The sequence below is a fragment of the Monodon monoceros genome, unplaced genomic scaffold (assembly GCF_005190385.1).
Source record: "Monodon monoceros isolate NGI ecotype Baffin Bay Population unplaced genomic scaffold, NGI_Narwhal_1 Super_Scaffold_14, whole genome shotgun sequence".
Taxonomy (NCBI): Eukaryota; Metazoa; Chordata; class Mammalia; order Artiodactyla; family Monodontidae; genus Monodon; species Monodon monoceros.
In genome coordinates, this window is record NW_021703770.1 from 52,964,559 (window position 1) to 53,036,647 (window position 72,089).

Below are 72,089 nucleotides of genomic sequence, written 5' to 3' on the forward strand. Positions count from 1 at the left end.
TGGTGTGGTCATAGTGTCATAAAGACCAGGAATAACTTGGAAATCAGTGTATCTTCTAGTGATCTTCAGCCAACACTCTCTTTTAAGCAATTCCCTTTGGCTATATGGCAAAACTTATTGAATTAACATACGTTTGTCAAAAATTGGTACTATTTAGTCTCATTAATGAATTTGAAATTTCAAACACAGACTTGTTGAAAAGATTCCATTGTGCTGTAAGTATGCTAGATTTTGCCAAGTGCTGATAACATTTTTGGCACAGTTTCAGTACTAAGTGGAATTATATATTTCTTACCTAAATTATGTAAGTTATCCATGTTACTATAAAAAGAAACAAGTAGAGGAAGGTATATACTTAAGCAAAAAGAAGAAAAAGAAAATACAATTCAACTACCCAAAGATAGTGATTATTAACATTTTAGTTGGTAATTGTCCATATTTTTTTTCAGTACGTGTATGTGTGTGTGTCCTTTGAATGAATACTTTAAAATTACACTGATGGTTATAAAGACGAATCATAGAATGTTAGCACTGAGAGATTGTAGCCTAAGCCCTTCATTTGACGGCTGCAAAAAAACTGCAAGTTTCTTTCCTAAGGGTAGAACGTGGCTGGACTATAATTACAGTGACTTTGAAAATATGAGGCCTTTGGGTCCCAGAATATAATTCATGTTCTTGCTTGTTTGAATCGCAGTGGCACAGGACTCCAAACACTATGTTCTAGAACAAAAAAATACACAACAGGAAAGAAAAGGTGAAATTAGATCGATGAAGATTCAAAACAATCAGAAAGTGTTATCAGATTGATATTAAAGTCACTTTTTCATACTAGAAAAGTACCTTTAACTAAGAATCAGAAAAACTGTATTGTAATTCCCACTCTGCAATTTACAAACTTGTGACTTGGTCACCTCTCTTCCTATTTCCTCATCCGTAGAATAGAAATGATCCCATTTTCCATTCCTATTTTCAGGAAATCAAATGAAACTCAGAATGTGAAAGTACTTTTTTAAACGTAGAAGTGTCATGGAAAGTGAGGTGCTGTTGAAAGCAAAGAGAGGAGCCCTAAATGCAAAGACCACTAGTCGAGCAAATCATAAATCTTGTCTTCCCTCAGGCTGCAATGCTTTTCTCAATGTGGACTGATGTTTTGTGTGTGTGTGTATGTGTGTGTTTTCATATCACTATGTGCATCTCTCCTTCACATAACTATCACGTATTATCATTCTGGGATTCTATTTCCTCTCTCCCACTAGATAGTAAACTCTTTTTTTTTTGATGGTAAACTCTTTAACGATGAGATTTGTGTCTTTCAGCTGGGGGCTTGGGGGCACTTTAGCCCTGCTCCCCAACTCGATCAGCCCTCTCCAAGGCAAGCTGCCTCCACTCCTTCACTCTGGTTTTGTCAACCAGATTATCACCCTTGAGCCCTGCCTCGCTCACAATACCCTTCTCCCCTCAAGAAGTTTTAGAAGCACCATTAACCTTCTTCGTTTTTAAACCTCCAGCATCTAAAATAATGCCTGACAGCTAACACTGTAGACAGTCAGTGAAAGCTGATTGAGGGATGAATGAAGGAGACAGCTGAATTACTGCATCCGTCTTTAAGAATACTCTTTTCCTGTCAATGAAGGCCTCCTCTATTTAAATCTCTGAAATCTGATCATGGACAATTTTGGTTTGATTATTCAGGAAGGGTCATGACTTGTGGTAACTTGTGATTTCCTGAAGAAAGAATGCGAATGAGGTACATGGCCGGGCCAGTGTCAGGATCCAGGCTCTTAGCTCCTGGGTTAGCCTTTCCAACCACTCACCTCCTCAACGTGGCTTTGCTATCACAGACTGTGTCATGTATTCAGTGATGCTAGGAATCCACCTCTTTGACTCTGAAGTCCAAGTTCTTTCTTCTACAGCTCTCAAAAAGATTAGCATTTTCAAAGCACTTTGTTATCTCCTTTGACTCCAAACCCAGTGAAACTGGGTACTATTATCTTCCTCCTTTACAGATTAGGCAAGGGGCTCAGAGAGTTTAAATAATTTGCTGAAGGTCACCCAGCTGATGAGGGACAGAGAGGACCTGGAAATCAAGATTTCTGATTCCAAATAAATGTTCATTTCTCTATACTGTAAAATACAATAATGTTGGACAAAGAAACCACCCAATACATTTATTAACTAAATGAAGAAGAAACAAAAGTTAGTAGAAGGAAGGGCAAAGGGAGCGCTGGGTCAGTTAATGTGTATAAAATTTGCTCTGTACAGAAACTTTTTAGAACTTTAATAATATTTGTTGATGATAGTATTTATAAGCCCTTGGAGGGCATGCTAATATATCTTATATGTATGTTCTCATAGAGTTTAATAAGATGTTTTCCATAGTAGGGCTCAGTAAATGTCTATTTGAGTATTGCCTGGAGGAGACCAGTGGATGAGTTTATTAGGTAATTCTCCTGCCATGACAGGTGGTTGAGAGTAGGCCTTATTGGAGGATCTGGTGAGCGGTACAGAGATGCGAAAAGAATGGGATGCAATTCTCTGGAAGCACAGAGTGCTACATCCCGGGGACCCCATGCTCTGGAGATGCCAAAGGATGGTGATCCAAAAAAGAGGAAGTCCCCAAGTCCAGGAAGGCAGCGTGGGTGAAGGGAAAGCCCTCAGGCCTCCAAGGCTAGGGCCTGGCTCTAGCTCTCTCTAAGGTCTCAGCTTAGCTCTCTTTGAACTTTGGTTTCCTCATCTGAAGAATACTTTCTAAGATCCCTTACAGCTCCACTTAATAGAAAAATATTAACTTAAAAATAATATAGATGGTGTGCAATCTACAAATAAAGTCATTTTGTGGGTGATTCAGCAATTTAGCATTTTGCTAAAGCATGCAGGCTCTGGAGACAGATTGGGTGTGTATCCTAGCTCAGCTACTTACTGTGTGTGTGAACTAACCTGGACGAACTACATAGCCCCTCAGGGCCTCAGCTTCCTCTTCTGTAAATAGGGATAATAATTCCTACTTCATAAGGTAGTTGAGACAATTAAATAACCTCTAAAGTGCTTAGATTAGTGACAACATATATGATAGAAGTATTAACTACTGTTACTAACATTGGAGCTTGTGGACTTTTCATTAGAAAAATACAAGAGTGAGAACCTTGGGTAAGTCCTTTTTTTTTTTTTTTTGAGAACAGGCCATTTATTTTGTAGAATGTTTCTCAGTTAGTCTGATGTTTCCTCATGATTGTTTTCAGGTGATGCAGTTTTGTCTGGAATACGCAGACGTTATGTTGTCTGTGGATTCACATTAAGGGACACATGATGTCAGTTTGCCCTATTATTGGTGATGTTAACTTTCGCTGCCCATGGGCTTTCTCTAGTTTCAGCTAGCGAGAGCTACGCTTCATTGCCGTGCACGGGCTTCTCATTGCGGTGGCTTCTCTTGTTGCAGAGCATGGGCTCTAGGCACGCGGGCTTCAGTAGTTGTGGCACACAGGCTTAGTTGCTTCGAGGCATGTGGGACCTTCCTGGACCAGGGATCAAACCCGTGTCCCCTGCATTGGCAGGTGGATTCTTAACCACTGCGCCACCAGGGAAGTCCTTGGGTAAGTCAATATTTTAATTTCTTTAAAGTCATGGAAGTCGACATGGATGTCTGAAATGTTGACAGAGAGCAGGAGAAAGACAGAAAGTGACAGGAAAGAAAACCAAATGCCTGACCCTTCCCATTGCCATAGATGGTGACCAGGATAAGAAAATAGTTACCAGAGATGCAAGAATAAACATAAACAGATAGGGACTTCCCTGGTGGCACAGTGGTTAAAGACTCTTCTCTCCCAATGCAGGGGGCCTAGGTTCGATCCCTGGTCAGGGAGCTAGATCCCACATGCATGCTGCAACTAAGAGTTTGCATGCCGCAACTAAGGAGCTCACATGCCTCAACTAAGGAGCCGGCAAGCTGCAACTAAGACCCGGCACAACCAAATAAAATATATATATATGAACAGATAGCTCTTTAATTGTATAATTTCAAAATGCTGGCAGGAAAAGGAACTTTTATTTGGAACAGAATACAGTTTCCAAAAATAGACCCACACTATATAGTCAATTAATTTTCAACAGAGGTTACAAGTTAGACAATTTAATACAGAAAAGATAGTCAATAATAGGTAATGGATATTCTATACGGAAACAAATTAACCTTGACCCACACTTCACAACATACAAAGATTAACTCAAAATGGATTGTAGACCTAAATGTAAGAGCTAAAACTAATTAAACTTTTAGAAGAAAACGGAAGAAAATCATTGTGATGTTAGATTAGGCAAAGACTACTTAAGCAGGACACAAGAGCACAAACTATAAACTTTTAAAATGATAAATGGGCTTCATCAAGATTAAAAATTACTGCTCTTAAAGATAAGCCACAAGACTGCATATATTTTTGCAAAACATATATCTGGCCCAATTTATAGAAAATATAACTTAATAATAAGATGAATGACACAATAAAAAAATGGGCAAAAATTTTACAAATACTTCACAAAAAGTGTTGTATGAATAACAAATAAATACATTTTAAAATGTTCAACATCTAGTCATCAGAGAAAAACAAATTAAGAACCATAATGAGATGGGGTTTTTCTGTTTTTTTAAAATATTTATTTATTTATTTTTATTTTTGTCTGCCTCGGGTCTTTGTTGCTGTGAGCAGGCTTTTCTCTAGTTGTGGCGAGCGGGGGCTACTCTTCGTTGCGGTTTGCAGGCTTCTTGTTGGGTGCCTTCTCTTGTTGCAGAGCACAGGCTCTAGGCGCGTGGGCTTCAGTAGTTGTGGCACGTGGGCTCAGTAGTTGTGGCTCGTGAGCTCTAGAGCACAGGCTCAAGTAGTTGTGGTGCACGGGCTTAGTTGCTCCGTGGCATGTGGGATCTTCCCGGACCAGGGCTCAAACCCGTGTCCCTGCATTGGTAGGCAGATTCTGAACCACTGTGCCACCAGGGAAGTCCCAGCTGTATATAATCTTGTTTGTTTGTTTGTTTTTGTGGTATGCTGGCCTCTCACTGTTGTGGCCTCTCCCGCTGCGGAGCACAGTCTCCGGATGTGCAGTCTCAGCAGCCATGGCTCACGGGCCCAGCCGCTCCGCGGCATGTGGGATCTTCCCGGACCGGGGCACGAACCTGTGTCCCCTGCATTGGCAGACGGACTCTCAACCACTGCGCCACCAGGGAAGCCCTGTTTGTGTTTTTAAAATTAGTTTTAACTAAGTTTTTAGTGAAAAAAAATCAATGAAATACACACCTACAAGAATGGCTAAAAATTAAAAAGACTGACAATAACAAATGTTGACAAGAATGTAAAGCCATTGGAACTCATACATGGCTAGTTGGAATGCAAAGAGTACAGCCACTTTGTAAAATAGTGTGGTAGCATCTTATAAAGTTAAATATACATTTAACGTGTGACCAAGCAATCCTATTCCTGTGTAACTACGCAAGCAAAATGAAAACATATGCATACAGCATCATTCATAATATCCAAAAACTAGAAACAAGTCAGGTGTCTATAAATAGGACAACGGATAAACAAACTGTGGTATATTCATAAAACAAAACATTACACAACAATAAAAAAGGATAAACTATGACCATGCAACAATGTGAGTGCATCTCCAAAGCATTATGCTGAGTGAAAAAAGCATAACACAACATAGTACATAGTATGTGATTCTATTTTTATGAGGTTCTAGAACAGGCAAATTTAACCAAAGTTGGAAATATTTGAAATATTGATTGCTTTGTCAGGGATGGGGAGGAGGACAAAAACTCCGGGTGACTGAGGTCAAAAATTATATGAAGGGCTTCCCTGGTGGCGCAGTGGTTGAGAGTCCGCCTGCCGATACAGGGGATGCAGGTTCGTGCCCCGGTCCGGGAGGATCCCACATGCCGCGGAGCGGCTGGGCCCGTGAGCCATGGTCGCTGAACCTGCGCATCCGGAGCCTGTGCTCCGCAACGGGAGAGGCCACAACAGTGAGAGGCCCGCGTACCGAAAAAAAAAAAAAAATTATATGAAGAAGCTCACTGCTCCTCTCTTTCTTTAGCTTACACTTAAATGGCTTAATTTCCTATTTAGTTTCTTTAAGTAACTCTTGTTCCCTGTGTCAGCAGGTTTTACCTCCTGTGCTGGTATTTTGGTCTCAGGAAGTTGACAGTTCGATGAATAAGATGAAGAATCTGTCAGAGAGACACCTCTGGAAAAATACATCTTGCTAGTCTTCCAAATGTGCACAGGGGTCAGAGATCCAACTGGTCACTCTTTTGGGAAGAGTCATAATTAACTAGATCTATAGCTAATAACATCAACAGACCTCAAAGAGATCGTGAAAACTTAGGTAAAATACGTGCCATATAATACCATTTATGCAAAGATTAAAAACATACATACAATGCTATATTTTGATTGTAGAATCAAAGTATAAATGTATAAACAGGAAATATATACACTAACTTCAGGATGTACACATACTCTTCTTCTGGGGAGAGAAGGCTAGGGAATAGGATCAAGGGGTTATCAATTACATCTAAATCTATCTATATTAAAATTGTTGAAATCTGTTGTTTGGGTTGGGATGAATATTTTGTACCATTACGCTATGTACTTCTCTGTGTGTTTGACAATTTTATAGTCAAACACAACAAAAAGATTGAGACAGACATTAGCCCTGTAGGCTGGCTAGTTCTGGTCTTAGCAGTGTCTCTCCCAGCACCTGCATGCCTTGAAGTATTTAACAGAAAAAAATAAAAACTATGCCTCACCAAGAGTCTTCTTAGTAGCATCTTGGGGAAGGAAAATCTCCTTTCCCTCTTAGCGAGTGCTCTCAAGAAAAATCTATTGAGAACCACATCTTCCCTTTTCTGAGTATCAGCTTCTATCAACCTATAATTCCCAGGAAATGGAGCTCAAGTCCATTACAGATCAAATCAAACCAGTGTCATGTCTGAACCACATCAGGGGAATTTCAGCATAAGCTTAAAGGTCCCTTCCAGCCTGGAGTTTCTGTGGTTGATTTTTTTTTTTTCCAGAATGTTTTTCAAGTTATGAGATGCTATTCTCCTCAACAATCAATAGAACAATACCATCAGGTATACCTATAGTTTCGAATTTTTGTTTTTGTTTTTTAACAATGCAGTTAGCAACCTGGCCACTGGATGTTACTCTTGTTTTAAAAAAAAAACAACAATTGAAAATAAACCATTTATTGGAAACAGCATCTAGAAATTGCAAGGGAGTTGTTACCTATCAGTAGGTGAGGAGATTGCTTCATCTGGGACACTGAGATGATTAGAGAAAGCACAATATACTGTTACCATTAAAAAAAAGATAAAAGAAATTAAGCTCCAAGACCAGCATTAGTTTCCAACCAATGGACTACCAATGTTAGCAACGATGGTTCAGATTAGGTGAGTGTCCACATTAAATGTATAAACCTCTGTTTATATTCTTCCCGGAACACATATCACATTTCAGTGTATCAGGTAATTTACTTATTGGTTTTGCTCACTGTCTGTCTTCGCACTCCAGAACACAGCTCCAGGAGAGCAGGGATCTCAGTCTGCACTATTCACTGCCTGTGACATAGCTGGTGCTCGATAACTAGCTGTTGACTGAATGAATTTCGGCATTTCATAACCCCTATCTGCCAAATGATGATCTTAAAGATAAAACAAACACGGCTACTCTTTACTGAGGGCTGACTACACGCCAGGCCCTGGGCTAAGCGCCTTACATGCACTTCATTTAATGTTTTAACAACCCCCGCGAACAAGGTATCTGTCTCACTTTGCGAATAAGAGGAAACCCAGACATAGGTGAGCTGCCTAAGATCGCACAACGCCAAGAAGCAGAGCAGGGATTTGAATCCCGGTCTGCGAAACTCCAGAGCAGGCTCCTAATCCCAGTCTCACATGCCCACTACGTAGGAGGGTTACGACGCGTCCAACACCAGGAAAAAACTTCTATCTCTGCACTCCAATTAGCACTGGTAACTTCCCAGCATCCAGTAACGCCCTTGCCCTTTACCAGTTCCTTTCCATTGTTACATGCGGCAAGCTCACAGGAAGAAGAACTGGGGTTTCCCTCCCGAATCCAGGCTTGTCCTCACCTCTACCACCTGGCACAGAACCTTGTCACAATGTCACGTTTGTTAATAAGGATGTAGAGTTGTCAGATGCATTCACTTTTTTTTTTTTTTTTTTGCGTTACGCGGGCCTCTCACTGCTGTGGCCTCTCCCATTGCGGAGCACAGGCTCCGGACGCGCAGGCTCAGCGGCCATGGCTCACGGGCCCAGCTGCTCCGGGGCATGTGGGATCTTCCCGGACCGGGGCACGAACCCGTGTCGCCTGCATCGGCAGGCGGGCTCTCAACCACTGCGCCACCAGGGAAGCCCCACTTTTTTTTTTTTATTTTGGCCATGCGGCCTGTGGGATTTTAGTTCCCCAAACTAGGTTCAAACCCGCGCCCCCTGCCTTGGAAACGCAGCATCTCAACCACCGGACCACGAGGGAAGTCCCCGCATTCACTTCTTGAAGTCAAGAGGCAATCATGCTGTTCTTACAAGTGTGGTTTAGGAGCAAAAGCTTGAGCTTTGGAATCATACAGTCCTTGGTTCAAATGCTATTTCTGTATTTGCCACCTGTGACATTTGAAAGTCATTTGATCCTTCTGGGCTTGGGTTTTTCACTGGTAAAGTGGAAATACTGACACCTACCTCTCGAAGTTGTTGAGAAGTTAAAGATTCTTGCAATCAATATTAAGGCCCTTTCTCTTTCACATGGAGACGTAGGGACAAACTAGCATTCTTTTTTCCAGTTAGAAAAAAACGGAGGAGAAGAGTACAAAGAAAAGGCATTTAAGATCTCCACAGCAACTTGTCTCATCTTGTTTGAGTCCTGTTTCTAGGAGGATGGGGTACAGGGCAAGGGGAAAGGAACTGGGGTTGTTTCTCTTTAAGACCTCTCTGCTCTGAGCCCGTGAACTTCTGTTGTGAGTGATAGAGAGGGGATGAGAAGTGAGGAGAGGACCAGGGAGGGGGAAAACTCAGGGAGCTTCATCCAGACCTGCAGTTGCCACAAAACAACTAGAATGGCTTATCTTTTTCTCATTGATTTGTAGAGCTGTTTACATATTCTGAATCGTAATTCTTATAATTATAATAGTAATTATACGCATGCATGCAAATACCTCTTTACAGTTTATGGCTGTCTTTTAACTTTTTTCTTGGTGTTCTTTGTTGTTTATGAGTTGTATGAGTATTCATTGCTTCAAAAGTTTAAAAAGGCAAATAAAGCCCAATGTTAGCCTTAAAAAAAAACTAGGGTAAATACATATTTAACTGGCGCATGAGTGTCAGGCTATTTGTTATAGTTATTCTTTTCTATATTTTGTGATATTTCTGAAAACAAAAGTAAAAACAAACACCAAAGAAAATTTTGGCCCTCATTCCCTTCATCTCAAGCCCTAAAAGAGCTAAGTGCACAACCCCCTTTCTTTTCCCCATCTTAAAGGTATTTCATGGAAGGCTATTGAGCACGGATAAGAAAACTGCATCTCAAAATGACTTGGAATTCTGGGGACATTCTTGGCTGAGACACCCAATCACAGGAACAGCCCCAGGCCAAATTGTGAAAGAGCTACGTGTCCCTGGGCGCCTCCATTCCTGAAGCCCCGACCCTGTCCTTTCAACATCCTCTCCTCCCCCCAGGCACCTGGCAGTCTCCTTGGATTCCCAAAGTCACCCCTCCCAGCACCGCACACACAGAGTCACACAAAAGTAAGAGACCAACTAAATGTGGACTCTACCCTAGAAGTGTTTCCATGTTGAAAGTCTTTAGAGAGTGGCAAAGACAGACAAATGAAACAGTCAAAATTCCTCAGTGGGGTTTCTCAAAAGCAGGCACAGACCGACCCAGAAGCCCCCAACACTTCCATACCAACTACTGCTGGAGTGTGGAGGTGCCATGTTGTTCCGCATCAGAGCCCAGAGGCCACTCAGCACACAGAGCTTCTCCTGTCTCGTCTGTGCCGGGCTCTGTGGGAGACTTGGGGGATGTGTGAAGAGAACACCCAAATCCCTCTCCTAAGGCAGCATCCAGACTATGTTTGTGGTGGGGAGGGGAGAGGGGCAAGGGTCTTAATAAAATTAGTAAACTGATGTTATATTATCTTTGACAATAAATACTTTGGAGATGAGCCTAGCAGGAAAGGGGACCAGCAGAGCAGGGGGGAGGGACTGGTGCACTTTGACCTGGGAAGGTCGGGGTGTCATTTGAGCAAAGACTTAAAGAAGGTGAAGGGTGAGCCACGAGGCTCTGTAGGGAACAGCGGACAGCGAGTGGATGAACCACCTGCCTCCCAGCCCTCCAACGTTCCCTGTCCTTCAAGACTGAACCTCTCAAGTTTTAAGAAGACATTATGCGATGTCTTGCTTCACTAGTTTGTATACACTGTTCCCTTTGCCTGAGATCCACCACCTGTCTTTTCTGCCTGGCCAATCCCTACCTGTCCTTCCAGACCCAGATCAGATGCCACATCCCCGTGAAACCTTCCTCAATGCCTCCAGGCAGATACACTTGTGACTTCCTTTGGGCTCTCGGAATACTGCGTTCACTTCTTACTAGAAGCTCTTACTACTTTTCCTGGGGAGCGTTTCACAGAATTCACACATAACAAGGGGTAAGCTATTACTACCATCACCGTTGTTAGTTAGACCTACAAGAATACAGGTTCTAACAGGTTGAGTAACTTGTCCCGGGTCATCAGCTAGATTTGGAAGGTGAGACGTTAAAGTCAACAACCTGTGCTCCAAAACAAGGCCCTTCCTGCAAATCTAGGAGCCTCACCAGGCACTGGGTAAAGTATATTTGTGTCAGAATGTTCTGCTACTTCTTGATCAACTTGAGGACAGACACCATTTCTGTTCGAATGGGGGAGGGGTTGTCTGGGGAGTATCAGGTAGACATTTGTTCAGTGAATAAAGGGATGAATTAATCACCAACAGTGCAGGCACTCATGTGGAATTGATTTTTGAGCAGGGGCCTTCCTGTGCTACCTAAATCTCTACCTGGCCTGACCAGAATCAGGTAATGCTAGGGGAAGGGATTTTTTTGGCATTTGGCTACGGTCTTTCCACTTTGGGCACCCTTAAGTAAATCGGTTTGCAACACTTGAGGGGGCTGGGGGCACAGGTCAGCAAATGGAGCCACAGAGCATATGGGACTAAGCCATTCTCTCCTCTGTATCCTAATTGTCTCTGTGTTTCTCTCGCAAACACATAGGCAAACTTCAGACCCCAGATCTCCGAGCAGGGCAGGAAGAGACTGTAGTTTTCCAAGTCTTTCTAAAAAGGTAGAGAGTATAGCTTTCCATTGACTAGTCCCTAAGGTAATAAATGAGATGCTGTCCCGAAGATAATAAATGAGATAGAAGAGAAAAGAGAAGAAGGTCTAAGAGTGACCCAGAATGAGGGGAGAGATGGTCTTGAAGGTGATTTGCTAATGGAAGGTTAATCCCTATACCAGGTAGGCACCCCTGAAATATTTACTAAGGGAATTAGTTGGATCTATGGCAAGGAAACATTTTTGCTTCTGGTAGTTGGAGATGGTGTTTTTCTTCCAAATCAAAGTGAGGAAATACTTATGTCACATATTTCAGTTTCTAAAGGGCTTTCCACATGCAATGGAACTCGGGGTTGCTAATTGTTGCTACTCCACCTCTTTCGTTCACTCATCCACAACAGTATTCATACAATAATGAGCCTCAGATACCTAGAAGCCATGGCCTGTCTACAAAGAGTCCCGAAGGGGAGGCACTCAGTTAAGTGTGCAAGCAGGCACAGGAGCTGTGAGGGTTGTCTTCAGGCCACCACATCAGCCCGAAACAAGGGAGAAAGGCTCCAAAGAGTCCTCCGTGAGCAAAGTCTAGGAAATCTGTTTAGTTGTTTTTCTTTGGGAGCAGGTGGGCAGGAGAAGAATCATAGCTCTCTTTTAACTGAATTATCCTAGTTTAAACTTGAAAGCAATTCCTTCTGTTTTATAGGGGGATGGAAGGACTGAGACTAAAGCCCTGATGTATTCCACTTCCCTAGGCCTCAGCATCCTCTCCTGGGGTGGATGAGATCTCAGCTCCTTGGGGAGGTGGGTAGCAGGGGGGACTCCCACCCCATCTCCACCCACTCTTTCCAGACTAGAACACCACAATGCTAACTCTGCTCTTATCTAATTCTTTATTGTGTGTTAAAATGTAAAACACTGGGGCTTCCCTGGTGGCGCAGTGGTTGGGAGTCTGCCTGCCGATGCAGGGAACACGGGTTTGTGCCCCGGTCCGGGAAGATCCCACATGCCGCGGAGCGGCTGGGCCCGTGAGCCATGGCCGCTGAGCCTGCGCATCCGGAGCCTGTGCTCCGCAACGGGAGAGGCCCGCGTACCGCAAAAAAAAAAAAAAAAAAAAAAAAAAAGTAAAACACTGGTAGAGGCGAAGCATGACCCCGCGTGCCTCTCTGCAAAACGCAAGTGTCACACTGGATGTCTCCTCCAAGGTTGGACCCAGCTCTCCTTTTACAGCTCTCAGCCATATCAACCATTTTCATCTCACGTGCTTTCACAGTATGTTATCTCGGGAATTGAGAGTTTGTGATCAGAGAGCAGGGAGTCAGGGCGGAGTGAGGAAGAGTCTGGGAGGCTGAGAATGAGGGAGCTCTACGGGTGAGGTGGGTAGGGCAGGAAAAACATTTGAAAAAGGGGGGATTCCTTCCCATCCTTATCTGTCCCTCTTTGGACGCCATTTTCCTTTCTTTGCTGGTGTCCGGTGTTCTTCCACTAGAGATGATGATAAAGAACCAGCTTACGGGCTTCCCTGGTGGCGCAGTGGTTGAGAATCTGCCTGCCAATGCGGGACACACGGGTTCGAGCCCTGGTCTGGGAAGATCCCACATGCCGCGGAGCAACGGGGCCTGTAAGCCATAACTGCTGAGCCTGCGCGTCTGGAGATTGTGCTCCGCAATAAGAGAGGCCGCGACAGTGAGAGGTCCGCGCACCGCGATGAAAAGGGGCCCCTGCTCGCCACAACTAGAGAAAGCCCTCGCACAGAAACGAAGACCCAACACAGCCATAAATAAATAAGTAAATAAAATTTAAAAAAATAATAATAACCAGCATCACCAAGGTATCCCGTTCATACTTTGGCCCCAGTAGGAATCACAGTCTTAATTTATTAGGCCTACTATGGGCTGGGCACTGTGCACTTTGAAACACAATGCTTGGAGAATGTTTCGAAGCAGATGCCTTCAAACTACACCATAAGGAATAAATACGTAGAGTAAAAACAATGAACGTTTGCGTAGAATCTTGCAATTTACCAAGATGTGTATTACTTCATTCTCCCCTCGGCACAGCCCTTTGAGTTGGGCAGTCTCCACGTCTTATAGATGAGGAGAGCAAGGCCTTGTAGAGTTAGAAAATGTACCTGAGATTGCTCATCTGTTTATCACTGGACGTAAACAGTGGGAAACATATATTAAGGAAGGAGATGAAGGGAGAGGTCAGAACTCACTCCTTTTGGAGACAGCCGGCCAGCAGGTAAACCATTCCCACTTACTCCAAACTGCAAGAGGAGAAAGCGCCACCCCAAATGTACCATATAGTGATGCCCAGCGTCTCCTACTCTGCAGCTTCCTTCCTCCCAAGATTTGAAAACTAGAGGGTGTGAAGAAAAGGGAGCCCTCCTACACCATTGGTGGGAATGTAACTTGGTGCAGTCACCATGGGGAACAGTATGGAGGTTCCTTAAAAAACTAAAAATAGAACTACCATACGACCCAGTAATCCCACTACTGGGCATATACCCTGAGAAAACCATAATTCAAAAAGAGTCATGTACCACAATGTTCAGTGCAGCACTATTTACAATGACCAGGACATGGAAACAACCTAAATGTCAACTGACAGATGAATGGATAAAGAAGATGTGGTGCATATGTAAATGGAATATTACTCAGCCAAAGGGGAAAAGGGGGGGGAGGGATAAATTAAGAGTTTGGGATTAACAGATACACACTACTATATGTAAAATAGATAAACAGCAAGGACCTACTGTATAGCACAGGGAACTATATTCAATATCTTGTAATAACCTATAATGGAAAAGAATCTGAAAAAGAATAGAGATAAATTACTGTACAGTAGAAACTAACACAACATTGTAAAAGAACTATACTCCAGAAAAAAATTTTTTGAAAAAGGATGTGATTACTTAATTTTCCAAAAAAAAGAATAGAGATAAATATATATGTATAAATGAATCACTTTGCTGTACACCTGAAACTAACACAACATTGTAAATCAACCATACTTCAATTTAAAAAAAAAAGATTTGAAAACTAAGTAAAGGAAAATCAACTAAAGTAAAGATAATCGATTTTCTGATCAAGACCCCCTCCCCGACCCTTGAATTTACTTAGAACCAGCTGGCTAAGAAAAAAACCTCGTCTGGGATATTTAGAATTTGCAGTTTTTGCCAGTGCAATAGTTACTTTATGTCTCCACGCCGCCCCCATGTGGAGGGTGGGTCATGACTCAGCAGACATCTGGGGGTGTGGAGAGCACCGCAGTGTGGCCAGGGGTTAGTATGAGGTCCCAAGTTCCCTCCGCCCGGAGCAGTGGGCTGAGGCTCAGCTGTGGCCTTGTGTCCTTTCCCAGCTCCAAAGGCACTTCCACCCAGACCTCAGGCTTGGACAGAATCCTAATGATAAAAATATAACAATTAAAAATAGAAAAACAAATATAAATACTACTGTCTCGCTCGTAAAAACATGAGCACATTATATAGAGTCTCTATTATAATTTCTTGCTCAAATAATTTTTGGTATTAACATCCTTCCAAGTCTACTGCAAGGTGAATTCAAGGTGAATTCCCAGAGCCTAGGGTGGCGCTTGCTGTTCAGCAAGTATTTACTGACTGACTGACCCAACCCCTGCCCGGACACACCTCAGGCAAAGAAGTGTAGGGAGATGGTGCAAGCCTTCAAGTCTGCTGTGGAGGGCTGAGGGCTTCTCTGCTATGCGCAAGTGAGGATTTTAAAGTTTACTGAAGGCTCCTGCAGTTTGGGGTAGGTCAGGACCCATAACACTACTTTATGTTGGACTGAAACTTCAGAGAATAAGGATAGGATGAGAAGGGGGTGCCTGGGACTGAGGGCAGGGTCCCGGAGAGCAGGCATCACCATCTAATTTATCCCTTGCCAATCAATGGATATCCTAGCTTGGCCGTCGCCCTGGAAGAAGTTATTAACCCCTTCTCTCCTCTGTTCTACATCTGTGAAATATGAAAAGGAGGTGCCCATATCAATGGCTATTTAAAGGCTTAGATCAAACAATGTGTGTGAAGGTCTCTCAGGAGACTGTAACTTGACATCCCCAGAGTAGGGACTGGTATTCTTCTCTTTGTGTGCCCAGCATTGTACAGAGAGACTTCATAAGCACTTGTGAAACAGAATAAAGGAAACCTCATTTAAAATGGAGTCAGGACCACCTAGAGGAGTGGGATAGGGAGGGTGGAAGGGAGACGCAAGAGGGAGGAGATATGGGATATGTGTATATGTATAGCTGATTCACTTTGTTATAAAGCAGAAACTAACACACCATTGTAAAGCAATTATACTCCAAAAAGATGTAAAAAAAAAAATGGAGTCAGGAGGCCAGAAGGGGGAGTCCTCAGGCACTACCTCTTGAAGTCAGTTACAAACCCCAACAGAAGCAAGTCAGTTACAGACTCCAACAGCTAGACTGTCAATTACAGGCCCCAACAGGAAGAATTCTTGGCGCCCAGCAACAAACCCAGCCAATGGGAAACACCTGCCATCCCGAACTCTTGTTTTCCTCCAATGGCCTTTCATTCAAAACAACCCTTCCCAGCTTCCCCCTTTTTCTCTATAAAGTAACGTTCCTTTGCTGTTGGGCTCACCTATATTTTTGCTGTAACTTGCTTGTCCCAAATTGCAATTCCTCTGCTATTCTCAAATCAATCCATTATGCTGATAAGCTGCTTTATTTTTTAGGACAATACACTCACTGGAAGAATAAAGGACGGTGAATTGCTACTTGCAGATTCTGGGTGGGCAGAACACTGGGAGAATATTTCAGGGTAAATGGAGTAGACTTGGAGGAGGTGCTTAAATGAACGGATGGAAGGGTGTTAGAAGTATCCCAGGCACCCATGGGGTGTCTTAGGAGTACTGGAAGCCAAAAAAGAGGGATCAGCTGAGTGCCTTGAAGTGTCCCCTGAGCATCTGCAAATACAGTCACCAAGGGATGGGAAGTATCAGTGGAACTTTAGGGGAGAAGGGGTGGGTTGGCATAAAGTGGATAGATTACACAGAAGAAAGAATCTAAGTTGAAGGCATAAAATAAAGCACAAAATATACTGAAACGTAGCATCCATCCAGCACTCCCTGTGAGCTGAGGACCACACGGAACTCCAGAATTCTGTTTGCTCAGAGACTTTATCCAGGTGGTAAATTTGACCAGTTCTGTGGGTACCAGGCCCAGTCTTCTGATTGTGACTCTCAGCCCAGGGCTTGAGAAGACACTTCCTGAAAGCCCACCCAACTCTCAATCCAAGCACAGGCTTTTCCAGAACACAGTCACAGGATGAAGCCCAAGCTTCATTTTATTTATTTATTTATTTTTAATAAATGCATTTATTTATTTATTTTTGGCTGTTCTCCATCTTTGTTGTTGGGTCTTCGTTGCTGCGCTTGGCCTTTCTCTAGTTGTGACGAGAGGGGGCTTCTCTTCGTTGTGGTGCATGGGCTTCTCATTGTGGTAGCTTCTCTTGTTTTGGAGCTTGGGCTCTAGGCGTGCAGGCTTCAGTAGTTGTGGCATGTGGGCTCAGTTGTTGTGGCTCGCAGGCTTAGTTGATCTGCAGCATGTGGGACCTTCCGGACCAGGGCTCGAACCCGTGTCCCCTGCATTGGCAGGTGGATTCTTAACCACTGTGCCACCGGGAAAGTCCCCAAGCTTCATTTTAGAGGGCCCCTTCCTTCCCTGTGTGTCCTCATTGATGAGGCTCTCTCACTGGGGGAGTGTGTGTCATTTCTGGGTGAGATGGGAATGAAGGCAGAGACCCACTCTCCTGAGGCCTCCAAGTTCCACTCAGACCCTCTAGGGGGTCCTTCTCCCCTTATTCCATTCCAGTCTGTACTCTGCACTGGATACCAGTGACGCTTTGAGAAAAGAGGCAGAGTCAGGAACTCATATTTCTCTCTCTCTTTTTCTTTCTTTTTTAATTGGGAAAGTTTGAGCACACATGCAGCCTAAGAGAAAGGGGCCAGCAAAAAAGGAGAAAGATGTTATTTATAATTGCCATATTTCATCAAACTCAATCTGCTATCAATTTAAAAATGAATTAAATATTTTGGATATCACCATTCTTAGTTACCACATTATGAAATCCCATCCTGATTTCAGAGATTTTTAAAGGGGGGGAAATATGCAATATATTTAACATAGAAAGGCACTGCCATGTCCATTGGAAAGGTAAGCAAGTCATTAGCAAATAGTAGCTAGTATTTATTTAACAAACCCTCATTTAATGTTACTGTGCTCCAGGCACTGTCCTTAGGCCTTTATAAATAATAATTAATTTAATCCTTGGAACAACTCTATGAGATAAGTACTGTTGTCATCCCCATTTTATAGATCAGGAAACTGAGGCATTGAGAGGTTAGGAAATTTTCCCAAAGTCATTACCTAGCAGATGCAAGCTACAAACCATGGTCATTGCTCTCAGAGTCTGTTCTTCTTTCATTTATTCACCTGACTTTGGTCCGCAGTAAAAGTCTGGTGAATAAATGAATGAGTGAGTGAATGAATTAAAAAAATAATCCAAAATGAACTTCAAGCCCAGAAGTTAGCATGAATGTCTTTTTTTTTTGTCCCCTACTCCTCTTAGGAAAAGGCCCACATGTCTTCCCTAAGTTCAAGGTCAGAGAACATTAGTGAAGTACTAAAGGAACTGAGAAGACAAGAACAGGGAGTGGGAAGTGGTGTATGGAAAAGAAAGAAAAATTGCAAAAGAATCAGCATGACTATTTTGTAGTTGTGACTCTGCTATTCATCTAACTGTAGTCTAATGGTTTATCAGTAAAGTCATCTGGGCTGTGAAGAAGGACGGTGTTCTGGGAGAGAGCGCCACCTACTGAATGACCATCACCACAACCCGAGAATTTCCTCCAGGACAGCCAAGACAGCAGGAGAGGGGACAAAACAGCTTCAGAAATGGAACTACAATGAGAAAGTCAATTTACCAATAAATGATCTTGAACCTAAAGCTAAGTTCTTCTCCAGGCCATGCAGATGGTAACAGCTCAGAAAGTCTTCTACATAAGAAGTTAAAGAATCTAGAGGGACTTCCCTGGTGGCGCAGCGGTTAAGAATCCGCCTGCCAATGCAGGGGACATGGGTTGGAGCCGTGGTCTGGGAAGATCCCACATGCTGCAGAGCAACTAAGCCCGTGTGCCACAACTACTGAGCCTGTGTGCCACAACTACTGTAGCCCGTGTGCCTCGAGGCTGTGCTCCACAGCAAGAGAAGCCACCGCAATGAGAAGCCCACGCACTGCAGCAAAGAGTAGCCACCATTCGCCACAACTAGAGAAAGCCTGTGCACAGCAACGAAGACCCAACGCAGCCATAAGTAAATAAATAAATTTATAGAATAAAGTTAAAAAAAATTTTTTAATTGAAAAAAAAAAGGATCTAGAAAAGATCGGCTTGGCCTGAACAATGAGGACTTTGCTGAATTCCATGGCCTGTAGTCTAGCTCATTTCCACGCTACACGTGGCGACAGTGAACGCAGAGGTAAACTCATACTCTTTTTTTGCGATACGCGGGCCTCTCACTGTTGTGGCCTCTCCCGTTGCGGAGCACAGACTCCGGATGCGCAGGCTCAGCGGCCATGGCGCACGGACCCAGCCGCTCCGCGGCATGTGGGATCCTCCCGGACCGGGGCACAAACCCATGTCCCCTGCATCGGCAGGCGGACTCTCAACCACTGCGCCACCAGGGAAGCCCAACTCATACTCTTAAAGGAGAAATAAAGCTAACAGCTATTGAGTCTCTATTTTGTGCTTCACCAGTGCATTCATTTCACCTTCATTCATTCAGTAAATATTTGCTGAGCAGTTACTATGTGCCGAGCACTGCTCCCAGACAATGGGAAAACAACACTGAACAAAGGCAGTGGTCCTGGTTCTTGGTCTTCAGAAGCTTGCCTGGGGGAGGAGGAGAGATGGATAGAAAATAAACAAGTACTCCGGTAATTTCAGACAGTGAGAATCGATATCAAGAAAATAAAACCAGAAACTGGGGGAAGAGTGATCACATCATTTAAAACTACCAATCATCTTGTGAGATAATATTATCACTCCCATTCTACAGGCTCTGAGAGGTAAAGTATTTAGCCCGAAGTCTGTTGAATTCAGTCCTCAGGGAGGGAGGGAGAAATCAAGCTGTCTAGGATTTAATTCTCTGCCTTTCTGAATCCAAAGCCTGTCTCTCATCACTCACGAGGCTGCCCAGGAAAAGAGGCAAGATGGACAATCGTCGCGGGATGTCCTAGTTGGTATGTTATGTCAATCAATATATTTCACTGTAGGAGCTGTTTACAATACCCAAGTGTCTCTAGCGGGGCACACGCATGGGTATTCACGTGGATTCTCAGAATCTGATGGTCCTTGATCTTTTTTTAAAAAAATATTTATTTATATGGTTGCACTGGGTCTTAGTTGCGTCTCACAGGCTCCTTAGCTGCGGCTCGCCAGCTCCTTAGTTGTGACATGTGAACTCTTAGTTGTGGAATGCATGTGGGATCTAGTTTCCTGACCAGGGATCGAACCCAGGCCTCCTGCATAGGGAGCATGGAGTCTTATCTTCTGCACCACCAGGGAAGTCCCGGTGCTTGATCTTTCAGAATACACTGAAGAGGGAAAAAGCAAGCAAAGACCCTCCAGTTCTTGCCATGTGAGGCAGTGTATTTGTCCACAAGGCTTAAACTGATCTTGCACATTCAAGAATTCTTTTTTAGTTCTTTTTATTATACGAATCTCACCACGTTAGAGGATGTGTGGTCTTCCTTGTGCTTTCACAGTAAACCGTCATTTCCAAGAAGATAGGAAGAGAAGCCAGGGAGAGAGTTCTGTGGTATGGGTCTTGCCAAGTCATCTGTAGGGCAGGGAATATTGGGTTACCTCCCTAGAGGAAGAAGCTGCCTTTGTGACTGAGGTCGGAAGGATGTTGCCATCTCCTCTGAATGTCCACAGCAGGGTCTTCACATTGTCAGAGCCCCTCTCAGACAGCTTGTTGCTTCCTTACTCCCCTCGGAAGCCGGAAAAGACATGTGTTTCCTCACTCCTACTGCTTTCCTCCTCCAGGGGCGGGTGCAGGTTTGTGGACTGCTAGTGAGCAGAGTGGCTGAAACCACTTCAATTCAAATTACGTTGTGAAGAATTTATAGTAGTTTCCGACCACCGAAGATGACTGTACATCCTACAATTGGGCTTCATCAGAAAGGAGGTGCTTGGCTTGACAAGCCCAGCTGCCAGCTGACTTTAAAACCTTGCTCTTCTCGGGCTCACAGATAACAAGTAAGAACTGCGTTGTTAATACACGGGCCCTGGGTGCAGCGGTGTCATTATGGACAACAATGACCAGTACAGATGCGGCCACTGCCTCTGTCCTCCCAGCCTCCCACTCATTATCCCTGCTGGCTGCTTTCCTTCCCCAAAGCATGATGCTGTTAATGGGCTTTTATTGAATTTGAAAATGGCTACAAGCATTTTGAAAAAAAATAACCCATCAGGAAACATAAAATAACCAGAGCAGACTCTAAAGTGCTTTTTAAAAATGACATGGGCCGATAATGCCAACACTTCACTTTGCCAGCCTTCCCTTGCATCCTTCAGGGTTATCTGTTTGCGTCCTGCTGTTATCCTTGAGGAAACTGGTCCATAAAATGTTACTGAGGCAAAGCCGAGTTACAGCCTGACCTCACATGGGGCTCCCCTGATAAGATCTTTCCTGTGCAAAGCTTGGTGGATTGTGCTTTTGCACGATTTCCACCCCTTTCACTATGAATCCTCAACTGAGAGTTCCCTCCTGTTTTTAAATAATTTCCTTATCACTGGGTTTTGCATTAGGTATAGCAAGCAGTCCAGGATGTTCATAAACATAACCCCTGGGAAATGGCACTTTCTTTCCCCTTCCTCGTAAGGTCCTCCAGCTGTCTTCACATTTACAGTGTTTCCAAATGACTACAGCTTTTAGTTTCTCTGTCATTTTATCATCACGGGTCTTTTAATGTAGATCTCTTAGGAACTTAGTACCTTGCTATCTCAGTGTCTTGAGCTACAGAAATTTATTGCTAATTCCAATGACAATAAGCTCTTACTGAGAAGTTTTGTTTATTCAGCCGGGGTTTTTGGAGAGCTGGCGGCACAAAGCTAGTAGTGGTTCAGAAACCTGGGGTAAGTAGGCCAGGTGAACAAGATTGGGGAAAGAACAGTTGGAGGAAGTCTTGCAGGCATGCCCAGTTTGGAGTAATGAAAGCACTGTTTTGCATTTTGAACAGAGGAAGGACTTTAAGGAAGGATTTGGAGGCATGTCAAGTTTGGAGAAATGTAAGCACTGTAATTCAGTAAGGCAGGAGTGGGAGGTACACTGAAGAATGGTAAGAAATGAGGAGAGGAGGGCACTTCCCTGGTGGCGCAGTGGTTAAGAACCCGCCTGCTAATGCAGGGGACACAGGTTCGAGTCCTGGTCCGGGAAGATCCCACATGCCACGGAGCAAGTAAGTCCGTGCGCCACAGCTACTGAGCCTGCACTCTAGAGTCCGTGAGCCACAACTACTGAGCCCATGAGCCACAACTACTGAAGCCCGTGTGCCTAGAGCCCATGCTCCGCAACAAGAGAAGCCACCGCAATGAGAAGCCCACGCACTACAATGGAGAGTAGCCCCCGCTCACTGAAACTAGAGAAAGCCTGCGCGCAGCAACAAAGACCCAACGCAGCCAAAAATAAATTAAAAAAAAAAAAAAAAAAGGGCTTCCCTGGTGGTGCAGTGGTTTGAGAGTCCGCCTGCCGATGCAGGGGACATGGGTTCGTGCCCCGGTCCACGAAGATCCCACATGCCGCGGAGCGGCTAGGCCCGTGACATGGTCGCTGAACCTGCGCATCCGGAGCCTGTGCTCCGCAACTGGAGAGGCCACAACAGTGAGAGGCCCGCGTACCGCAAAAAAATAAAAAATAATAATAAAAGAAGCGAGGAGAGGGGACCCGGGACATAGGTAAACTTGCTTTAATAGCCCCACAAGTCAACAAAATGCCCCATGCCTTTGATTACTAACCAAAAGTCCTATTAGACTCCAGAATTTTAGACACACACACGCACACACACACACACACACACACACACACAATCACTTTACTTTTGGGGGGGTTTAAAAAAAGTTTTTCTAATTTTTAAAAATTTTACTTTTTTACAATTTCTTGACATACAAACAACTGTATATATTTAATGTATGCAACTTGAGGAGCTTGGAGACAAGTACACACCTGTGAGACTGTCACTGCATTCTATGCCATAAACCTTTTTTTTTTTTTAACATCTTTATTGGAGTATAATTGCTTTACAATGGTGTGTTAGTTTCTGCTTCACAACAAAATGAATCAGTTATACATATACATATGTTCCCATATCTCTTCCCGCTTGCGTCTCCCTCCCTCCGACCCTCCCTATCCCACCCCTCCAGGCGGTCACAAAGCACCGAGCTGATCTCCCTGTGCTATGCGGCTGCTTCCCACTAGCTATCTACCTTACGTTTGGTAGTGTATATATGTCCATGCCTCTCTCTCGCTTTGTCACAGCTCACCCTTCCCCCTCTCCATATCCTCAACTCCATTCTCTAGTAAGTCTGTGTCTTTATTCCTATTTTACCCCTAGGTTCTTCATGACATTTTTTTCCCTTAAATTCCGTATATATGTGTTAGCATACGGTATTTGTCTCTCTCTTTCTGACTTACTTCACTGTGTATGACAGACTCTAGGTCTATCCACCTCATTACAAATAGCTCAATTTCGTTTCTTTTTATGGCTGAGTAATATTCCATTGTATATATGTGCCACATCTTCTTTATCCATTCATCCGATGATGGACACTTAGGTTGTTTCCATCTCCGGGCTATTGTAAATAGAGCTGCAATGAACATTTTGGTACATGATTCTTTTTGAATTATGGTTTTCTCAGGGTATGCCATAAACCTTTTCATCACCTCCAAAAGTTTTCTCCTGCCCTCTTATTGATTGATTGATTGATTGATTGGGAGAAGGAGGGATCCCTTTATTTTATTTTTTTCTTTTTTCAAAATAGACAACTTTTTATTGAAGTATAGCCTTCTTATTTATTATTATTAGCTTTACTTTTTATTCTTCACTTTAGATTTAAAAATAACATGCCCTGTTGGACTTCCCTGGTGGCACAGTGGTTAAGAATCTGCCTGCCAATGCAGGGGACACAGGTTTGAGCCCTGGTCTGGGAAGATCCCACATGCCACGGAGCAACTAAGCCTGTGCACCGCAACCAAGAGTAGCCTCTGCTCGCTGCAACTAGAGAAAGCCTGCGTGCTTTCTCACACGCAGCCAAACACAGCCAAAAATAAAAAATAAAATAAAAAAATAAAGATTATATGCCCTGTCATTAGCAAGAATGTGATTGTGGCACATCAGAAGATTTATGCTATAACTGGTGCCTCTTCTACAGCCTCCATATATCCATGTATTCATTAACTGTACATTTTCAGTTTATACACTTTGCTTACAAGCTCCTTTTCAAAATCATCCTTGCATCCTAAATAGTGGAATATGTAAAGCATAGGAATATATATGTGTATAATCTGAATCAATGCTTAGATTTATCTGGTATAAGCAGCTATATGGTTTTTGGGAAATTCTGAGAAAATTGAAAAATTAGATGTGCAATGGAATAGACATTTAATTAGATGTTAATTAGAGAAAACAAAATACACCAGTCTGTAAAGATTGTTCATTGTTTAAATCCCCAATGTGAAAGGCTGCAGTTTATGTTCCAGCCCCTTGCACAGCAGTGATTTTGACTAATTCTCCTCTCACTGATGCCCGTGGCTCTCCATCTGTCGATACATTACTGTCTGAATTTCGACAGCAAAAGCATATTTTTAAAATCCTGTCTTCCCTTTGCATTTCACTCTGATTTTCTACTGAAGTGACGTTAATTTCAGCTCAGGCAAAGAGTGTTCCCCAGCTCATTAGGAATAGGGACACTTCTACGGGTCCTTTTTCTGATTATCATAAATTATGAGGTGACATGGACAGAGGTGCAGTCAGATCTGTACAACCCAAGAGAGCCAGGGAGAGAGCCAAATGTTTTTTAAGTGGAATACAAACATCTTGGTTTCCAGACTTTAAGAGTCAAAAACGCAGCAAAAACAATTTAGATCACACCCTTTACTTTCTCTTTAATGAGAGTGTCTCTTCAATGAGAGTGTCTAATAATGACCAACACTCTGGTGGAAGTTCAGGGATGTGCAAAGCTGACAGAGAGTTTGCGGTACTGATTTGCAAATAAAGATGAGAGGTACCAAATCCAAAGATGTAGATAGCAACTTAAGTGAAGGAGGAACTGAAAGAAATCAAAATATAATTTGAAGACCTCTGGGTTCTAGAAGAAAGGGGTATCCTTTAGCAAGGACATAGTAAATTGTAGCAGGCACACACAAAAAAATAGAAAATGAGGGAAAAAATCTGTAATTGAAGAAGGGAAAAAGTCTTGGGGAAAAGATGATCATGAGAGGATAGTAATTTTTATACAACCATATTCAAATTTAAAGTGCGATTTTCAGAAATCAAATCTAAGCCCATTCAGGTTTATTGGAATGGAGGTACAGATATAAAACAATCCTATATACAAAGAATTGGTATTTAATGGACACGTAGTCTCTCTCTTTGATTTCCTCTGTCTGTCCAACTCCACCACATTCCCTGGCCTTACTGACAAACGTGAGCCTTGGAAGGAATCCTGTCATCTTATGAAGGATGAGTTGCTGTTCAATGTTGTTTTTTGTTTGTTTATTTTTTTGTTTTTGTCTGCATTGGGTCTTCGTTGCTGCGCGCAGGCTTTCTCTAGTTGCAGCGAGTGGGGGCTACTCTTCATTGCGGTGCGCGGGCTTCGCATTGTGGTGGCTTCTCTTGTTGCACAGCATGTCCTCTAGGCGCATGGGCTTTAGTAGTTGTGGCACACGGGCTCAGTATTTGTGGCTTGCGGGCTTAGTTTCTCCGCAGCACGTGGGAATCTTCTGGGACCAGGGCTGGAACCCGTGTCTCCTGCATTGGCAGGCGGATTCTTAACCACTGAGCCACCAGGGAAGCCCTAATGTTGATATTTAATGCCAGCTTTTTTTTTTTTCCTGTCTGTGTTTTTGTTTTATTTTCTCCCCATCCTTAGCTGAAGCTTCCTTTGACTGGAGATAGTAGTGTCTTTAAGACTCACTCCCACCTAAAAACCTTGATGGAAGAAAGAGGGAAGTGATTCAGAGGGCATCTGAGACCAGAGCTCACTACGGGAGGTAGGTCTCTGCAAAGAGTGATGCTAGAGAATCTCCGGCATTACCTGACTTCACGCCGCAGCCTGGGCAGAACCCCGCACAGAGCGGGATGGAGCAGAAGAGCCGGGCCGCCTGCGGGAGGTGGGACGAGCCGGCGGAGACCCCAGGCGGCTGGCGAGCTGGGCCCGGAGCGGGAGAGGCTTCCGCGGCTGCGCGGCCGGGCCTTCCGCTGAGTGCCGCGCGGGGGCGCTGCGGTGCCACCGCGTCACCCCACACTCCTCGGTGCCTGGAACCCAGAAGCGCCTCCAGGGCATTAAGCAGAGCCCGGGGTGAGGACTGGAAGCAGGAGGTCGGATACTGAGGACAACGATCCTGTTCGCCGAACGGCGACCTGGGCACAGGGCAGGTTAATCTTTAGGCACCCGTACACTTATAGATTTGATGCTGGGTGTTAGGAAGGACCGAGAAGGAGCCTTTCTGGGGGCAGTGACCGCACCCTCCTTGGAGGGCAAACTTCCCTACACCTGCCGGGAAAACAAAGCCTTGCAGTCTGGGGATATTTTTCGAAGGCAGCTTGGTGATAATTTGTCGTTTCTTAAGCTTGTCCCATGAGGGCCTCACTCCCACCCCACCCCTCCCCAAGCAGTTTATATAGGAATTCCTTCCAACACCCCCAGGGCGCTCTCTGAAAGCAGTTCTGGCAAATACGGTTTCCATTTTCTCATTACATCCGCAAGGATATCTTCGTGTCCCACGCAGAAACCGAGCTCCGAAGAAGAGGAATGAGGCATGTGAACTCAGGGATGCCTCTTAGGCTGATTAGACTGTACACTTCCGTCTTCCCCTCTTCCGGCTTTTCTTCCTTTTCCCTCCCCGCTCGTCCTCTTTGTGTCAGGCTCTGCAGAGCTGGTGGAAGGGCCTGTTCATTTGTGGTCCGCCCCTTCAGTGGATTTAAAGGGTCACCTTATGCCCTGGTTCAGTCCAAAGTAGTCTCAATTTATACTGTTCCTTCAAGGTCGTGGTTTTGTTTTTGCTTAAGGATTCTGAGAGGCCTAGAAATATGTAAGTACTAAAGCACTAGGTAATAGATGGAAAGCAGATTGTATGACAATGTGGTAGCATGGCATAAGCCCCCTTCTGGGCCGGCTTTACTTCATTCATGCTTTTCCAAACCAGGGTTCCTGAGGGTACTAGGTATACCCAGTTGGGAGCATCCCATCCACCCAGAAGGAGCCAGTCTAGGCCCCAGCTGAGCCAAGCACAGCTATATGTTTGACAATGTAATAACTTTGAAGCAATGTATTGTCACAAGTCTACAAGTCAAACATGTAGGTCAAATAGTAAGAGACATGGGCGAGCACAGAAAGAAGCAACCCCTGTGGGCTGGAGGCGTCGAGGAAGATCTCTTAAAGGACAGGGGAACTGGTGGGGACTTGAAGGGATGAGGAACTCCTGAGTGGTTGGCATGAATTATGTAGGGGTGAGAATCAGTCAATCAGTATCTACCTCAGTTTGGAGAGAAACACATTCTAGGGAGTGTTCCCAGGGTGCGCTGAGGGCCGTAAGCTAACCACACTGTTAGATATTGAGGGCTCATAGGAGAAATAGTTGGAAAGGTAAATTAAGACCAGTTTGCTGAGGGCCTTTAACACCAAGCAAAAAAAGATGTTGCAATTGATCCTGTGGGCCAGAGTTTCCCACAAGTATGCGGTCACACTGGTATAAGCCAATGGGTTACAAGTGAGTGGAGGTATTGACCCACTTCAGGGAGGCTGGGGGCCGGGAGGTGCTGGAGGTCCCAGGCCAGGGGCTTCTACTCAGCAGGCTCCTTTGTTTATCCCACTGTCCATGGAGATATTATTATAGGCCGTATTTGCCATGACTTGGAAATGGTTGGCTGTCACTGCTCAATAGGCATGAGTTGCTAAAGATATTTGGACACTTTTGTGATATTTTGAGTTGTAATTTTATTTGCTTCCCCAGCTGGGCTATAAACTCCTCCAGGAGAGGAACTCTGTCGTTTCTCTTCTGTTGTCCTCGCTTTCCCGCATGAGGAGTAAATGCTCAAGAGATACTTAATAGTTTGAGTGATTGAATATTATGGCCTTAAAAAACTAAACTTCACAAATCATCTGAGAGGGATGACTGCTCTGCCAGCTTCTAAGAGCCTCAGAAATCATAAAAGTCGGAGTGGGACTAACTCTAAGACGTAGGTCAGAAACCTGTGCTTCAAAGGAATGTGAAAACTTTTCTGCTGGTGGTCACATTTAGAACTGTCAAGAAAGAAAAGATCAGAGAGTCTCAAAAGGTTAATAGTGTAAAGGGATAATTCTCTGGGTCAGGACCTGGGCGTTTGCACTTGAAGAATCAAGTCTGACTCATTTGCATGTTAGAAACCTCCTGATCATAATTCTGGTGATATTCTATTCAGCAGTCATCAGAATAACAATATTTTCCTCCTTATTAATCTTTCTTAATTCTTAAGTGGGGGTGGGTCATGAAGTTCCCCCTAAAGGTAAAGGGATGTGAACAGGCTGGCAGTCCCTCAAGATGTTAAGCATAGAATTACCATAAGACCCAGTAATTCCATTCCTAGGTATCTACCCAGGAGAAATGAAAACATATGTCCACACAAAAATTTGTATATGCATAGTGGCGTTATTATAGCTAAAAAGTGGAAACAACTCAAATGTCCATAAACTGGTGAATGGACAAGTAAAATATGGTATATCCATGCAATGGAATATAATCCAGCAATGAAAAGGAATTAAGTACTGATATATGCTACAACTTGAAAGCATGTTAGTGAGACAAGTCATTCATAAGGGACCACAAATTGTATGATTCTGTTTCTATGAAATGTCTAGAATAGTCAAATTTATAGACAGCAAGTAGATTGATGGTTGCCTAGGGCTGAAGTGGGGTGGGAGAAACGGGAGTGATTGCCAATAGGTATGGAATTTCTTTTTGAGATGATGAAAATGTTCTGAAATTAGATTATGGTGATGGCTGCACAGCTCGGTGAATATTCTAAAAAGCATTGCAAAAAAGTTAACATGATGCTACAAAGGAGAGGATCTAATCACAGTGAAGGGAGAGTTGCTCGAGCTTAGCGGTCAAGGGGCTTTAACCCAAGGACTTGATTTCCCAGATTTCTCCAAAGGAGAACCAAGGTTGGGCAGGTGGAATAAGGGGCAGGTGGAAAGGACTGACAACGCAACTAACCCTAAAGAGAAAGAGGATGAAGGGTGACGGTCAGGTTAGCGTGGAAGAAAGGAGGTTAGTAGAGCAAGTTAGTGCTCTTGAGGGAAGGAAAGGGCAACAAACCATAACCAGCTTTTCTCTTCTCTCGGGAGATCCTGGTCGGTTTCACGTGGGAGCGACCCAGCAGCGCCCCCTAGAGACCAGCTCCTCCTGGCATGTTCAGCTACTAGACGGCCACCCTCTCTTCTTTAAAGGCAGATGCAAACTACCTTCCTGTGGTACGTGAATACAGTAGTCTGATTTTGAGTTCTAGGGATTGGAATTGGGGGCACAGACTTGTTCCTGAACAGTAGAGGGTGCTGTGAGCATGTAAAGTTTGGGTTAGAGACTGCGTTGCTGAAGGGCAAAGGAAGAAGGAAGTAGTTCAGTTAGAGTCTGCACTGCATTAGAATCTAATGCAATCAGACTAGAAAAACATACTTCGGTTTTTGGAACACAATTGCCACATTCTTGAAATAATGATTTGGCACACGTGCCACTGTATTCAAATAAAACCAAACCCCAAGAGCACCGTTAATTCTTAGAGGAATGATTTATTTAGACAGTCTGGACCTTGCTTTCATCCAATAAGTATTTATTGAATGCCTACTATGCACAAGGTATTGAGAATTTTGCTATAGCCTAAAACCATAAATCCAAAGAGAGTGCCGAGCTCTGCTGTTGATGGATTTTAAAAATGAAAACCATATTATCTGTATGCACATTCATCACGTGAACTCAGAATGCAATAGAATTCTATTCAAAGATGCAGTATTGTCAGGAAACATCTGATAGGGAAGGAGGAAAATTGTTGGCTTTTTAATCTAGTTTCCCTGCCAAGTCAACTGTGTGAAAGCATAATAATAGCTAAATTTATTCAGTGCATTCTGTGTGCCAGGCACTGTTCTAAATGCTTTACAACCTTGATATAATAGCGTGGTCTGTGGACCAGCAATGTCCCAGGAGCTTGTTAGACATGCAGAATCTCAGGGGCACCCCAGACCTACGGACTCAGAAGCTGCAATTTGAAGTTTCCGAGGCACGTAGTAGAGTCTATGTATTATCTTATTTAATCTCCGTAACCATCCTGTAACGGAGGTATATTATTATCTCCATTTTAAAGTAGGAAACTGTGGGAAGAGAAGTTAAGTAACTTGCCCAGAGCAAAGTAGGGATTTTTAACTCAGGCAAAATAGTTTCCACGTTCATGCTCTTATTCATATCGCCAAACTTTTCTGCTTTATCTTCTCTCTCCCAGATGGATGAAGAAGACATAATAAACATTTCTACTTATTATCATCTTGGTTAAGTAGTCACTGTTTACAAATCTATTTGAGATCCTTAAAATAAAAGTACTTTTTATGGGTTAGTTATACAAAGTAAAATTTAAGCATTCCATTCTTGGGAGTACTTTTTACCACAAGTACTGTTTACAGCAGTGTGTTTTTACGTCTGCCTCGCCTGCCTTTAACACACCAGGCACACTCCTACCCCAGGGCCTTTGCACTTGTCCCATATATTTGCATGCCTAGCTCTGTCACTTCCTCAACTCTTTGTTTAAATAGTACATTCTCTAGAAGCCTTCTTTGACTATCTTACTGGAAATTACAACCGTCCTTTTTTTAAAAATATTTATTTATTTATTTATTTGACCGTGCTGGGTCTCAGTTGCAGCAGGCGGCATCTAGTTCCCCGACCAGGGATCAAACCCCGGCCCCCTGCATTGGGAGCATGGAGTCTTAACCACTGGACCACCAGGGAATTCTCACAACTGTCCCTTTCTAAGGTGATTCAGAAAGGAAAGAAGAAGCCTATTCCAAAACTGAAGCAAAAGAGAAGGTTTACAAGCAAAGCAGGCCACGCAGAAAGAGGTCAACATATTAAAGAAGAAAAAGATCCGTACATCTCCCGTCTTCCTGTGGCTCCGGACACTGGAACTCTGAAGGCAGGGCATGTACCTTCAGAAGAGTGCATCCAGGAAGAATAAGCTTGACCACTGGGCCACCCTTAGGTTCCCCCTGATTTCCGAGTGGATCATAGAGAAATGGAGAACAACAACACATGTGCTCACTGTGGTTGTCAAGGGCAGATCCAGCAAGCTGTGAAGAAGCTCTGCTACTCTGATATGGCCAAGGTCAACACATTGAGGAAGGAAGAAGGCATACCTTAGACTAGACCTACCATCATGCTTTAAATGTGGTCAGTGAAACTGGGATCATTTAGATGGAGTCCAGCACATCTGTTTTAAATATATTAATTAAGGTTTCCTGTGATCCAAGAAAAAAATTATAGCTGTGCCTTACACCCCACCCCCAACACCTCTATTCCCCTCCTCTGCTTTGTTTTTCTCAGTAGCACTTTTTATAACCTGTTTTTTCCATTATAGTGCAAATTTCCATAAGGACAGAGATTTTTGTTTGTTTCATTCATTGTGCATCCCTCCCTACCCCCAGCTGTTAGAAAATTACCTGGCACAATACAGGTGCTTTATAATATTTGTTGAGTGAATGAATGAATGAACAAATGAATAAGTGACTGGTTCCTACCTGACTGCAAACTTCTCAAGGTGCTGATGATGTTTTGCTCAGTTTTATATCTCAAAATTCTAGCAGTGTATTGGTAAAATAAATGTTTATTGAAATGGATTTGTTGCATTGAGAGTATAGCTACAGAAGTTTAATTTGAACATTTATGTCACCAGAATCCTTTTGCCTGTTGTTCAGAAAAGGTCAGATAAAAAATCTGGGGCTTCCCTGGTGGCGCAGTGGTTGAGAGCCCGCCTGCCGATGCAGGGGACACGGGTTCGTGTCCTGGTCCAGGAATATCCCACATGCCGCGGAGCGGCTGGGCCCGTGAGCCATGGCCGCTGAGCCTGCGCGTCTGGAGCCTGTGCTCTGCAATGGGAGAGGCCACAACAGTGAGAGGCCCGCGTACCGCAAAAAAAAAAAAAAAAAAAAAAAAAAATCTGGATATTGTACCACAATTCATAAGCGAAGCCCACTCAGCTGTAATAAAGGATAATTATGTGTTGTGCATTTCATGTCTACAGTTTTGAGAATTTCGTACTTGATAGGCAGTTTTTATTTGATATATAAACATCTTACTAGCTTGTAAATATATCACTTTTTACTTGATGCTATTGAGTTACTTTAAGAAGGTTTTCTGCATGTCAAAATTGTAAAAGCTATTATTTGATGTAGCAGTTGCTAGGGTAACCATCTTAATGAGCAATTAAGCATGTGAAGTCAGTGGAACTCATCCATGTATAAAATTTCAACTCCAGTGGTTCAGAAAGAGACACATCATGATTTTCATGTTTTAAAATGAAATTAAAATTTTAGTCATGTGGGACTTCCCTGTTGATGCAGTGGTTAAGAATCCACCTGCCAGTGCAGGGGACACGGGTTCGAGCCCTGGTAAGAGAAGATCCCACATTCTGCGGAGCAACTAAGCCTGTGCACCACAACTACTGAGCCCACGTGCCACAACTACTGAAGCCCACGTTCCTAGAGCCCGTGCTCTGCAACAAGAGAAGCCACTACAGTGTGAAGCCTGTGCACCTCAATGAAGACCCAACACAGCCAAAAATTAATGAATTAATTAATTTTTAAAAAATGAACCTCAATCTTTATTTCATACCATATGCTAAAAACTAGCCTGCAATGGGTCATAGACCTCCATGTAAAGCAAAAATTCTAAGACTTCTTAGATAAAAGCATAGGAGAAAAATCTCAGCAACATTGGGTAAGGCAAGACTTTCTTAAATAAGAAAAGCAAAAAGAAAAAGTCGATAATTTGAATTTCATCAAAATAAAAACTTTTGCTCTTCAAAAGTCACTGATGAAAAATTAAAAGGTATGCCAAAGCAGGGAGAAAATCTTTGCAAAACATATGTATAATAGAGAATTTGAACGCAGAGTATAAAGAGTGCTTAGAGCTCAATAAAAACAAACAAAAAACCTTGATAATAAATCGGCAGATTTGAATAGACACTCCACCAAAGACAATATATGGATAACAAGTAAGTCAACAAGCATATGAAAAGGTGTTTAGCATACTTAGTATTTGCATGTTTGGGAAACACAAATTAAAACCGAAATGAAATGCCACTGCACATGCACTAGTGTAGCTAAAAAGGTTGATGACACCAAGTTTGGCGGAGGATGCAGAGTGCCTGGAGCTCTCATGCTTTGCAAATAGTACAGACATATTGGAAAACACTTTGGCAGTTTCTAATAAAGTTCAACATACACTTACACAACCCAGCACCTTGCTCTTATGTAGTTATCCAGGAGAAATTGAAAAAGAATTCTTCACAAAGACTTGTATAAGAAGTTAATAGTTTATTCATAATGGCCCCAAACTTTAAATAATCAAACTGTTCATCAACAGGGTAAATTATAAAAATACTGTAGAATATTCATTCATGTCTTCTATAGAAATTAAGAGAGGAATATGTTTGTATATGGGTATATATGTATATGTGTGTGTGCATATATCAAAGGGTTGGTGAATGGGCAGGAAAGAGTAAACAGGAGGGCACATTTACCCACCCACTAACACTTTCCCGTATTCTTCATTCTTTTCTCCCTGTAGGTGGAGTTTATGTTTGATGTCAATTCCCTTTGGCCTAAAGAACTTCTTTCAGCATTTTTTTAGTGCGGATCTGCTGACAATAAACTGTATCAGTTTGGGTTTATCTGTAAATGTATTCGTTTACATTTCTTTTTTTTAAATAAATTTTTTTTTAATTTTTAAAAATAATTTTTAAAAAATTTATCTATTTTATTCATTTATTTTTGGCTGCGATGGGTCTTCGTGGCTGCACACTGGCTTTCTCTAGTTGCAGTGAGCGGGGTCTACTCTTCGTCGCGGTGCGTGGGCTTGTCATTGCGGTAGCTTCTCTTGTTGTGGAGCATGGGCTCTAGGCGTACGGGCTTCAGTAGTTGTGGCACACGGGCTCTAGAGCTAAGGCTCAGTAGTTGTGGCGCATGGGCTTAGTTGCTCTGCAGTATGTGGGATCTTCCCAGACCAGGGCTCGAACCCATGTCCTCTGCATTGGCAGGCAGATTCTTAACCACGGCGCCACCAGGGAACTCCCCATCAGGGCTTTAAAAGCTAAATTAATTTCTCTCCCTTCCGTTCAATTATTTTCTTCCAAGTACTTTCCTGTTCTCTTTTTTCCAGCTTGCCTCTTGGTGTTATTTTTCTTTCACTCCTGACTTTTCATTTCTTGCACTTTTCTTCCTCTTTCTCATTTTTTCCTGCCTTTTCCCCTTTTCCCTCTGACCTCTTTCAACCTCCTTTCCGTAAGTTATTTTTGTTTTCCCACTTATAATTCATATTTTGTACCAGCTTTACTGAGATATAATTCACATACTACACAATTCACACATTTAAAGTGAAGATTTCAATGGTTTTTACTATATTCATGAAATTGTGCAACCATCACCGCAACCAACTTTAGAATATTTTTATCATCCCCAAAGAAAGTCTCTGTCCTTTAGCCATTGCTCTCTGATCCGCCCATTTCTCCCAGCCCCATGCAAACACTAATCTAATTTCTGTTTCTACAGATTTGCATATTATGGAAATTTCATGTAAATGGAATCGTATAATATGTGGTCTTTTGTGACTTGACTAGCTTCTTTCACTTAGCACTTTGTGTAATGTTTTCAAGGCTCATTTACATTGTGATATTAATCAGAGCTTCATTTCTTTTTATGGCCAAATAATATTTCATTATATGGATATACCAATTTTGTTTATGTTTATCACTTAATGGATACTTGTGTTGTTTCTTGGCTATTAGGAATAATGCTGTTATGAACATTCATGCACAAGTTTTTTTATTTGTTTTTTTTGTGTGTGGTACGCGGGCCTCTCACTGTTGTGGCCTCTCCCGTTGCGGAGCACGGGCTCCGGACGCGCAGGCTCAGCCGGCCATGGCTCACGGGCCCAGCCGCTCCGCGGCATGTGGGATCTTCCCAGACCGGGGCACGAACCCGTTTCCCCTGCATCGGCAGGCGGACTCTCAACCACTGCGCCACCAGGGAAGCCCCATGCACAAGTTTTTGTGAGGTTGTATATTTTCATTTCTATTGGAGTGGAATTGCTGGATCATATGATCTATGTTAAACTTTTTTGAGGAACTGCCAGGCTGTTTTGCAAAGTGTCTCCACAACTTTACATTCCCACCAGCAGTGTATGAGGGTGTTGATTTCTCCATATCCTCACCAGCACTTATCTGTCTTTTTAATTATAGCCATCCTAGTGGGTGTGAAATGATATTTCATTATGGTTTTGATTTGCATTTCTCTGACACTAATGACAGTGAGCATCTTTCCATGTGCTTATTAGCCATTTTCATATCTTCTTTGGGGAAATGTGTTTTCAGATACTTTGCCCAGTTTTCAACTGGGTTGTCTTTTTTATTATAGAGTTATAAGAAGTTTTAAAATGTATATATTCTAGATACAAATCTCTTATCAGAAATACAATTTGGAAAAATCTTCTCCCATTTTGTGGGTCATCTTTTTACTTTCTTGATAGTGTCTTCTGAAGCAAAAAGTGTTGAGTTTTTAAGAAGTCCTAATTATTATTTTTTCTTTTGTTGCTTGCTTTTGGTGCCATATAAGAAATCATTGCCAAATCCAAGGTCATAAGGATTCACTCTTATATTTTCTTCTAGGAGTGCTATAGTTTTAGCTCTTGTATTTAGATCTTTGATCTATTTTAGTGAATTTTTATTTACCATGTGAGGCAGAAGTTTTAAATTCATCCTTTTGAGTGTGGATATCTTGTGTTAACCCCATTTGTTGAAAAGACTATTTTTGCCCATTGAATAGTCTAGCACCCTTTTCAAAAAATCAATTGATAGGTTTATTTCTGGACTCTCAATTGTATTCCTTTGAACTGTATGTCTATCCCTATGTCACTACCACACAGTCTTAATTATCATTACTTTGTAGTAAGTTTTGGAATTGGGAAGTGTGGGCTCTCCAACTTAATTCTTCTTTTTCAGGATGGTTTCATAATTCATTTTAATTTGAAACATGTTTTTTATCTTCTGTATACCAGGGAATATGTGAAGAGAACAAGACAAGAATGCTCAGCCAGGAGAGAGATGTGTTTAAAGAAGAATTAACAGTATATGATAGAGAATTCCCTGGTGGTTCAGTGGTTAGGACTCGGAGCTTTCACTGCCAGGATCAGGGTTCGATCCCTGGTCAGGGAACTAAGATCCTGCATGCCTCACAGTGCGGCCCCAAAACAACAACAACGACAGCAACAAAACAATGTATGGTGGAGATTAAGGTAGGAGAATTATAGCTACTTATAAAAACATAACCGGGAGTCTTAGCCAAATCTGGTAATTGTGCAAGACTGACTGAGGAAACAAGGGTCAGACTGAACGCTGGGGGAAGGAATAAGAGATAACCAGAAGAAGAGAGAATATACCCCATTCTAAGCCATTCCAAGGAATAGCTTTTGTGAATCTTGGGGTCAAGGCATGGCTGTAAAAAGACAGAACAAAGTTCAGAAAAGCTTTAGTAGAGAGTGCAAGAAGAGAGAGGTAAAATTTGAGTAGAGTAAAAAGGCAAGATAGAGTCTGCTTTTTATCTCAAAGACAATGATGAGTCGTTGTGGGCACTGAAAGAATGATGGGAGCCTTGGAGGCATGATCATTTTACATGCACAAGAATCCCTCTGGCTGTAGAGTAGGCAGTGGATAGGTGGGTGCAACACCAAAGAAAGGAAAACCAGTTAGGGGGCTTTTGAAATGAAATGTGATGTGACCCAGAGTATGATGGTGGCAAAAAAAAAAAAAAAAAAAAAGTGGAATGACTGTGAGAAACTTCCAAAGCAGAGCCTAACAGAACTTGGTGATTCTTTAGATGTGAGGGATAAAAGAGAGACAGGAATCAAAGATGGCTCCTAATTTCTCATAATATGGAATTGTCTGTATTTTGAGTATGTTGTAGATATTGAATAAAGGTGAGCCAATTTTAAAAAAATAAAATGAGGGAGGAGAATGTTTTATTTCTCAAAAATCTCCCAACAGAAAAATTAAGTTGCCTGTAACTTGTGCGGTCTCTGAGTACTGTGTTTTGTTGTTGTTTTTTTAAGGCCACTCTGAGTGATCCTTTAAAAAAAAACAACAACAGGTTTAACCAGGGAATACGAAAACCAAGCGAGAGGGTGTGACTGTAGGAGTTTCATGACACCCAGGTGGCATGCCTGGTGATAGACAGAACAACTTCTCCCCATCTACTGGCATCTCCTACCAGGACCGTTCCCCAAGTGGTCCCCCAGCTTCCTATTTCCAGTCGTGCCCTCTATCAGTGCAGTGCAGCCAGAATGATTTCTCACAAAGCTACATCTCAGCTTGTCACCTCCTTTACATAAAACTTTTCAGTGGCTTCCTGTTGCCGTGAGGACAAAGTTCAGACCTTTTAACGGTTTTCATGTTTCTGCATAATCTGGGTCCTGCCGGCCTGGCTGACCTCTTGCCACGTCCTCCCTTATGCTCTGTGCGCCGGGCACACTGAACTGGTGCTGTCAGTTCCTTCAACGTGCTGGGCTCTCTCTCTCTCACCTCTTGGCTCTCTTTTACATCAGCTTTCTTTGCCTGCTACTATGCCCACTTATCTTCCAGGTCTTGAGTTACACATCACTTTCTCTGGAAAGCCCCACTGACGTCAAATCTGGGTTCAGGATCTCCTGTGTAGCAGCCTCAAATGCCCTAGGTCAATGGACCTGCTGAGGCTTCGATCTCTTTTGGTCTGGCTTGGTCCAGGCATAGACTTTATTTTATTTTATTTGTTTTTAATAAATTTATTTATTTATTTTTGGCTGCGTTGGGTCTTCATTGCTGCTCACGGGCTTTCTCTAGTTGCGGTGAGCGGGGGCTACTCTTCGTTGTGGTGCGCGGGCTTCTCACTGCGGTGGCTTCTCGTCGCGGAGCACGGGCTCTAGGCACGTGGGCTTCAGTAGTTGTGGCTCGTGGGCTCTAGAGCGCAGGCTCAGTAGTTGTGGCGCACGGGCTTAGTTGCTCCATGGCATGTGAGATCTTCCCAGACCAGGGCTCAAACCCATGTCCCCTGCATTGGCAGGTGGATTCTCAACCACTGGGCCACCAGGGAAGTCCCGGGCATAGATTTTAGACTCTGATAAGAGTGAAGAGACTGTGTTTCCTTCAAGTCCCCATAACGAGAATACTGATGCTCTCAGCCACTGGGAGGTAATGAGCTGGTGCCTGCTCTACAGATACCAGCAAGTATCTGCTCTACTGAGACTTGATTTTGCCAGGAGATAGTCTGAAGATAGAGTTATGTCCCTTTGTGAAGGCTGAATAGGGAATCAGGTCTTAAAAGGCCAACCCACACCCATTGCACAAAAGAATAAGCAGCCAATCCCCAGAGTTCTACCCCATATTTTTAGCCTGGGCAATTTTTAAAGCAGCCGTATCCAAACCTCCTTGTCAACAGCAAAACCAAATCGTTTTCAGTAAACCATTCATCCAATACCCTGCACTGAGTAATGCTACTTGCTGACATTTCTTTCACCATCAACTCCCCACAAAATGGACTCCAAGATAGATAAATGAGGAAACTTGTTACAAGAAATTGTTACTGTATTTATAAACCAGTTAAAAGTGAAAGAATAAAAATTGAGACAAGGAGAGCAAGAAAAATTGAAGTCCTGTGCTCCTCTCTGGGCATAATTACCTGGTAGGCCAGTTATCTGTTCAGTGTACTCCTACTTCAAGGTAGTATTTGTAATAAAAGAACACCAGTCTTTCTGGTCTCTTTAGAGGCAAGCAACCAGCTCATCTAAACTCCTATCAGTCTATTCACAACTGGCTTAAAAAATAAGGAATTAGGAGAAAGGGAAGGAGGGAGAAAACACATTTCTCCATTAACTCATTGGGAAGTCTTAGGACCTCCTGAAGAAGCTCCCTTCTTTGATCCCCAATCTCACAATCATAGTGTAGTTCCAGTTCTACATAAGCATCCATGAATGGTTCTCTAACTGGAGCACATGCTATCAAACCCAAAGTCAAACGCCCAGGCCAAGAAAACTCAAATCTCAAATAAAATCTCAAATAATCCAATAATATCTATTCCCCAGGTAATGGCAAATAGTATAACAATGTTTGTGATCAAAGACCCACATTTGAGAAAGTCCTGCTGTGCCCTTATAAACACAGACACACACACCCACACACACCCACACACACTTTATCTTTGAGGGCCAAAGTTTTGAAAAGAAATCTGGACCAGGGTAGGCAAAGAGCTGGAAAGGATGATAAAATCCTGGAGGGATAATTTACCATTAGGATAGGAGGAGAGAGGACAGGTGCGCTGTCTTCTGTACCATAGTCCGAAGGGGAAAAGGGACTTGTTATTGGTTCTGGGTCTGAGAGGGGCCACATGTGGAACAAACTTGGTTTGGGATAAACTGGTGGCCAGCTTGAGCCCTAAGGAAAAGATTCTTCAAGTGCATCTGAAAGCTGGTTTCAGTGTGGAGAACCTCTTGGAAATTTGATTGGTCCTGGGGAAAGGGAAGCAGGCAGCTCCCTTTCTTCTTGAGTGCCACAAGCCCTCACTGTTTCCTGTTGAATGGGGCGATTTACTTGCTGTGCGTGGTGGGAAGGCAGCGTGGCAGGGCCAGGACCCGGTGAGTCCGCAGCCAGTGCAGCAGCTTGTAGCCTGTGAAGGAGATCTGCTTGCGCATAATGCATTCAGGCTTCTCTGGTGCTGGGACAGCAGGGCTCAAAAGGCTTCAGGTGCCTGGGCAGTGCCTTCCCATCGTCCTCCTTGCCCACCTCGGGGTTGGTGAAAATCAGGGTGGCGTATCGGCAGTGGAGGGCCTCCACGCTGTAGTTGCCCGTGTCCACCAGGGCTGCCTCTCGCTGGTCCTTCCCACACAGCCTCAGGGAGAAGCCCAGGTATCGCAGGATGGCACTGGACTGGTACAGGGTGAGGTCTCCATTCTGGAACTTGGGGAGCTGCCCGTAGAGTTAGGAGGCCTTGAGTGGGCACTGCAGCTGGGTCTCCTTAGTCACCACCTCCTCCTTCCAGCTCTGGCCCTGGCCAGCCCGCAGCACGTGTGTGGCCTTGGCAGACCCTGGAACAGGGAAGTAGACAGCGGTGTGGGGCGTCAGGGTGGCGGCAGATCTCAGGCCAGTGTGGAGGACCTTTCACAGAGGTTGACGTGGAGGAAAGGGACCACTGTGGTCTGCAAAGGAATTAGCATAAATAGCGTCAAACAGTAACCAGTGCAGGACAAGAGGTCTGAACCACATCCCCCCAAACAGCTGGTTTAGAAGTGGTACCAATAACTTGGCTGCTAAACTTCTGTGCCACCTCCTCTCAGAGTCTCTCAGGTTTACCACCACCTGCTTCCTGACCAAACCCAGGCCACTCCCTGAACGTCCCTCCCCCATGCCATCACCACCTTCTGTCTTGTGGTTTAATATTGACATTTGGCCTAAAATATACCTGGAGTCCATGGGTTTTACCACAAGAGACTTTTTTTTGGCCTTGCCAAGTGGCTTGTGGGATCTTAGTTCCCCAACCAGGGACTGAACCCCGGGCCATGGCAGTGAAAGCACTGAGTCCTAACAACTGGACCACCAGGGAATTCCCCCTTAAGAGATTTTTTTTTTTTAAATGTAAACACCAAATCGTGTAACTTGTTGATAAGTAACACTTTTTAAGCACATCAACCATGGTACTCTCACTGTGGAATTTATGGCCCTGAAGAGACTTAACCCTGGAGTTTGCAAAGTCCCCTCAGAACAAATTCTTTGGAGAGAGACTTGCTAACTGCCCTGGGAATTTGCTCTCACAGGAGGCCAAGGGAGCAGGTGCCTGAGCAGCTGGGAGAGAGTTTCCTGTTTACAATGTAAACCCTCCATGGTTCACGCTCCTTCAGGCCCAGATTCTGGCCAGACAGTACAAAGATGAGTCATCAAAAAAGAATATAGGAAAAACAAAAGGGGAATGAAGCAGTATAAAAGAGGGGAAAGAAATTAAATAGATAAAACCGATAATATCTAAAACAGGACCTATAAGAGACTAAAAAGACAGGAGGTTAGATGGTTAGAGCTAATATTTCCAACTTTAGGAATTAAAAAAATGAAATATTAGGACTTCCCTGGCGGTCCAGTGGTTAAGAATCCATACTTCCACTGCAGGGGGCATGGTTTTGATCCCTGCTCAGGGAACTAAGATCCCACATGCCACACGGTACAGCTAAAAAAAAAAAGAAAAAAAAATATTTTGGGAGGGAATGTTCCAATATCTAATAAAATTTAAACTACTGATAACTTTTGACCAAAAAAAATACTTCTCAAAATTTATCCTTCAGTAAGTCACATAAATGTATAAAGATAAATGTACAAATGTTAGGGATGACTCCTGCCAAAAGCCTAGAGTTGTTCTTGACTTTTGTCTCCCTCAACATCACCATTCTGCCCCATTCAATCCATCAGCATATCCCATGAATTCTCTATTCAATATATACCCTGAATCTGACCACTCCTCACTATATTCCTAGAACCTCAGTGAGTCACAGCTTTTCTCAGAAATGGATTCCTACCTGGTCACTCTGCTTTTGTTCTTGCCCTCCAAACAGTCCATTAGCTACTTAGCAGCTAGATTGATCTTGTAAAATCCTAGATAAATTCATATCACATCCCTGCTTAAATCTTTCATGGCTTTCTGTTGCACTCAGAATAAACTGCAAACCTCTTACCAGGACACTAGGGACCTCTCATAGCAGCCACCACTCTCCCATCCTGCTAGCTCCATCCCAACCCCACTCGTCTTCTCTGGGCTCCTTGAACAAGCCAAGTTGGCTCCCATCCCTGGAACTGAGCACCTGCTCTTCTCTTTACCTGGAAAGCACTTCTCCAGATCATCATGTGGTCTGACCTTCTTATTCTTTAGTTATCTGCTCTAGTTCATTTTCTTGAGGAGATTCCCTCATGACCAACCAAGAATAAAACTTCTCTTGTTATCTCTAGCCCCTTTCCAGGTACCCCTTTACTTACCACTTATCCATTTAATTGTTTGCTCTCTTTATTCCCCTTCTACTCACTTACATTGAGGTTAGGGACATCATCTATTTCACTGCTGCCTCTTTAGCACCTAGAACAAAGCCCACCACATAATAGGTGTTAGTATTTTTTGAATGAATGAATGAATGAATAAATGCTGGACATTTTCTTAAGATACATACTTAACTGAAAGAAAAAGCAAGCTTCAAAATGTGTACAACGCTGCTATATTTAAGATAGAGAACCAACAAGGACCTACTGTATAGCACAGGGAGCTCTGCTCAATACTCTGTAATAGCCTGAATGGGAAAAGAACTTGAAAAAGAAGATACGTGTATATGTATAACTGAATCACTTTGCTGTACACCTGAAACTAACACAACACTGTTAATCAACTATACTCCAAGATAAAATAAAAATTTAAAAAATAATATGTACAGTCAAGCCCCATTAATATTAATACAAATATCTTAGTATACATTTGTATTCGTATTATATATAATATTTGGATGATGCATGGAATTTTTTCAAAATATATTTGTTATTGAGGTATAAGTGACATATAACATTGTGCTAGCTTAAGGTACACGATTTGTTGATTTGATACTTTTATATATTGCAATGTGATTACCACCATAGCTTTAGCTAACACCTCTACCACATCACATCACTTCTTTCTCGTAGTGAGGACATTTAAGGTCTAGTCTCTTAGCAACTTTGAAGTATATACGCAGTATTGTTGACTATAATCACAAGGCTGGGCATTAGATCTCCAGAACTTACTCATCTTTTAATTGCGAGTTTATAACCTTTGACCAACATCTCTCCAATTCCTCTACCACCAGCTCCTGGTATCTACCATTCTACTCTGTTTCTACAAGTTCAGCTTTTTTAGATTCTCACATATAAGTGAGATTATACAGTGTTTGTCTTTCTCTCTCTGACTTATTTCACTTAGCTTGGTACCTTCAAGGTCTGTCCATGTTGTTGCAAATGGCAGGATTTCTTTCTTTTTCGTGGCTGAATAGTATTCCATTCCAATAAATATATCACGGTATCATTATCCATTCATCCACTGAGGGACATTTAGGTTGTTTCCATGTCTTGGCTATTGTGAATAATGCTGCAATAAACATGGGAGTGCAGATATCTTTTTTTTTTCTTCTTTGGCCGAGCTGTGCAGCTTGCAGGCTCTCAGTTCCCTGACCAGGGATTAAACCCAGGCCATGGCAGTGAAAGCCTGGAATCCTAACCACTAGGCCACCAGGGAACTCCCAGATATCTTTTTGATATCCTGTTTTATTTCCCAGGACTTACTAACTGAATAAAGGGGAAAGTTTAAAAATGGTGTATAAAGTCAAGTACCATTTATCTTACTACTAATATCAATAAAATATCTTTTATGTATATGTATATATGCACCCAAATCTAGATGAATATACATCAGTTATTCACAGTGATTATGCCTGCTGAGGGGATTTGGGGATGATGGCTTTCTATATTATACATTTCAGTAAAATTTTTATTTTTCTATTAACCATAAATATTTTAATCTGAAAAAAATTTGTGTTAAAAATAAAATCAAGGGCTTCCCTGGTGGCGCAGTGGTTGAGAGGCCACCTGCCGATGCAGGGGACATGGGTTCGTGCCCCGGTCCGGGAAGATCCCACGTGTCGCAGAGCGGCTGGGCCCGTGAGCCATGGCCGCTGAGCCTGCGCGTCCGGAGCCTTTGCTCCGCAACGGGAGAGGCCACGGCGGTGAGAGGCCCGCGTACCGCAAATAAATAAATAAATAAATAAAATAAAATAAAGTAAAGTTGAAACATTTAGAATGGCAATGATGCTGGAAGCCAATTAGATAAAAGGTTAAAATGTGGAAGTTAAGTGATATAAAATTATGGTCGTATAGTTTTATATGATTATATGAAATGATGAAATTAAAATACACGGGTAAAAAGTTTCATTAAAGTGCATGTCTCCACTCTGCTCTCTGCCAGGAGCCTGTATGGTATGGACTCAATGATCTGTTCTAAAGTCCTCTGTCACTCTGGTTGGGTTCAGCCAGTGAGGAGTCCCAGTAAGAAAAATGAAGGAAGATGAAAGCAAGCTAAGTCAGGGTATTTATCCCCCTTCCTCCCTCCCCAAGAGGTCTCATTGAGTTGGCTGTATCCCTCGACGGGAAATCCCCACTTTTCTTGGGGCCACTAACTGTACAGAGTCCTGTTCTCTGCGATCCTGGCAGCTACTCCCTCCCCTTACCCTTTCCAGTGGTGAGCCCCAGCTCCTAAATTCCCACCTTTGTAAATAAACCCTCCTCATTACCTGAGGCCATCGCTTTCTTGCTGGGACTCTGGCAGACACTTTTTGGATAAAAATATGCATGTTCCTAAATTGTTCTTCCTATTTCCCATGATCCAGAAATCATCCAGAAAAACAAGACTCCTTGTGAAGCTATATCTCTGGTATTAAAGCCTTCCTTCTCCATCTCGGGGCATGGCAAACTTTTTCCGTAAAGGGCAGATAGTAAATATTTTAGGCTTTTTTTTTTTTTTTTGCAGTACTTGGGCCTCTCACTGTTGTGGCCTCTCCCGTTGCGGGGCACAGGCTCCGGACGCGCAGGCTCAGCGGCCATGGCTCATGGGCCGAGCCGCTCCGCGGCATGTGGGATCTTTCCGGACCCGGGCATGAACCCGTGTCCGCTGCATCGGCAGGCGGACTCTCAACCACTGCGCCACCAGGGAAGCCCTTTAGGCTTGTTTTTTAAAAAATTGAAGCATAGTTGATTTACAATGTCATGGTAATTTCAGGTGTACAGCACAGTGATTCAGTTATACATACATATATGTTATTTTTCAGATTCTTTCCCCTTATAGGTTATTACAAAATATTGAGTATAGTTCCCTGTGCTATACGGTAAGTCCTTGTTGGTTATCTATTTTACATATAGTACTGTGTACATGTTAATCCCATCCTCCTGATCTATCCCTCCCCCCTCTTTCCCCGTTGGTTTGTTTTCTATATCTGTGGGTCTATTTCTGTTTTGTAAGTTCATTTGTATCTTTTTTTTTCAGATTCCACATATAAGCAATATCATATGATTAAATATTTTAGGTTCGAGAGGTCTATCCTCTCTGTCGCAGCTACCCTGCCAAAGTAGCACCAAAACAGCCACAGGCAAGAGGTAAATGAATGGCTTGCTGCAGACATTGAAGGAAGTCTCCTAAGGCATTATCATTCAGTAACATGTTTGCTGTGGGGTTTTGTTAGATACTCTTCATAAAGTCTAGGAGCACATTATTTGTAAGCTCCATTTTACAGATTAGGAAACTGAAAATCATCGGGATTAATAGCTTGCTGTAAGTCTCATAATTATGCAGGGTAGTAGCAGTAATCCTCTGATAAATTCTTGGCTCCCATTACTATGCAGAATATCTTTAAACAAGGTATCGTGAAGTCAATATTATTCTAAAGAATGGTAGGTTAGTGAGATTTTTGAGGCTACAGTGTTTGAGGGTTTGTTGGAATCATACTATCTATTGGTAGCCTCAGTACTAGCCAGATGTATCACCGCGGGATTGTATATATTATAACAGTAAGATTCTAGAAAAGAAGTGAGTGTGTAAAGGAAAAAGTGTGACATTTTGGTTGTCTCTCTTACTGGGTTCTTCTGATATCACAGAGCTGCTAAATTCAGGTTGCCCTGTCTTTAAATTAGTTATTGTTATTGTTAACCAGTTCTAGTTATTGTGAACTGGTTTGAATTGAGCTCTCTGTCTTACAACTGAAAACATGCTAACAGAAGCCAGAGCTTCCTGCTCTTTATTGATCTAGAAACCCAAAGAGAATATTTAGCAACCCAAAGCTATTGAACCTATGATACCACCGTTGTATGCTTATTGTCTCCTAATTTTGCTTTCTGCAATCCTGTAAGCTTTCCAGAAACAGGTGAAAGGGCTTGTTTTGCATACTCAGGAAAACTTATTAAGTATTTTAATTACAAAGACGTTATTTAAATTGAAATATACTTGAGTACATATATTGTTTGAAAACTATTCATAAAGTGGGGTGAAAGCAGGTTATATAAAATTATACATTTTATCATTACACTCTCTTTTTAAAATTAGTCGTTATTGTTTAAATGGGGACACGCTAACTTTGTTATTTAGAAAATGAATTTGGGAAGGGGAAGATTGACAAGGTTTTTAGTTTGTTTACAAGCAAAGCAATGGCAATCCTGCTGCGAGAATACTGTTAACTGTTGCTATTCCAATCAGAAAAAAAGTGGGCACTTTGGGGAAAAAAAATTTCCAAATGTTTTTAATACTTTGTCTAGTCTCTGAAGTTCCCTTTGTTCTGTTGGAACGCCCAAGTCAATGAATTCAGTATTGATTTATTTCAAAGACCCTGAGGCTTGAAGCTTTGAGAGAGAATGAAAAGAATGAAAGAACGATTTTTCATAGACTGTATTAAGCCTCCAGGCATAGAAAATGTACAAGTGAAAAGCACATCAGAGACATCTTTGCTCCTTGCTAAAGCCTGTGGAAGATAACTCTCTGGCCAGGGTGGAAAGGTATAGTATTGATTACTGAGAAGATTTATAATTGAACCAGAATTTCTTAATTCCACCAAACGAAACAAACTAACATTGTGACTGTTCGGTACTTCAGCGTCACCTACCTGCAGGTCACACGCTTTGCCACGTCCAGTGGCGCAGGTCCTGGCTTGCACGTTCAGTAAATAGTTCATGACTAGCTGGCTGGCTGCATGGATTAATGGGAAACTGTAAAATTCGTTTAACTATCTTTTTTCAAAAATTAATTAATTAATTTTTACTTTTGGCTGCGTTGGGTCTTTGTTGCTGCGTGCAGGCTTTCTCTAGTTGCAGTGAGCGGGCTTCTCATTGCGGTTGCTTCTCTTGTTGCAGAGCATGGACTCGAGGTGCGTGGGCTCAGTAGTTATGGCGCACGGGCCCAGCCGCTCCGCGGCATGTGGGATCTTCCCGGACCAGGGCTCGAACCTGTGTCCCCTGCACTGGCGGGAGGATTCTTAACCACTGCGCCACCAGGGAAGTCCCCTAACTATCTTTTTGATATAATTTTTACTCCAACATTGCCCACTGGGGCACATTAAATATGTTCATTCTCTGTTTTCAATTACAAAAACTCAGTGGGGTAATAAACAGTAATGAGTTCCAAGACTGTTTTGTTGCTGCTGTCATTTAACACTTTACTTGATACAATACATCACCTCTCCATAAAGAAAAATGTTGGCAATAGCTGATATAAATAGTAACATCTATCGAGTTCTTACTCTGTGCCAGGCAGGGAGCTATATTCTTCACATGAAATTTCAGAATTCACCCTCACAACTTTCTAGGTAAGTAGTAGTATTTTTCTTGTTTTACAGTTGAGAAAACTGTGTAAACCATGTTGCTCCTTGGGCTATATGAAATATATTTGTTTGCAGAAGGAAAATAAGGACATTAATGATCCTTTTACAAAAAGATTCTTTTGAGTGACAGGATTTCCTCTAGTCTTTTAATGTAACAAATACTCCTAGGGCATTCAAAACCTTTCAATTATACTAGTTCAGTTTGTATGCTTTTCATTTACAATAATTCTTCAAGAACACACCTCTATATATGAAAAGAGAACTCTAAGTTATTATCCTGGTGACGATGTTTTTTGTTTGTTTTTTTTTTTGCGGTTTGCGGGCCTCTCACTGTTGTGGCCTCTCCCGTTGCGGAGCACAGGTTACGGACGCACAGGCTGAGCGGCCATGGCTCACGGGCCCAGCCGCTCTGCGGCATGTGCGATCTTCCCAGACCGGGGCACGAACCCGTGTCCCCTGCATCGGCAGGCGGACTCTCAACCACTGCGCCACCAGGGAAGCCCCCGGTGATGATGTTTTTATATTCGAGGGAGAGATAATCATTTGAACAAAAATAAGTTATTACTCCATATTTGTTTAAACCATAACTAGAAAAAAACTTAACTATAAATATATATATTTAAGATTTTTTTATTATGGAAGTTAAACCCCTACACACCTATCATACAGCTTCAAAAATTAACAAAACTTACCAAGGTACAAACATGTTTTTGAAATATTGGTACTAAGAGGGGTGATCATGTAATTTATTATCCAAACTAGGACATTTTTGACAGTAAAAGGAGGTGTTACAATAACTCCACCAGGACAACAGGCATAAACTCAGACTGTACTGGGGAGACCATGGCATATGATCACCCTAGAACAAATTCATTTCTGTAATATTTAAAGCATGTAATAGCATACCCATATGTAAGAACACATAGGACAGAGAGTTCTGATGTGAAAGAAGACACACACATCTCTTTTCTTTTTTTACATCTTATTGGAGTATAGTTGCTTTACAATGGTGTGTTAGTTTCTACTTTATAACAAAGTGAATCAGTTATACATATACATATGTTCCCATATCTCTTCCTTCTTGCGTCTCCCTCCCTCCCACCCTCCCTATCCCACCCATCTAGATGGTCACAAAGCACCAAGCTGATCTCCCTGTGCTATGCGGCTGCTTCCCACTAGCTATCTATTTTACGTTTGGTAGTGTATATAAGTCCATGACACTCTCTCACTTTGTCACAGCTTACCCTTCCCCCTCCCCATATCCTCAAGTCCAATCTCTAGTAGGTCTGTGTCTTTATTCCCATCTTACCTCCAGGTTCTTCATGACTTTTTTTTCCTCGTAGATTCCATATATATGTGTTAGCATACATATTTGTCTTTCTCTTTCTGACTTACTTCACTCTGTATGAAAGACTAGGTCCATCCACCTCACTACAAATAACTCAATTTCGTTTCTTTTCATGGCTGAGTAATATTCCATTGTACAGATGTGCCACATCTTCTTTATCCATTCATCCGATGATGGACACTTAGGTTGTTTCCATCTCCTGGCTATTGTAAATAGAGGTGAAATGAACACTTTGGTACATGACTATTTTTGAATTATGGTTTTCTCAGGGTATATGCCCAGTAGTGGGATTGCTGGGTCATATGGTAGTTCTATTTGTAGTTTTTTAAGGAACCTCCATACTGTTCTCCATAGTGGCTGTACCAATTCACATTCCCACCAGCAGTGCAAGAGTGTACCCTTTTCTCCACACCCTCTCCAGCATTTATTGTTTCTAGATTTTTTAATGATGGCCATTCTGACCGGTGTGAGATGATATCTCATTGTAGTTTTGATTTGCATTTCTCTAATGATTAGTGATGTTGAGCATTCTTTCATGTGTTTGTTGGCAATCTGTATATCCTCTTTGGAGAAATGTCTGTTTAGGTCTTCTGCCCGTTTCTGGATTGGGTTGTTTGTTTTTTTGTTATTGAGTTGCATGAGCTGCTTGTAAATTTTGGAGATTAATCCTTTGTCAGTTGCTTCATTTGCAAATATTTTCTCCCATTCTGAGGGTTGTCTTTTGGTATTGTTTATGGTTTCCTTTGTTGTGCAAAAGCTTTGAAGTATCATTGGGTCCCATTTGTTTATTTTTGTTTTTTATTTCCATTTCTCTAGGAGATGGGTCAAAAAGGATCTTGCTGTGGTTTATGTCATAGAATGTTCTGCCTATGTTTTCCTCTAAGAGTTTTATAGTTTCTGGCCTTACATTTAGATCTTTAATCCATTTTGAGCTTATTTTTGTGTATGGCGTTAGGGAGTGTTCTAATCTCATACTTTTACATGTACCTGTCCAGTTTTCCCAGCACCACTTATTGAAGGGGCTGTCCTTTCTCCATTGTACATTCCTGCCTCCTTTATCAAAGATAAGGTGACCATATGTGCGTGGGTTTGCCTCTGGGCTTTCTATTCTGTTCCATTGATCTATATTTCTGTTTTTGTGCCAGTACCATACTGTTTTGATTACTGTAGCTTTGTAGTATAGTCTGAAGTCAGGGAGCCTGATTCCTCCAGCTCCATTTTTCGTTCTCAAGATTGCTTTCACTCTTCGGGGTCTTTTGTGTTTCCATACAAATTGTGAAATTTTTTGTTCTAGTTCTGTGAAAAATGCCAGTGGTAGTTTGATAGGGATTGCATTGAATCTGTAGATTGCTTTGGGTAGTAGAGTCATTTTCACAATGTTGATTCTTCCAATCCAAGAACATGGTATATCTCTCCATCTATTTGTATCATCTTTAATTTCTTTCATCAGTGTCTTATAATTTTCTGCATACAGGTCTTTTGTCTCCTTAGGTAGTTTTATTCCTAGATATTTTATTCTTTTTGTTGCAATGGTAAATGGGAGTGTTTCTTGATTTCACTTTCAGATTTTCCGTCATTAGTGTATAGGAATGCCAGAGATTTCTGTGCATTAATTTGGTATCCTGCTACTTTACCAAATTCATTGATTAGCTCTAGTAGTTTTCTGGTAGCATCTTTAGGATACTCTTTGTATAGTATCATGTCGTCTGCAAACAGTGACAGCTTTATTTCTTCTTTCCCGATTTGGATTCCTTTTATTTCCTTTTCTTCTCTGATTGCTGTGGCTAAAACTTCCAAAACTATGTTGAATAAGAGTGGTGATAGTGGGCAACCTTGTCTTGTTCCTGATCTTAGTGGAAATGCTTTCAGTTTTTCACCATTGAGGACGATGTTGGCTGTGGGTTTGTCATATATGGCCTTTATTATGTGGAGGAAAGTTCCCTCTATGTCTACTTTCTGCAGGGTTTTTATCATAAATGGGTGTTGAATTTTGTCAAAAGCTTTCTCTGCATCTATTGAGATGATCATATAGTTTTTCTCCTTCAATTTGTTAATATGGTGTATCACGTTGATTGATTTGCATATATTGAAGAATCCTTGCATTCCTGGAATAAACCCCACTTGATCATGGCGTATGATCCTTTTAATGTGCTGTTGGATTCTGTTTGCTAGTATTTTGTTGAGGATTTTTGCATCTATGTTCATCAGTGATATTGGCCTGTAGTTTTCTTTCTTTGTGACATCCTTGTCTGGTTTTGGTATCAGGGTGATGGTGGCCTCATAGAATGAGTTTGGGAGTGTTCCTCCCTCTGCTGTATTTTGGAAGAGTTTGAGAAGGATAGGTGTCAGCTCTTCTCTAAATGTTTGATAGAATTCGCCTGTGAAGCCATCGGGTCCTGGGCTTTTGTTTGTTGGAAGATTTTTAACCACAGTTTCAATTTCAGTGCTTGTGATTGCTCTGTTCATATTTTTTATTTCTTCCTGATTCAGTCTTGGCAGGTTGTGCATTTCTAAGAATTTGTCCATTTCTTCCAGGTTGTCCATTTTATTGGCATAGAGTTGCTTGTAGTAATCTCTCATGATCTTTTGTATTTCTGCAGTGTCAGTTGTTACTTCTCCTTTTTCATTTCTGATTCTCTTGATTTGAGTCTTCCCCCTTTTTTTCTTGATGAGTCTGGCTAATGGTTTATCAATTGTGTTTATCTTGTCAAAGAACAAGCTTTGCTATTGTTTCCTTCATTTCTTTTTCATTTATTTCTGATCTGATCTTTATGATTTCTTTCCTTCTGCTAACTTTGGGGGTTTTTTTGTCTTCTTTCTCGAATTGCTTTAGGTGCAAGGTTCGGTTGTTTATTCGAGATGTTTTCTGTTTCTTAAGGTAGGATTGTATTTCTATAAACTTCCCTCTTAGAACTGCTTTTGCTGCATCCCATAGGTTTTGGGTCGTTTTGTCTCCATTGTCATTTGTTTCTAGGTATTTTTTGATTTCCTCTTTGATTTCTTCAGCGATCACTTCGTTATTAAGTAGTGCATTGTTTAGCCTCCATGTGTTTGTATTTTTTACAGATCTTTTCCTGTAATTGATATCTAGTCTCATAGCGTTGTGGTCAGAAAAGATACTTGATACAATTTCAATTTTTTAAAATTTACCAAGACTTGATTTGTGACCCAAGATATTATCTATCCTGGAGAATGTTCCATGAGCACTTGAGAAAAATGTGTATTCTGTTGTTTTTGGATGGAATGTCCTATAAATATCAATTAAGTCCATCTTGTTTAATGTATCATTTAAAACTTGTGTTTCCTTATTTATTTTCATTTTGGATGATCTGTCCATTGGTGAAAGTGGGGTGTTAAAGTCCCCTACTATGAATGCATTACTGTCGATTTCCCCTTTTATGGCTGTTAGTATTTGCCTTATGTATTGAGGTGCTCCTATGTTGGGTGCATAAATATTTACCATTGCTATATCTTCTTCTTGGATCGATCCCTTGATCATTATGTAGTGTCCTTCTTTGTCTCTTCTAATAGTCTTTATTTTAAAGTCTATTTTTTCTGATCTGAGAATTGCTACTCCAGCTTTCTTTTGGTTTCCATTTGCATGGAATATCTTTTTCCATCCCCTTACTTTCAGTCTGTATGTATCTCTAGGTCTGAAGTGGGTCTCTTGTAGACAGCATATATATGGATCTTGTTTTTGTATCCATTCAGCCAGTCTGTGTCTTTTGGTGGGAGCATTTAATCCATTTACATTTAAGGTAATTATCTTTATGTATGTTCCTATTCCCATTCTCTTTATTGTTTTGGGTTTGTTATTGTAGGTCTTTTCCTTCTCTTGTGTTTCTTGCCTAGAGAAGTTCCTTTAGCATTTGTTGTAAAGCTCGTTTGCTGGTGCTGAACTCTCTCAGCTTTTGCTTGTCTGTAAAGGTTTTAATTTCTCCATCAAATCTGAATGAGGTCCTTGCCGGGTAGAGTAATCTTGGTTTTAGGTTTTTCTCCTTCATCACTTTAAATATGTCCTGCCAGTCCCTTCTGGCTTGCAGAGTTTCTGCTGAAAGATCAGCTGTTAACCTTATGGGGATTCCCTTGTGTGTTATTTGTTGTTTTTCCCTTGCTGCTTTTAATATGTTTTCTTTGTATTTAATTTTTGATAGTTTGATTATTATGTGTCTTGGCGTGTTTCTCCTTAGATTTATCCTGTATGGGACTCTCTGTGCTTCCTGGACTTGATTGACTATTTCCTTTCCCATATTAGGGAAGTTTTCAACTATAATCTCTTCAAATATTTTCTCAGTCCCTTTGTTTTTCTCTTCTTCTTCTGGAACCCCTATAATTCGAATGTTGGTGCGTTTAATGTTGTCCCAGAGGTCTCTGAGACTGTCCTCAGTTCTTTTCATTCTTTTTTCTTTATTCTGCTCTGCAGTAGTTATTTCCACTATTTTATCTTCCAGGTCACTTATCCGTTCTTCTGCCTCAGTTATTCTGCTATTGATCCCTTCTAGAGTATTCTTAATTTCATTTATTGTGTTGTTCATCATTGCTTGTTTCATCTTTAGTTCTTCTAGGTCCTCGTTAAATGTTTCTTGCATTTTCTCTATTCTATTTCCAAGACTTTGGATCATCTTTACTATCATTATTATGAATTCTTTTTCAGGTAGACTGCCTATTTCCTCTTCATTTGTTAGGTCTGGTGTGTTTTTATCTTGCTCCTTCATCTGCTGTGTGTTTTTCTGTCTTCTCATTTTGCTTATCTTACTGTGTTTGGGGTCTCATTTTTGCAGGCTGCACGTTCGTAGTTCCTGTTGTTTTTGGTATCTGTCCCCAGTGGCTAAAGTTGGTTCAGTGGGTTGTGTAGGCTTCCTGGTGGAGGGGACTAGTGCCTGTGTTCTGGTGGATGAGGCTGGATCTTGTCTTCTGGTGGGCAGGTCCACGTCTGGTGGTGTGTTTTGGGGTGTCTGTGGACTTATTATGATTTTAGGCAGCCTCTCTGCTAATGGGTGGGATTGTGTTCCTGTCTTGCTAGTTGTTTGTCATAGGGTGTCCAGCACTGCAGCTTGATGGTCATTGAGTGAAACTGGGTGCTGGTGTTGAAATGGAGATCTTTGGGAGATTTTCGCTATTTGATATTATGTGGAGCTGGGAGGTCTCTTGTGGATCAGTGTCCTGAAGTTGGCTCTCCCACCTCAGAGGTACAGCCCTTACTCCTGGCTGGAGCACCAAGAGCCTTTCATCCACATGGCTCAGAATAAAAGGGAGAAAAAGCAGAAAGAAAGAAAAAAGAAAGAAAGAAAGGAAGGAGGAAGGGAGGGAGGGAGGGAGGGAAGGAAGGAAGAAAGAAAGAGGATAAAATAAAATAAAGTAAGATAAAGTTATTAAAATAAAAAATAATTATTAGGAAAAAAAATTTTTTTAAGTTAAAAAAAAAAAAGCAAAAACTGACAGATAGAACCCTAGGACAAATGGTGAAAGCAAAGCTATAACAGACAAAATCTCACACAGAAGCATACACATACACACTCAAAAAAAGAGGAAAAGGTGAAAAAATAATAAATCTTGCTCTCAAAGTCCACCTCCTCAATTTGGGATGATTCGTTGTCTATTCAGGTATTCCACAGATGCAGGGTACATCAAGTTGATTGTGGAGATTTAATCCACTGCTTCTGAGGCTGCTGGGAGAGATTTCCCTTTCTCTTCTTTGTTCGCACAGCTCCTGGGCTTCAGCTTTGGATTTGGCCCCACCTCTGCGTGTAGGTCGCCGGAGGGCGTCTGTTCTTCGCTCAGACAGGACGGGGTTAAAGGAGCGGCTGATTCGGGGGCTCTGGCTCACTCAGGCCGGGGCGAGGGAGGGCACGGAGTGCGGGGCGAGCCTGCGACGGCAGAGAGCGGCGTGACATTGCACCAGCCTGAGGCGCGCCGTGCGTTCTCCCGGGGAAGTTGTCCCTGGATCCCGGGACCCTGGCAGTGGCGGGCTGCACAGGCTCCCCGGAAGGGGGCTGTGGATAGTGCTCGCACACAGGCTTCTTGTTGGCGGCAGCAGCAGCCTTAGCGTCTCATGCCCGTCTCTGGGGTCCACGCTTTTAGACGCGGCTCACGCCTGTCTCTGGAGCTCCTTTAAGCAGCGCTCTTAATCCCCTGTCCTCGCGCACCAGCAAACAAAGAGGGAAGAAAAAGTCTCTTGCCTCTTCGGCAGGTCCAGACTTTTCCCGGACTCCCTCCCGGCTAGCCGTGGCGCACTAACCCCCTGCAGGCTGTGTTCACGCCGCCAACCCCAGTCCTCTCCCTGTGCTCCGACCGAAACCTGAGCCTCAGCTCCCAGTCCCGCCCGCCCCAGCGGGTGAGCAGACAAGCCTCTGGGGCTGGTGAGTGCCGGTTGGCCCCGATCCTCTGTGCGGGAATCTCTCCGCTTTGCCCTCCGCACCCCTGTGGCTGCGCTCTCCTCTGCGGCTCCGAAGCTCCCCCCTCCGCCTCCCACAATCTCCGCCCGCGAAGGGGCTTCCTAGTGTGTGGAAACATTTCCTCCTTCACGGCTCCCTCCCACTGGTGCGGGTCCCGTTCCTATTATTTTGTCTCTGTTTATTCTTTTTTCTTTTGCCCTACCCAGGTACGTGGGGACTTTCTTGCCTTTTGCGAGGTCTGAGGTCTTCTGCCAGCGTTCAGTAGATATTCTGTAGGAGTTGTTCCACCTGTAGATGTATTTCTGGTGTATCTGTGGGGAGGAAGGTGATCTCCACATCTTACTCTTCTGCCATCTTCCCCATCTCCACACATCTCTTATTAAATAGTTTTCTGTATTCATTGTTGTTACAGACTGAATGTGTCCTCCAAAAATGTATATGTTGAACCCCTAACCACCACCCTCCTCCAATGTAATGGTACTTGGAAGTGGGGCCTTTGGGAGGTCGTTAGGTCATGAGGGTGAAGCCCTTATGATGGGATTAGTGTCCTTATAAGAAAAGAAAATGACAGCTCCTCAACACCTCTCTCTCTCTCTTTCTCTCTCTGCCATAGGAGGACATAGAAAGAAGACAGCCATCTATGAATCAGGAAATAGGCCTTCATGAGGGACCAAATGGGCCAGCACCTTGATCTTGGACTTCCCAGCCTCCAGAACTGTGAGAAATAAAAGTCTGTACTTTAAGCCACTCAGCCTATAATATTTTGTTACAGTAGCCAGAGGAGCCTAAGTCAGTCATGCTGAATAGGATTTGTATGGGCTTTTCTATTCTGTGGAAGAATTAAATAAAACATATATTTACTTTTTTTTTTTTTTTGCGGTACGTGGGCCTCTCACTGCTGTGGCCTCTCCCGTTGCGGAGCACAAGCTCCGGATGCGCAGGCTCAGCAGCCATGGCTCACGGGCCCAGCCGCTCCGCGGCATGTGGGATCTTCCCGGACCGGGGCACGAACCCGTGTCCCCTGCATCGGCAGGCGGACTCTCAACCACTGCGCCTCCAGGGAAGCCCCATATATTTACTTTTAAGAGCATGAACTTGGCAGTAAATCTATTACTATAATCTAGTGGCAATCTAATAATTCTAGCTCTAGCCCAGCAGTTAGAGTTCATGGGAGGAGACAAACCTACACGTGTGACAGCTGCCTGCCACCTGCTAGCCTAGCGTGTTCCCTAGCCTCTCAGAGATCCCTTTTCTTCCTTCACCACATAAAATGGAGATAATAATAGGATCTATTTCAGAGGGTTGTTGTGAGGACAAATGGGTAATGTGGGCAGAGCACATAGCATGTCACCTGACACCCATGAAAGTTCAGTGAAGGGGACCGTTTCTTTCCTTCCTTCTTCTCCTGTCTTCTCCCCACTCAGGCTCCTCTGGGGCCCAGGTGGCGGCAGCAGGGCCCTGGGTTGGCGACTTTACAAGGAGCTGTAGTGGAGGAACAGGAACTGCTCCAGGGCCAAGACGCTCACCTAAGATGCTCGCCAGTTACTGGGACAGGTCATTTCTTGTCCTCAGTCAGAGGGACTTCAAAGTGTCCTCACTTGACGACTTAAAACCACAACCCTATTTATAATCAAAGACTGGTGAGGCCTGAATGTATCACTTACAAGTAAAACTGGGATATTATTCACCTCAGAAAGTTGATATAAAGAGTGGATCGAAAACGTATGTACAGGGTCTAGGGCAGTTTGGCCCACTGTAGACCTCAAAATGGTGGTTACCTTACGATTTTACTTCTAGGAAACTTCCTGAGGAGACAAAATGATGGAGAACAGTCATGCTGAAGGTTCTTTCTCTGCCGCAGAGGAGGAGACAAGCCCCCATGCCCCTCACCAGCCCTTGGAAGATTCCTCCTAATGGCTAACCTGTTTGTGAGTCAGCTCAGAGGACCAGGTCAATATTTAGATTGAAAAGCTCTCGCTCCTGACTAAATGTTAACAAACCTAATAGCAAAAATGTTTTTTCAAAAAATTCTCCTTCAGGGACTTCTCTGGCAGTCCAATGGTTAGGACTCTGCACTTCCATTGCGGGGGGCACGGGTTCAATCCCTGGCTGGGGAACTAAGGTCCCACAAGCCATGCAGCATGGCCAAAAATCCCCCAACCCCCAAAACAAAACAAAAAAAACTTCTCCTGTGAAAACTTTATTCATTATTAAATTTCCATAGCTTATGATTTTTGTCCGTAAAAAAAAAAAAAAACTCAGAAAATACCTAACATATATTTCGTTTTGGGCAGTGATGCATGTGAGAAAAATGATAATGCTTTGTTCTTCACTCATTGCGTTTATGGGACTAAAGAAAAGAGTGCTTTACAAGCCATAAGTGTGCTGCTGCCCAGTTGCTGGTACTTACATAAATAAAGATAAATCTTCTCAAAGGAAATTAAGTGAAGCTGGTGGTCCATTAGCTAATGCTCCTAGAACACTTCATTCTACTCATATAGAGAAGAGACTGAAAGACATTTAAGATGTGGCAAGATGCAGGAGGTAATCATAAAAGTAAAACTGCTTGTTATCTCACTTCTCTAGTTTTCGGTAGACAATATTTTACTACTGAATTCTATGAAGAGCTGAGCAAAAATTTTACCAGACATAAATACCTTAATTGAATTGTGCATATAGAATTGCAGTGTGGAATGTAGATAAACAGAAGGCTCGTGGTGGAGTTGGAATTAGGACATTAGTTCTTTTCAAAACCGCAGACATGGACGAACTGGAGAAGGAAAGCCACAGAGAGAGTGAAGCTTCAAATTCTACTAGATGAGCAAATAATGACCTCATTACTTGTACTGAACACAGATGGAGTACTTCTTCTTTTTCACATATGGCTTTCCCTGACCCCTCCCACCTCTGAGACAGAGTGTTTTTCAAATCCCCCCAAAGTAGTGCGAGAGCAAAAATGGGGTAGCGCACTGACATTTACAGGAGCCCATGGGGCTTCTGGGAGCTCAGTTTCTCTCCCCGGTCCGAGGTTCAGTTTCTTGTCTCGCCGAGTGACACATGGTTTCAGAGCCCCAAGTCAAAGGCACATTTTCACCCACATCTGCATATATGTCATGGACTTTCAGATTTGCACGTGCAATCTGAACAGCCCAGAGACTGGCATGGGAGCTGTGATTCGAGTTGTTCTCCAAAGGTCAAAGGCCGCTCAGCCAGCTTAGCACTCGGCCAGCAGCCCAAGCAAGGTGGGGTCCTTTCCTCCCTCTCTCCTTCTCTTCTTCCTCTCCCTTCCTCCCTTCTTTCCTTCCTGCCCTCCTTTCAAAACTACGCTCATCCTAACATTAGGAGCCAGAGACCAGCCTGAGAGATGTCAGGAACTTGCATCGGCAGTGACAAATAGGTGTCCAGTGTTCAGGACACTAGTCCTCGGACCTCAGCACTCCGATCCTAGTGAAGTGTTTTTACCAATTTCTAAGTGAGTTATTTTCTTGAGCAAATATTTGAGTTATATCCATGGCAGTTATCATTGCTTGAATTCCTACAAGTAGGGTTAAACTCCACATTTAAAAAAATTAAAGCAAATATTCAACCTCAATCAATACTTTCACTGAAGTAGTTGTAATTAAGAGAGTAACTGAGGGCTTCCCTGGTGGTACAGTGGTTAAGAATCCACCTGCTAATGCAGGGGACCCAGGTTCTAGCCATGGAGCAACTAAGCCTGTGCGCCACAACTACTGAAGCCTGCACGCCTAGAGCCTGTGCTCCACAAGAGAAGCCACCACAATGAGAAGCCCGCTCACTGCAACGAAGAGTAGCCCCCACTAGCCGCAACTAGAGAAAGCCTGTGCGCCGCAACAAAGACCCAACTCAGCCATAAATAAATAAATAAATAGGAATGGAACATTTCACTAAACTGGGTAAGATTAAAAAAGAAAAAAAGAGAGTAACTGAGGTAAGTCATGAACTCGATTACAAACGACCCGCAAGACAATTCCAAATTAATGAATGTGCTAATTGTGCTTCCCAGTTTGTGCAGTGATCCCCACTGGTCTTCAGTTTGACACATATACTTTTGTACTTTTATGCTGTTTGTCTTGGAAATTCCCTCAGGGACACTGAATTGGGTCTTTGTTGAATTCTGTGTAACAACTGATATAACGCCAACTAGATACTAAATTTATCTTTTAAGTGATCAGTTTGATGGTACATAGTAAATATGGCTGCTGGACGCAAGACAATGCACAAAATAAATTCCTGTCTGATTCTTATTTATTGTGTCATCACCACAATCCATGTAATAACCATGCCCACAATGAAACACATCAGTTCATATCAAATGGCAGCATTGCTTCTGGGTATGCAATAGTGGGTGGAGGTTGCCATCGAGACTCAGAACTTGGGTTCTGGTTCACAAAGTGCATCACCTGAGAAGCCTCAACTCCCTCCTATGCTAACTAGGCATGCGCGGATGCAGAGCAATGACTCCTGGAAGATGCCCACGTTCTAATCCCTGAAAATTGTCAACATGTTCCCTTGCATGGCAAACAGGATTTTTCAGTTGTGATTAAGGATCTTGAGATGGGGAGTTTATCCTGGATTATCCAGGTGGGTGCAATGTAATCACAAAGGTCCTTATCCAGGAAAGAGGGAGGCGGGAAAGTGAGAAGTGATGTGACAACAGAAGCAGAGGTCAGAGTGATGTCATAAGCCAAGGAAGATGAGTGTTCTCTAGAAGCTGGAAAAAGCAAGGAAATGGATACCCGCTAGAGTCTCCAGAAGGACTGCAGCCCTGCAGACCTATTTTAAATTTCTTTTTTTAAAAAATATTTATTTATTTATCTGGTTGAGCCAGGTCTTAGTTGCGGCAGGCGGTCTCCTCAGTTGCAGCTCATGGGCTCCTTAGTTGCTGCAGGTGGGCTCCTTATTGTGGCATGCAAACTCTTAGTTGCGGCATGCACGTGGGATCTAGTTCCCTGACCAGGGATAGAACCCAGGCCCCCTGCATTGGGAGTTCGGAGTCCTATCCACTGCACCACCAGGGAAGTCCCCCATTTTAGATTTCTGATTTCCAGAACCATGAGAGAATAGGTTTGTGTTGCTTTAAGTCACTAAATTTATGGGTGTTTGTTACAGTAACAATGAGAAACTAATACAGGGTTATGTAAAGATTAAATGGAAACTGTATGTAAAGATTTAACATGGTGCCTGATACATAGAAAGAGTGGAATAAATGCTGTTATCGATCTATAAAGCATCACCTATAACCCCCTTGAGCTCTTCCAAAGCTCCCTACAACATGTAAAGAAAAAAAAAAGATAAAATATTTAAGAGCAGAAGGAGGAAGCTAGAATTTATTGAGCTAGGCGCTTTCCATGATGGAATGCTCACAACAAACTTGGGAAGTGGGGCTTCCTAAACTCAGAGAGGTTAAGTAACCTGCCCACCATCACACAGTTAGTAAGATATTAAATCCAGATCCAAATCCCTGTCTGTCTGAATTAAAAGTTCTGGCCTTCCTTCAGATTTTATAGTAGAAAGTGTAGTGAAACCTCTATCTTGAAACACTTTAGTTTTTTAAGAAGACATCTTAATATATCTTCATTATCAAATTATCATTTTGTACAGAATTCTATCCCAAGTTCATAATACAGTGATATGGTGACTGCCACTTCGCCAGCTCTGCAGTAGTGTAGTAATAAGAGCGATAGTGAGGCTTCCCTGGTGGCGCAGTGGTTGAGAGTCCGCCTGCCGATGCAGCGGACACGGGTTCGTGCCCCGGTCCGGGAAGATCCCACATGCCGCGGAGCAGCTGGGCCCGTGAGCCATGGCCGGTGAGCCTGCGTGTCCGGAGCCTGTGCTCCGCAATGGGAGAGGCCACAACAGTGAGAGGCCTGCATACTGCAAAAAAAAAAAAAAAAAAAAGAGTGATAGTGGCAGCACTAATTAATCATTCATTTATTATATTTGTAAAGCACTTTTACAGCTTAAAAATATATAAACACTTTTTAAATATATGTCTTGATTCTTCCAGGAGTCTCATGACTCTTGGTGGGTGCAATGTAATCACTGGGTCCTTATACTGGGGTGGGGCATAGGGGCAGGGGAGTCTAATGACCCCTGGAAGGCAAGTTTTACCATTCCCTTCTGCTGATAAGAACTCCGAGGGGATCACAAGCTGCTTTGCCTGAGGCACGTGTCTAAATGACATGCCAGAAATGAGTCTCCTGATTCAAAATTTCACAAAATTTCTATTACATTGATCTTTGGGACTGTCCTTCCCATCATGGTCGGAAAAGTGATTTGCAAATGACTTCCAGCAGAGCACCTGAGCTGTGGTCAGCTGGCAAGTATGCATTTAGGCAGGTGAGTCCGGAAACAGTGTCCTGAGCCCTGGAGTTATTTTGAGGTCAAAAGCCAGCTCTTCTTCTGCACATTAGACTTCCACGGAGGGAATTAGAGATTGCTTCTAAGGGGATTGGAGTCAAGTTTTACTGAAGGTCATTGTGTTTCATAGCCTGCTCAACCTCTGTATTCTGTGTAATAGCTGTAAACTCTTCACATGGTTATAGTTGGCTCTTATATTTTATTTTTAGTCGCAATGGTGTAAAAAAGAAAATAAACCGCATTTCTCTTTGAAGCTCTTTTGTACAAACATAGTAGTGTCTCTTCTCTCTCCAAGTTTGGTAGCCTGTATTCACTTGTTTCCAGGAATTTTACTTTATACAATATAAATTCATTCCCACAGTCTTCAGATAATTACACCTTAGACAGTTCCCTTCCTTTGTAATTATTCTCCAGTTCCCAATCCTTTTCCGAGGACATAAATATACTTAGTACTCCTCTCACTTTTCATGTAAGTTTACATGTTTTTCTAAAATGTTCATAAATTGTTCAGAGAACTCCTAATTTTGCATTCACTTGTTTATGATTGCAAGTGTTATTTTATGGTCCCACAGATGTTTCTTGTATGTTTAAATCTTTTTTTTTTTTTTTATAAAAATACTGTTTTGAAATTCAAAACTCATTGAATTTTGTGTTTGGTTTTATTATGAAAAAATAGTCATCCTCTCCTATTTATATGCTGTGCATTCATTATTACAAGCTATGTTTGTCAGCATTCTTGTTAGAAATTTGAATAAATTGATAATTAAAATAATAGAACGGGACAAATGATTTTTTATCACACATACACACATTTTAGCTAGTCACAGTGATATATACTATTAGTGAAGTATATTATAAGCATGCTAATGTATTTCATTCATTCTAAGACATATTTTACATTTTACCATCTCTGAGATTGAGATGTGTCTTACAATCAATTAAATCATAGTTCAATTACGAGTGTTTTATTTTTCTTGGCAGTATGATGTAAAATTAGGCTGTATCTTCAATTTGGTAGCGTGTTAGATTCAACTAATACAATATATACCAACACTATTCTATATGTTTTATGAATTCTCCAATTTAATCCTCTAAGCAATCCCTTGATACATGTATTCTCCACATTTCACAGAAGAAGAAAATAGATTAAGGAAGCTGCCCTCATTTCTTATGAGCTACACCATAGTCTGAGGCATGCTGATAACAGCTAGCTCTCCCAGCAGTGGGGGGAAGCTTTGATGTGTAGCAGTTGCTCATTTCCATGGTGTAAATACTCTCAGTATGGCCCACTTTGCTACTAACATGAAGTCACTGAACATAGAATTGGGAAAATATGCACAAAATTGGCTCTTGTGAGCAGGTGTGAGCTGATTTCAGTGCACCATTTATGTTATGTGTTCTTCCTAGGAACCTTTTCCTAGTCCATGTCTTTAATACTACTTGTAGGCCAAACACCACAGTAGCGCACTCTCTTTTGGTCATCTCCATGTAGACATCCAAGTCAATAGATAACTAATACCTTTCTTACCCCTGACAATCTCCATGAGAATCGTTACTGAATGCAGGAGAAGGAATAATGGTTAAGACTTTATCCTGGGCTTCCCTGGTGGCGCCGTGGTTGAGAGTCCGCCTGCCGATTCAGGGGACACGGGTTCGTGCCCCTGTCCGGGAAGATCCCACATGCCACGGAGCGGCTGGGCCCGTGAGCCATGGCCGCTGAGCCTGCGTGTCCGGAGCCTGTGCTCTGCAACGGGAGAGGCCACAACAGTGAGAGGCCCGCGTACCGCAAAAAACAAGGACTTTATCCTATCTGCAAGCTAACAAATAAGCCTGCTACAGTTTCATGGATCTGTGTCCCAATACTGGATTTCCTGTCACAGTATTCGTGGATCAGAGGGCTTTATTACTCACAGCAAAAGCAGTAGCCATAGTATCGAGACTTTCTTGCAGCGGTAGCCTGAGTTCCAATTCCCACCCGATGATGTAGAGAGCCTGCATGTACAGTGGGTGGCGTTACAGGAGAGGGAACCTGGGTCTGGGGCAGCTGAATATTTTATAATGGGAAGTAAACCTGCCTGACTTTTGCCTAGAAGGGAAACACTATTTATCTTACAAGGCTGTAAGCAAACCTGCCCTTTGCTCCAGAGGAAACACTATCTCTATCTTTCAAGAGCGTTTATCCTGGAAAAGACAGTCTGGAATAAAGACTATCAATGGCCCTGCTCCCAAGATGTAAACAAACGTGAGAAACCTATGAAGAAATTTCCTATGAGTATGCCACTGTCGTCCACTCTGATTAATCTGACTTACAGAGGCTGGGACTGAATCCGTTTCATCTGTCTCATACAACATTTAATTAAGGCTACTATCAACAGCACTCCAAGCGCAGCAGGATGAGGCCAACCTGGAGTATTGACCACAGCCATACCCCACCCTCCAGCCCGCCCGCCCAGGATCCTGAACATACTTTGCTGAACAAATTCCAAAAGCCAACAGAGTCTCTCTTAGCTAGCCAGATGCCTTTCTCCTTTAGCTTCTGTATTGACTTTTCTTCTTGGCCTGAGGTATTAATACAGTTATAGAGGGATCGATTGGAGATTGCACAGACTCTGCCTCGGTCTATGTAGAAGACGTCCGGGCAAGTCTATCAAGGACCCTGACCAGTGAATTGAAGATGGTCTGAATACCTTCTAGGGCCAAGGTGGTATCATTGATCACGTCAGCTAAAGTCAGGGAAAAATTTTAAATCATCTTTGTCTTTTTTTGCTCCAACTAAATCATTTACTTTCCCTTGAAGAAATGAATGAAAAAACACAACTGTGGAAAAACAAAGCTAAACACAGCATTCTGAGTGTTGCGTGACACAACCAACCCTCTACACGACACGGTAATAAGGCCCATTGGTGGATATACGTATGGCAGAGGTTTTAAATTCCATACATACAGATTTAATTGCTAAGAAAAACACAAGCAAAAAAATTAAAGCAACAGCAACCAAGCAAACGCTGCATATAGACGCTGTCCCTTTTGCATTGCACTTTAGAAGGAGGGCCAGCAGCACCCGGCCCCCACCCAGTAAATCAAGGGCAAAAGCCCCACCGACGATGCCCTCACCAGGTCTCCGCTCCACTTGGCGGTCTCGGCACCACCTCTCGCACTGCAGCCTCCACCCCTGGCCACTCTCGCAGTTGCCGGGGTGTTGGAACGGAGTCAAGCAGGGGGTTCTGGTAAGATCTCTCCATGTAAATAAATACCATGATTTTAGGACAGGCAGCCTACTGGGAAATCATTTTTCAAGCTTGGGTATAAGAAACCTTATACAATTCGCATGCATTTGAGAGTAAACGAGATTATTTGGAATAAATGCAAGTAACTCACTGTGATAGTGGCAGATTCAATAGCTACCGAAGACATATTTTGGGGGTTAAAAAGACAAGTCAGGGTTTGCTGTACAAGATAAATCATCTTTTCTAATTGGATGAGTTGCACCATTAGGGAAAACTGTCTACAGGGTGCACATCAGTCAGTTATCCCACTGGAAAGCTTCCCAAAGTAGCAAAGCCTCATTTGGGAGAGATCTCTGTTCTTGTCTAAGGGCTACATGATCTACTTGTGATGTTTTCTTAAATACTTGAAGGTCCTTATGGCCACCTCTAATGTGTTAAGGCAACATGTTTTGGGAAGAGAGGCAAGTTAATGCCCAGTTTCCACACAGGAAGTACACACGGTGCCCCCAGAAAGAAAGTGTTCTTTAGAGTTGCTGAGGCCCCCAAGTGGGACTGACATCAGTCAGAGAGCACAGTCTGATACTGCATCCAGTGTAGGCTCCTGACTGGTGGGTGGGTTTTGGGGTTCCCAGGTCAGTTTGAATAATTGAGTCTAGACCTCATATTTTGGAGGGATGGCCTAAGGGCAGTCAGTCCAGCCTGTCTAATCTATCCATACAACCAGCCAAGTGGCATTCATCTGCCCCACTGAGTGACGGAGTGATGACTACAGAATGGGAGGGGAGAAGACATCCAGTGGAGTTGACAGAAGCTAAGGCCATTCCCTGCTATTTCCAATAGACTTCTTTTTTTTTTTTTTTCGGTACGCGGGCCTCTCACTGTTGTGGCCTCTCTCGTTGTGGAGCACAGGTTCCGGACGTGCAGGCTCACCGGCCATGGCTCACGGGCCCAGCCGCTCCGCGGCATGTGGGATCCTCCCGGACCGGGGCGCGAACCCGTGTCCCCTGCATCGGCAGGCGGACTCTCAACCACTGCGCCACCAGGGAAGCCCTCCGATAGACTTCTTGACAGCATTGAAGGGAATGGTGATCAAATAGAGATGGAAAATGTTAGACTCAACAGTCAATTAAATTTTTTTTTAACTGAGGTACAGCTGGTTTACAATGTTGTGTTAGTTTCAGGTGTACATCAAAGTGATTCAGTTATATATGCTTTTTCAGATTCTTTTCCATCATAAGTTATAAGATAATGAATATAGTTCCCTATGCTATACAGAAGATCCTTGTTGTTTATCTATTTTATATATGATAGTGAGTATCTGTTAACCCCAAACTCCTAATCTATCCCTCCCCTCCAACAGTCAATTAAATTTAAGGCACTTGCAATAGTTTGGGAGAGGTTTTGTGAAGTAGCTCCAAGTGCAGTTCTAAAAGATAAAGACTGGGACTTCCGTGGCGGCCAGTGGTTAAGACTCTGCGCTTCCACTGAAGGGAGCACGGTCCGATACCTGGTCAGGGAACTAAGATCCCACATGCTGCATGGCACGGCCAAAAATAAATAAATAAATAAATAGCTAAATAAAAGAGGAAGACCATTAATGTCCTTTCCTCTCCCTCTCCCACGCCTTTTGGATCTTAAGGTGTTCCCTCCGCTGCCATAACTTCACCTTTTTTTCCAATCATCCTCTGCATCTAGACCTTTCGTCCAAGAGGGTCAGGTTGCAAGAGGGATAAGACCTTTTTTTTTTTAGGAAATATTTATTTATCGAATATTTCTTTTTTAAAAAATTTATTTATTTTATTTATTTATTTTTGTCTGCATTGGGTCTTCATTGCTGCGCGCGGGCTTTCTCTAGCTGCGGCGAGCAGGGGCTACTCTTCATTGCGGTGTGCGGGCTTCTCATTGCGGTGGCTTCTCGTGTTGCGGAGCACAGGCTCTAGGGTGTGAGAGCTTCAGTAGTTGTGGCACGTGGGCTCAGCAGCTGTGGCTTGCGGGCTCTAGAGCACAGGTTCAGTAGTTATGGCACACAGGCTTAGTTGCTCCGCAGCATGTGGGATCTTCCCGGACCAGGGCTCGAACCCGTGTCCCCTGCATTGGCAGGCGCATTCTTAACCACTGCGCCACCAGGGAAGCCCTGTTGAATATTGCTTTTAGAACATTTTTTTTAAGAGCAGTTTTAAGTTTGCAGCAAAATTGAGAGAAATGTATAGAGATTTCCCATGTGCCTCCTACCCTCACACGTATACAGCCTCCCCCATTACAAGCATATTTTTACAAAGCTGACCGAGACCCAGTATGTCTCCTACTCTGGCCCACCTCTCTAATGTAGGGGGACTCGATGGGCAGTGTACTCAAACAAGTGGTCATTATCTTTATGACCTAGGTCACGTATACCCAAAGGGATAGCTGCCAGTTTTTCATGTACAGTCAAGGTACCTCTGAGGCCAGGCCGGCTGCATTCTAGAATACACCATTTGCATTTGACCTCTGAGGCTTCTTGGGTCCTTTCTATATTGTTAGTCCTTGACTTCATGTTGGTCGTCCTTCAAAATCGGAATATCAGGAAGAAGAGTCACAAGGCCTAGCTAGGCCAGGAATTCAGTTTCTATAAGAGCCCAGTATTTGCTTCTAGCTGCTGCTTTTCGGAGGTGACAGTTCCAAAAGCTCAAAGGTTGACTCCACACAGAGGCTACCTTCCTTTGTCAAAGGCTCCAACTGGCAAAACCATCAGTCAAAGAGACTTAAAGCTCAAAGTTGTTATTAGGGTTGTGAAGCTCCAAGGGAACTCACACTTCTGCATCTTCTCCATGAAGATAATCCTCTCTGAACCGTATGATCATTCATGGCGTAAGCATAAGAAACATCAATCCCAGTTACATACCATCAGTGGAAAGCACGACAACAATACTTTGAATGGCCCAAAGGGTCCCACCCAGAAGATCACCTGAGCTTCTTTTCCCTGCCTGAATCCCATCAGCTTAGTCTAAACCCAGTTGTGCCTGAATTCTGCTTCACTCCTGTTATTTCCAGTTACGTGAGCCAGTGATTCTCTTTTTTACTTAAGCTGCCTTGAGTTGGGTTTCTGTCATTTGCAGTCAAAAGAGTGCTGATGAATATAGTAGGAACTTACAAGAATACGCTAAGAGGAATGGTTTAAACCTTGAAAGTCATGTGTGGTCACAAGTGAAGGATTTTAATCACAGGAGCGATGGGGTCAGCATATTTGGCTTTCTCTGGTTGGTCCTGAGTTGGAAGCAGAGATGAAAAATAGAGAAGCTGGCAGTCAGTGACCAAGTCCTGACTCTTCAGGGCTGTTTACTGCAGAGGTTGCGATGTGGCTTCCTGAACTGGCTGGGATTCAGAGTTCTATGGTCATATATGATCTGACTATTATCCATTTCTACAGTTAGTCTCTCAGGCCCCTCTTTTGGTCATTCTGTCACTTCTGAGAAGTTGACCAACTCAGGGAATGCTTGAGTCTCAGATCTTTACCTCTTGGGGATTGTCTACTTGTTTCCATAGCCACGTGTATTGAGAGATCTTCTTGACTTTTTGTTTTTTCATCATGGTGATCATGTGGCAACAGGATGACTAAGCAGACGCAATGAAAACTCTAGAGTGAGAATACAGTGCACCAGCGTCATGACCACTCTGACAAAAACAAGAACAATTAATATTACCTGTAAGATGCTTCAAAACCAGGAACCCCAACGGCCCAACCCAGGACCAGAGAACAAGCCCAGTGACCTTGAGGACCAAGCTTAGGAAGCCAAGTAGCTTTATTTCTTCATAAGGTACATAGTTTGTTTATCTTGCCTGCTTCATTGATCTAAGCACAGCAAAAACTACTAGCAAGGATACAAATGCTCCCATGACCAGCCAACAGGGAATCCAGAGCTACGCTATTGTCTGTTTCTACTTGTGCCAAAGAGTTGTCTTGTTAATAACTTCTGCCAGAGTTAGTGATGTGCTTCTTACAGTCTTTTTTTTTTTTTTTTTTGCGGTACGCGGGCCTCTCACTGTTGTGGCCTCTCCCGTTGCGGAGCACAGGCTCCGGACGCGCAGGCTCAGCAGCCATGGCTCACGGGCCCAGCCGCTCCGTGGCATGTGGGATCTTCCCGGACCGGGGCACGAACCCACGTCCCCTGCATCGGCAGGCGGACTCTCAACCACTGCGCCACCAGGGAAGCCCCTATAGTCTTTTTTATTTGTATGATTCCTACTGTTGGAAATATTATTCTGATTGTTTATGTAAGCAGTGAGTCAGTAATTTCTGAAGATATAGTGCCTCAGTAATCAAGTGTGCCATGTTTTGAGTTCAGGTCTGAGTTCGACTTTCCAGCTTTGGTGATTAGCAGGATTAGGGTCTCTGCTCCAGACAAGCCTTGGAACGTTATCTGTGAAGTGCATGAGGTGCTACTCTGAGACAAACAGAATCAGGCATCTTTCCCACAGAGGAAACAGTATCTGGTATTGGCACATGGAGATCTAGGAAAAAAGAATTGCTCGAAATAGTATCTGGGATTGGCACATGGAGATCTAGGAAAAAAGAATTGCTCACAAGATTGGAATTTGAATTTCTGTTTAGTCTCTTCCAGGCAGCAAAGATTTGGTTTATTGCTCTATGAATGTTACCGAGTCAACTCCTCTCGAAAATAGACGTTCAATCACTAAAACAAATTCAAATCCCTTGGGGAGAATGAAATAACTGCAGGAAAAAAAATTCCACCTAAAGGTATTCAAAGGGCCTGTGAGCCATCAGATCCTGGCTCTCCCCCACCTTTAGTTTTCTCAGGATTAGTTGTTGACAAACCACACACCTGACAATAACCCCAGCTGTCTTTTAAAAGTTTCCCCAGTAATTTTTTTTTTAACATCTTTGTTGGAGTATAATTGCTTCACAGTGGTGTGTTAGTTTCTGCTGTATAACAAAGTGAACCAGCTATACATATACATATATCCCCTTATCCCCTCCCTCTTGCGTCTCCCTCCCACCCTCTCTATCCCACCCCTCTAGATGGTCACAAAGCATCCAGCTGATCTCCCTGTGGTATGTGGCTGCTTCCCACTACCCATCTATTTTACATTTCGTAGTGTATATATGTCCATGCCACTCTATCACTTCGTCCCAGCTTACCCTTCCCTCTCCCTGTGTCCTCAAGACCATTTTCTACGTCTGCATCTTTATTCCTGTCCTGACCCTAGGTTTTTAAGAACCATTTTTTTTTCAGATTACATATATATGTGTTAGCATGCAGTATTTGATTTTCTCTTTCTGACTTACTTCACTCTGTATGACAGACTCTAGGTCCATCCACCTCACTACAAGTAACTCAATTTCGTTTCTTTTTATGGCTGAGTAATATTCCATTGTATATATGTGCCACATCTTCTTTATTCATTCACCTGTCGTTGGACACTTAGGTTGCTTCCATGTCCTGGCTATTGTAAATAGAGCTGCAATGAACATTGTGGTACATGACTCTTTTTTTTTTTTCAGCAAGTGGCCAAAAAGGAGTTCACCGTGATGAGGCTCTGTAGCCGGCAGTCTGAAAACATTACCGGATCTTTCTGCTTTGGGAAGTTCACGTTTCCCTTCCTCACAAGCTGCACCAAGACAGGCATGAAACTACATGACTCTTTTTTTTTTTTTTTTTGCGGTACGTGGGCCTCTCACTGCTGTGGCCTCCCCCGCCGCGGAGCACAGGCTCCAGACGAGCAGGCTCAGTGGCCATGGCTCACGGGCCCAGCTGCTCCACGGCATGTGGGATCCTCCCGGACCGGGGCACGAACCCGCGTCCCCTGCATCGGCAGGCGGACTCTCAACCACTGCGCCACCAGGGAAGCCCTACATGACTCTTTTTGAATTATGGTTTTCTATGGAGGTTTCTTAAAAAACTAAAAATAGAACTACCATATGACCCAGCAATCCCACTACTGGGCATATACCTTGAGAAATCCCCAGGAATGTTGGTTTAAGCTGGTAACCAAATTTTCTGCACCATAACGAGTAGTTTCATGGAGAAATTTAGCTAATATCCCTTTGAAATCATCTGGTGCCACAAAGCAGCACTTTTGGGAGCATCAGAGATTATCTATGTGAAGAGCACAGCCAGATTTTCCCCATCCTTCCTTTTCAAAACCAGAGACTACAGACAGATGTTTTATAATGGCCTCATTGAATCTCTCCAGAGATTTATCTTTAGGGGCTATAGCTAGGATCATAACCTTGGTTAGGTCTTTTTGTTTGGAAGTGCTGCTAGAACATTTCTTCAGCGTCCATATTTTGTCTTCGTGCTTGGCCTCAACCTTTGTGAGAGCCACCTCTCCAAGAAGTAGGAGGGCATCTAAAAGTTCCTTAACTTGTTGTTCATGTTGGCTGGAGTTTCCAGCAGAGGTGAGAAACCCCCTTTGTTTCTATAGCATGTCAAAAAATGTCCTATTCCAAAAGCATACCTGTTCTCTGTGTGTACGTTGACTTTCTGGTTTTTGGATAGTTGGCAAACTCTACGAAGTGTAAAATTTCTGTCATCAGGGCTGATTTTACCTCAGGTAGAGGACTATCTTCTAAAGAAAAGCTTAAATTAGTAGGTAAATATCCTGCTTGCCCTCCAGTTTCGATTCTGAGGTATAATCTGTTTACAAGTAATATTAGGTCAGAGTTCTCAACAGGAGTTTCTAATACATTTGAGTAAGGTAAGGAGAGTTCCTTAACTGAGGTAAGTCAACCATGGGGTTCCCCTTCTTTTGGTAGAGTCAGGGAGTGGCTGGAATCAGGGTGTTGCAATGGTGAATAGTGATGTGAGAGGGAGAGAGTGGGTTAATTGGCTGGGTGAAAGAGTTGTATCTTCTCATTAGGTAGTAACGTCTGGATTGCATGAGGAAATACAAGGCCAAGTAGGGAACCTAGAACTGTTTCAGCAGAAGCACTGACAGTTTTGCCTGGCAGCTACCGCCCTAAAGTAAGGGGGATAAGCCTTTACAACCAGGTCAGAGATGCAGCTCTAATAAGCAATGGGTGATAATGGTTCTTGTGAAGTTGAGTTAAAACTCTAAGGGTTCGTCTAGATCACTCATGCCACTGTTATGTAATCTTAAATTTACAAATGTTTCTGAAAGTTATTTTCTAGATTATCCCCGAATCACCTACAATTTTATCTTTTTTTGTTTGTTTGTTTGCACATTTGAGTTATGATCCAATTGACTTAATGAGTATTTCAGGTTTGGCTATTAGGGGGATTTGCCCTACTTTTGGGACCATTTTTTGACTGTCAGATTTACTGTGGAAAGAGGAATCCTCTAGATCCCTTTCTGGGTCAGACCAGTCAGTTTTTTTTTTTTAAAATAATTAATTAATTTATATTTTATT

General features: G+C 42.8%; 1 pseudogene; it reads right to left on the reverse strand.

The window, feature by feature from the left end:
* Positions 1–25,679: 25,679 nt before the first annotated feature.
* LOC114895346 lies at positions 25,680–46,724 on the reverse strand (annotated as a pseudogene).
* Between the last annotated feature and the right edge of the window lie 25,365 nt (positions 46,725–72,089).